Raw genomic sequence first — 72089 nt, 5'->3', positions numbered from 1 at the left:
ATGGTCTTGTAGATTTATTGTTGAAGAAATTCAACAAGAACATGGAAAGTATCAAGACTTCCAAGAACAAAACCTATAAATTTGGTTCACTATTGACCTATTTGTTCTTCTATGTTCAAAATTTCTTCCCCTCCAAAGGCACAGTAGTATGGAGAAAAGATGTGCCTATGTTGTATCAAATTAATGAATACATTTCTAAAATGGGTGAAAACTATGTAAGCATTATGAACAACTACTTTGATGTTTTCAAGGAGAAAATGAATAATAGGTTAAAAATACCTAAGAAGTTAGTTGAATATTAAAAAGATGATGTATGCTTCATGGTAGATAGTGATAGAGTCTACATTCAGGTAGCAAAACCCAGAGTTGTGTGGGTGAAACCTCTTACTTATGAGGTAAATATTGATGAAACAAAGGAAATTATTGAAGCCTTGGTCAATGAACCTATTGATCCAAAGATCTCTTACTTCAGAACCTATGATGAGGCTAATGCAAGGATAGAGCTAGAAATAAAGCTTCCTCAGGTAGTTAATAAAGGAAAGAGGAGGATAGCAAAACTGAAATCTAGCATACCTCTTATGTTAACTAAGGGCAAAGGTGAAGTTATAGAAGAAGTAGAGGATGAGAATGAGTCCAAAAAGGAAGAAGATCCTATGAAGAAGAAAGGCAAGGTAATCATCACCAAGACACCTAAGTGATCCACTGTATTTTTTACAAGGAGGAGAAGGAAGAAGGCAAACAAGGAAGGTGGTTATATTATATTTAGTTGACCTCCACCTATGTTCTAGGATAGACTCAAGGTATTGAGAGAAGGAGTTGGTGTAAAAAAATTCAAAGCTTTCAAATATGAGACTAGAATAGTGGCTAAGAAGAAATAGATTGAAGACCTAGTCATGGAAAAATGGGCCAATGGAAATACTCACCTAATCAACTGCATCACAGATTACCAATGTCTTATTAGATAAAATCAAGGTAAGATGGGACAATACCAAACAAACTGTCAAAGACATTTATGCATAAACCTTAAGACAATTCATACTAACCATGATAGATGCTGACGTGAATGAGTCATTGAAGGAAAATGAGAACAAGATGACACTAAAATTTAATACTTGTTCAGTTTTAATGAAGGACATTGAATATGTTGTGAAGAATGCCACAAATGCTTGGAGAAATGTCTATGATCTTCACAACCCAAGTGATAAACTAGTGGAAATAAAATATGATGATGATGACAATGAAAAGGATGAAAAAGATGATGAAGAATCAACTCAATTTGTCATAGTTGATTATCAAGAACTCATGAAGGAAGATGAAGAAGATAAAGAGGAAGAAGCTACCAAGGAAGCAAAGAATGATGATGAGGAGACTAACCCAATTAGGAGAAGAAGAAGGATTCAGTCTACATTGATAGATATTTAGAATATGATCCTTCCTATCATGGATACAATGCAGAAGCATATTGTTTACCCAAAAACATTGATCCACGACACCAACCTCTCTATTGTAGACCACATGATAGAAATCTCTATATAAGTGCAAATTTCTTTACATAAATGCAAGATTTTGCAAGAAAATTAGTATAGAAACTTTGCATTTCTTCTAAGGTACATCCTAATTTTATATCTCATTTTGGTGTCTCTATGTAGATAAAGTTCTGAATAAATCTTTTGGCATTATTGTCAAAAAGGGGTAGAGACAGTTAGTATGGTATATATAGACACTTAATATATTGTATGGGGAAGAATCATGCAAAGGAAGGGAATGTATATAGAAAAGGATAATTTTTAGATATGTTTAATAGTATACTATACATACTTACAAAGACAAATTTTGAAAAATGTCAAAAATAATATACCATATTGAGCTATTATCACATGGTGATGTATATAAGTTTTGGCTAATAATTATTTTTGTCACTAGTGCCAAAGTGGGAGATTGTTGACATATCATTCAAGTTTATTATTTGTGACACATACTTATTTAGATTTTGTATGGCTATTGAGCTCATTGAACACTCTATAGTGTTTTCCATGTAATTTAGTAGCCACCAATTACTACAATTGCTACTAAGTCTTCTAGAATAATTTCAGTGGTTACCAAGTGAATTCAGTTAGCATGAAGTCTAGCAGTTCAACCCAACCATTTTAGTCATTAATCAATCTAAATTATGATTAGTATTTACCAAGTATAGTCATGGTAAATAGGTAATCTAGTTTATGCTGACTTACATAGTATCTATCAAGTCACCAATGTAGATCGAATTGAAGACTAACTTGAGGTGATCAGTATGAACTGAGCTTCTACTTCTACCAAGTGCATGATGATGTTGAGTAATGATAGTGGGCATCAAGTATTAGAACTTCACCAAGTCAGTCTTTAGAACTTGAGTGTCCTCGTATAGGCCTACTTTGTAATATTGGTGTTAACTTGTATGATGGCTGACTTTTCAATTATGTAAATTGGATTGGTATATATGTAATGTATTGTATCATATCCAAGTGTGAGTTTATGAACATAAGTATGTAAGAATGTGAATGTGAACATGTAGTAGATAAAGAGTATATTGTAAAGGCAATATCAATATAAAGGAGCAACAGAGACATATCCATCACAAAAGGTGATCAGTACAGGGATCTATTGTTTCATCCTAATAGGTGAACTAGTCTAAATCCTTTAACAAGGTAGACTTGACAGTCTTTTCTTAAACCTCTTTACCGAGTGCATATTTCATTGTGTTTTTTTAATCCTCTAACAAGGTGGACCTAGCAGTCCTAATTGCTCCTAATAGGGTAGATCATTAGAAGTGATCAATGTAAGCCTGGCCAACTTTATGTTGTAGTAGTGAAGTTTTGTGGGTATCATCCCCAATAGAGTTTTAATTTCTATTTGGAAGGTTTTTGGGTCACCAAATCATTGTGTTCCAGTGTTCTGAATGTTTTATGTTTTCAGTTCGCCATGCATGCGATTAGATCAAATATGATGAACTAAATGATAATTGCTATATTTTTATTCAGTGCTGAAATTGATAAATTTTTTAGAGGTTACAAATTCACACTTCCCCTCTCAGTAACCTAGCATAGTCATGAATATTTCCAAAAATTGGTATTAGAGCTTTGTGATTCTCAGGAGAAAGTTTGACAGCTTGAGCCAAGAACAAGGATAATGGAGATATTTAGACTTGACAAAGCCATTGACAATGAAAAGATGGATCTAGAAATGGCCATTTCCCAACTCAAGAAAGGAAAGGAACATCTTTCCCAATCTCTAAAAAGAAGGAAGGAACTTGTAAATTAGATGAATGATCATCAGTACATTGAAGAAAGAATTGAAGACTTTTTCCCTTCAAGTAGCCTAGATGAAGCAAATGGTGCAATCAAAGAACTCCTAGAAAAGAATGGTTTCCTAAAAGAAGAAGTAAGGAAAGTGAAAAGAGAACAAGAAATTTAGTCAATATGATTATGTGAAATCTTGGAACAAAGAAACAAGATATAAGAAAAAATGGATGGAAGGAATAATGAAATTCAAAATCAATCCCTTTAACAAGAAGACCTATTCATCAACTCTCCAATGAAAATGAAGAAATCATGAGCTTAAGATCTAGAAATGAAAAGGTAAGGAATGATCTAAATTTTGAAAGACAAATAAATGAAAGATTAAGGAATGATCCACATTCTAAAAAGTAAGTCAATTGAATCAACTAAATGAGTAGAATCTCTATAGAAAAAAGGGTAAAGTAGGAAATGGATTAAAAAAAAAGGTGAATCCTCCAAACAATGTGCTCAAAATAATCAAAAACCTACTTGCAATGACTGTGGTAAGATAGGTCATACATCCAGCAAATGTTGGAGTAATATAGAATGTAGAACTAAGTCATTCAATCCAATAGAAAGAATTGTGAAAGCAATATTCGGTTGGGACTAAAAAACTTGGTGTAGATGTCATTAATATGTATAATTTGGACACATTGGCATGAATTGTGTTAAACATCACATGAGAAGAAAAGATACGATCATAAGATGTTTCACTTGTACGAAACTTGGTCATCTATCCAAGAATTTCATGAATATAGGTAGAATTGAAGATGAAAAGAAAGAAAAATATGACAACATCCAAAAGTAGATGATATAGAAATGGATTCAAAAATCTACCTTGGATGCTAGTCCAAGAAATGATGGTCATGTCACTCAAGAAGTAAGTGACTCCACCATTTCCAACTAAGTTTTCAAAGGAGAACTGGAACTGCATTATCAAGATCACATCCAAATAGTTCTAATTGAAGCATAGATCCAAATTAGTATTTAAGATACAAAGGGATCACTAAGGAAGATTTGTATTATTTATCACTAAATTATCTTCTCTACTGAGTAAGGTTGGGTCATGGACTCTACCAAGAAAATTCAGCAGTAACAAGGATACCTTTGGTTATTGAGTCACGAAGCCTTTATTGAGTAATCAAAATAGAATAGTGGATGAAAGACTATCAAGAACAATGTTAGCTACCTTTGTACCAAGCATTAATGGCAAATTTTTAACAAAAGGTAAGAAACTAGATTCATTTTTCACTGTGAAATCTAAGTGCTATTGTGAAGAAATGAATTACAATGCAATCAAGTGACCATAAGTGAATTTGCAGCAAAGTTTTCAAGTTTTTCATAGATTACTAAGTGAAATTGCATCAAGTAGCAATAGCAAAGCAAGAAAAAAATCTTAGATGTTGGTCTGAGGAGTCTAGTGGAAAGCACTAGACTTCAAACTTCTACCCGCTATTGCAAAAACCCTTGACCCAAGTGGAGCTCCATTGTAGATTCCTCCCAAGGTACTCCTTATTAATGATATTCAAACTCATTTCAAGTGTTCTATTCAAGAAATTGGTACCCTAGAAATCGCATCAAGTAGCAATAGCAAAGCAAGAAAAAAATCTTAGATGTTGGTCTGAGGAGTCTAGTGGAAAGCACTAGACTTCAAACTTCTACCCGCTATTGTAGAAACCCTTGACCCAAGTGGAGCTCCATTGTAGATTCCTCCCAAGGTACTCCTTATTAATGATATTCAAACTCATTTCAAGTGTTCTATTCAAGAAATTGGTACCCTAGAAATGGATAATTCACTAAGTGAATTTTGTGTTGATGGATTTCTCGAACCTAAGAACAAGCATTTGGAAGCAAAAGGTTTAACCCACATTCTCCACATGCCCCAAGGTTTTCAAATCAAATGGATTAGATACATTCTAAGTTGGGTGCATAATTTTCAGCTATGGCTTGAGCAACTAGTTGTGATCATAAAAAAAATGATTCATTGTATTATTGGCCTTCCCATGCTTGCCAAGGCTAAAAATACAAAAACCCAAGGTCCGGTGGAATTGGAAAAGAAAACCCTAGTTGAGTGGGATGGGAGAGGTATGAAAATTTGTAGTGTAATTGATGTAGAGTTAAAATTAAGGATTTATGTGATAGCACACAAAATATGTAGTTCAAGCTATCTCAAAAATGTGTCATGTGAAGCTATTGACGTGGCATACAAAGTTGTGAAGAATAATTTGTCATATGATCTTGTAGATTTGTTGTTGAAGAAATTCAACAAAAACATTGAAAGTATTAGGAATTTCAAGAATAAGCCCTATAAATTTGGCTCACTATTGACATATTTGTTCTTTTGTCTTTAGAAGTTCATCCTCTCCAAACTGATGGTAGTATTGAGAAAAGATGTGTGTTTACTATATCAAATTAATGAATACATTTCTGAAATGGGTGAGAAACATGTAAGCATTATGGACAACTACTTCAATGCTTTCAAGGAAAGAATGAAAAATAGGTTCATAATACCTAAGAAGCTAGTTGAAGATTACAAAGATGATGTATGCTTCATGGTAGATAGTGATAGAGTCTACATTTAGGCAATAAAACCCAAAGTTATGTTGGTAAAACCTCTTCCTTATGAGGTAAATATTGATGAAACAAAGGAAATTATTAAAGCCCTAGTCAATGATTGTATTGATCCAAAGGCCCCTTACTTTGGAACCTATGATGAGACTAAGGCAAGGATAGAGCTAGAAATAAAGCTTCCTTAGGAAGTTAACAAAGGAAAGAGGAGGATAGCCAAACTAAAATCTAGCGCACTTCTTATGTTAATCGAGGGAAAAGGTGAAGATATAGAAGAATCAAAGGATAAGGATGAGTCTAAAAAGGAAGAAGAGCCTATGAAGAAGAAAGGCAAGGTGATCATTACCAAGCCACCTAAGCCATCTATTATAGTTTTTACAGCAAGGGCAAGAAAGAAGATAGAGAAGGAAGGTGGTGATATTATATTTAGCCAACCTCCACCTACATTCTAGGATAGACTCAAGGTATTGAGAGAAGGAATTGGTGTAACCAACTTCAAAGCTCTCAAATATGAGACTAGAATAGAGGTTGAGTAGAAATAGATTGAAGACTTGGTCATGGAAAAATGGGCCAATGGAAATACTCACCTAATCAGCTGGCATCATAGATTCCTAGTGTCTTATTACAAAAAATCAAGGTAAGATGGGAAAATACCAAACAAACTATCAAAGATATTTATGCACAAACCTTAAGAAAATTGGTATTGACCATGATAGATGCTAAGGTGAACAAGTCATCTAAGGAAAATGAGAACAAGATGACAAAAACTCAATAATTGTTTCATTTTGATGAAAGAAATTGAATATGTTGTGAAGAATTCCACAAAAAATTGGAGAAATGTCTATCATCTTCACAAGCCAAGTGATCAAATAGTGGAAATAAAAGATGATGATGATGTCAGTGACAAGGATGAAGAAGATGATGAAGAATCAACTCAATTTTTCATAGTTGATTATAAAGAACTCATGAAGGAAGATGAAGAAGATAAAGAGGAAGAAGATACCAAGGAAGCAAAGGAAGATGACAAGGGGGCTGATCTAGTTAAGATAGCTATGACAATCATTGCCTCACTCACTCTCCAACCAAACTAGTAGCCACACTAAGCTTGAAGACAGCTTCAACAAGTTTGATTGTGACAACTACAAATACTTCAAATGTCAAATCACTCTTTGCGCCACACAACTTAGTACATCATTAATAGAAGTGACTACCACTTAATCTACTAAGATTTAACCTCCCTCTTCTTCAAATACCAAATTAATATCATTAGCAATGTATGCAATATCTTCTACAATTCTGTGTTCTTCAGCAATAAATACTTCAATTTTGGATTCTATAGTTTTCTCTACTTTAGTTATGGATACTTCAATTATGAATTCTTCAATTTTTGATTCAACAAGCATTCTTATTAGTATTCCATCAGTTATTACTATATCAATTTTCACTACAAGTCCTAGTATATCAACTATTGTTTCCATCCTAGATACAAAGATATTATGTACAAGGACAGTTGAATCTAAGGCTCAACGAAGTACCAAATTTTTGAGTAAAGGAAAAGAGATAGTGGATGATATAGACTTAGATGAGGGAATAGAAATTCCCAAATGGTATATTCATAATCTTTTAGCTGTCCAAATACACATGTTTGGTGAAATTCTTTAGAAAAAGGAAAAACAATAGAAATTGAGAGAAGAAAGAGATAGAGAGTATAAAATTATAGATGATGCCAAGAATATTTTGTTTGAGGCAATAGGTATTGGGGTTGATACTTCTCAACCTATTTTGTTTCAATTAGTAGAAGTAGTCCAAAATTTCAATGAGGACACTAGTGGATAGGATAAGTTAATTGAGGAAGCCGAAAAGAAGTTTAACAGTAAAGTTCTTGAGCACATTGCTAAGAAAATTGCTACCTATCAAGTTGAGATTTCATCAATTTTAACAAATCTTGAATCATCTTGCACCAATGTGACATCACTTTTTGGAAAGTGATGTGATGTTATTGAATTCGCAAAGGAGATAAAGAGAAAACTATCAAGAATTGATGAGGGTCTAAAAGCCAATGCATAGTAGTTACAACTTGAATCTAGTTCAACCTCTGCACATCACATGAAGATTATATTTTTGTCAAACATTTAGACGAAATTGTTAAGAGAAGAAGCAAGGATCTGGTCTACATTAAAGATATTTAGAATGTGATCCTTCCCATCATGGATACAATGCAAAAGCATATTGTTTACTCAAAAACATTGATCCATGACACCAACTTCTCTATTGCAGACCACATGATAGAAATCTTTGCAAAAGTGAAAATTTCTTTACATATGTACAAGATTTTGCAAGAAAAATGGGATAAAACCTTGACATTTTTTCTTAATGTACATTTTAATTTTCTATCTCATTTTGCTGTCTCTATGTAGATAAAGTTTTAGATAAATCTTTTGGCATTATAATCAAAAAGGGGGAGAGACACTTAGTATGCTATATATAGACACTTAGTATACTGTATGGAGGAGAATCATGCAAAGGGAGAGAATGTATATAGTAGAGGAGAATTTTCAGATATGTTGTATACTATATTGTATGTACTTACAAAGACAAATTTTGGAAAATCTCAAAAATAGTATACCCTACCAAGCTAGTATCACATGGTGATGTATATAAGTTTTGGCTTATAAGTGTTTTTGTCACTAATGCTAAAGGGGAAGATTGTTAACATATCGGTCAAGCTTGTTATTAGTGACACACATTTATTCATATTTTGTATGGCTACCGAGCTCATTGAATAGTCTATGCTATTTTCCATGTAATTCAATAAGCACCAAGTACTACAATTACTACCTAGTCTTCTAGACTAATTTTGGTGGTTACCAAGTGAATTTAGTTAACATAAAGTCTAGTAGTTCAACTCAAGCATTTCAATCATTAATGGGCATTGTAGTTTCTACTGAGCCAAGAGTTCATGTAAAGAAAAGCTAGTGTTAATAGAGTTGTATCATGATTAGTGTTTACCAAGTACACTCATGGTTAATAGGTAATCTAGTTTATGTTGAGTTACATAATATGTACAAAGTCACCAATGTAGACCTAGTTAAAGACTACCTTGAGGTGATTAGGAAGAACTGAGTTTCTACTTCTACCAAGTGCATAATGATGCCAAGTAATGATAGTGGGTACCAAGTATTAGAACTTCACCAAGTCAGCTTTAGAACCTGAGTGTCTTCATATGGGATGACTTTGTAATATTGATGTTAACTTGTATAATGGCCAACATTATAATTATGTAAATTGGATTGGTATATATGTTTCGTATTGTATCATATCCATGTGTGATTTTATGAACATAAGTGTGTAAGAATGTGAATGTGAACAAGTAGTAGATAAAGAGTATATTGTAAAGGTCATATCAGTATAAAGGAGCAGCAGAGACATATAGATCACAAAAGGTGATTAGTACATCAAGGAATCTCTATCAGCAATTTAGTTGTAATTTAGAGATCTACTATTTCATCCTAATGAGTGAACCAATCTAAATCCTTTAACAAGGTAGACTTGATAGTCTTTTCTTAAATCTCTTTACTGAGTGCATACTTCTCTGTGTGTTTGTAAATCCTCTAACAAGGCGGACCTAGCAGTCCTAATTACTCCTAAAAGGACACATCATTAGAAGTGATCAATGTAAGCCCTAATAGGCCAAATTTATGCTATAATATTGAAGTGTTTTGGGTATCATCCCCACCCTAGTTTTACTTTCTATTTGGAAGGTTTCTTGGTTACCAAATCATTGTGTTCATGTGTTATGAATGTTTTATGTTTTCAGTTTCTCATGCATGCAATTAGATCAAATATGATGAACTAAATGATAATTGGTACATTTTTATTAAGTGTTGAAATTGATAAAGTTTTTAGAGGTTACGAATTCACCCTCCTCGCTTAGTAACCTAGCATAGTCTTGAATATTTTCAATAGAAGTATCGAATATTAGTTCCACATGCTTTCTGACCACTTGACCTATTAGGTGAAGTGATCCCTCCATTGAATGTGCTACTTCCATCTCTTTTCTTCCATGTCTTATTCATCTCTCCTCTAATATTTTCAACATCAACTTTTCCTTTTCCTTTGTTGAACTCAGAGTTGGGTGCCTTTGACCTTATTGGGCAATACTTTCAGATATGACCTATCTTTAGGCAACTAAAACAAGTGGTTTGACTTAACCATCTATTATAGTTAACATTGAAGTGTGTACTTATGCAATTTTTAGGAATGTTACCATATTGTTGATAGTAGTGACAACTCTATCTAGTGTTGTAGTCCCAATTATAGTGATGTCCATGAATTTTTGTCTTTGCTGGTTTGTTTGGTGACCACGTGGGTTTGGATTTGCATTCAAAGGCTCTATGTCCATACCTCCGACAGTTGTAGTAGTGACCTTCAAATCTAGGCATCCTAATTGTTCTAGTTCTACATTTATGTGCCTGATGTCCTTTCTTATTACACTTATAATAGTGAACCATGTTTTTAGGCTTGTCATGCTGATTAGGATTCTTCCCCTACACACATTAGTAGTATGTCCTTTCTTACCACAAAAATGATAAGTGGGTTTTGATTCCTTACCTTTTTCACTTCTTTCTTCAACAATCTTGGATGATTCTCATTCTCTAGTGTTGGTATAGCCATGTCTTGATGTGTCATTGCTAGATCTTGAAGATTTCAATAGTTGCTCAAAGTACTTGATGGCTTCATTGGGCTTGTTGAAGCTCTCCACAATTTTCTTTCTCTCTCCTCAAATTATTTTACAATTGTTCATTCTATAGCCTTAGTTTGGTGATCTCAATGTCTTTGAAATTCAACTCATGATGGGAATTCATCATCTAACTTAGGGTATCCAATAACATGTTGGATGTTCTTGTAAGCTCAATTTACTTCTCTTCCAATATATTGGCTAGGTTCCTCTTTTCATCTTCCATCATGACCTTATCTTCAATGGCTCTCTTCTTCTAATTAGTCACTTCACATAGCATCATGGCTTGTGATTCTTGTTTAATCTTTAGAGTTCTAATCTCTTCTAGTTGAGCTCTATTCTTCTCCATTAGGTATGCAATTGCTACATCAAACTCCTTTGAGTCTCCATTTGCAAATACTTTTATGGTGTCAATTTCTTTGTATTGTGTATCATTCTCAGCTATGGTGATGTCTTTTCTTCTTAAGGATTTCCTCAATTCCTCTCTAGCTTCTTTCAAAAATGTAGAATGAGATATATTTTAATCTCTTGGTTCTCTCTAATCTTCCCAAGCTTGTAGACCTCCATCTCTAGATCTTTTCTCCAAGCTATAAAGCTTCTCCTTGTGAGAACTTTGTTGATACCAATTATTGGAATTTACAAGTGGGAAGTATACTTCTGGGGGGGGGGGGGGGGGGGTGGGTGTTGAATCAAAAGTATAAAGCTTGACCAATAAAACTTTTTAACTTAAACCAATGCATGCATAAAACATAGCTAAATAACATGAAAATAAAAGCATGCATGAAAATAGTTGACACAATATTTGATCACCCAAAAACCCTTCAAAATGAGAAGGTAAAGGCTGGGTGGGGATGATATTAGGTGGGGATGAAACCCACAACTTATGACTACAAAAATAGTATAACTTGTTAAGGTTATAATGTTTGACCATCAACAATGGTCTATCCTTGAAAGGCCTATCCTGTTAAAGGCTTTCACACCCTATTAAAGATGTACCTATCTAAAGGATTTAGAAAATATTCACTTGGAATGTCACTCTATTAAAGGATTTATACAATGGTTGTTAAACCAACCTAATTCTATAGGATTTCATTCTACTAATACAATTATTAGAGAGTATAGTAGAATGTGTTGAACTGATCACTTACAATCTTCAATTGTTGATTTTAGATTGCTAGTCAATTCAAATTGATCCTCTCTGATCTGATGTGATGCTATTTGAAGTATACTCCATTTTGCTAACTAATCTTGAAATTCCTCTATTTTTCTAAGTAACCATTTAATTTCCTCTTAATTCTTCACCCTCTTATCCTTCTATTCTTCACTCTCTTTCACTCTACTCTCCTCTCTCCTCCACTCTTGAATTATGGGGTTTCATCCTCCTTAAAAGGTTTTCATGACTTAGGGTTAGGTATGTATCTATGGCTAAGATTCATCCTTTTTTCCTCTTTAGCTTTCCATTTTTATGATTGGTTGCATGATGATTACATAGGAAGTAAAATAGATTTGATCTTATCTCTAAGCTTTGAGATCTATCCATTAGCTATCATGCAACATGATTTACATCTTAGTTTGTGAAGGCACAAACTCTTATGCCAATATTTGTTACTATGCACTTGCTAATTACTGATGATCGACACATACTAGAATTTTGTCTTTCTCAGTGCTTTTTATTTACTTAGCACATATAGTTTCTCAACACTATCTAATTTCTCAGCACCTAAATGACTCAACACTTACTTTTTGACTCAACACCTAACTCAACACTTGTATAATCAATTATACTTGACATATATTTCTAGCTCAGCATGAACTTAGAAAATAGCTTAAGTGTGTTGACACTCAATTGTAAAAACCATTCTGAGATCAACACTTTTGTTGTCTTTAGTTTCTTTTTGGCTGGTGAAGTCCTATTTTGACATATTTTCCTTCACTTTTCATAGGTTCTTAGTTTTTGTTTCTTGAAAGTGTCAATTATTTTATCTCTCGAGGGTTGTGTCTTCTTAGCTTCAACATCAATAGAAAAAATTTTAATCAATGTTTCATTAAATGTCTTCTCCTATTCAACTTGTACTTCACTTTCCTCAGTTTCTTGGATGATAGGTAATAAAGGTGTCTTTGGTTTCTTATCAGTCTTTATTTTCTTGATAGGGGAGATAAATAGTTCTAATGATTTACCTCTATACTATGATCTACTTCCCTCTTTACTTCCAAACTTTGATTCTAAATAAATTACCATCTTCCTTTTCTTTCTCTCTATATTGGGCTTCTTGATGTCTAAAGTAATTATTTCGTAAGTTTCCTCACAAGTATTGAATCTCTTAGCATATTTGTCTTTAAGTAAACTGCCATGCCCAAAATATCAAGGCAAAAAACACACAATTTTTAAAAAAAAATTATTTAGTTAATTAATCCACTATGATGATACATGTTTGACTAAGACACACAAGACACATTATGTTTTCTAAGGTTCCATATTTAATTTCATGTGTCGATTCAATCTCCTAGTTGAACCAAGTTCCATTATTTTAGAATGTTGATCTAATTGCCTTAATAATTTTTATCATTATTTAAATGAACTTTTAAACTAGTTAAAAAAATTAATTATTGACTATTAAATTATTCAAGGAATTCAACTCATAAGTTAATTCAACATTTATATCAATCTGACCCTTAACCCTAGTTATCTATCATAACTTTCTACTCGTAACCCTAATCCAACTTAGTCTTTACCAAATAGACTATTGTTCTTAGTTATATATTTAACTTCATCAAATCTATTAAATTATAGAAATTAAATTTCCATAGTCATTAAAATATTTAAATTCAAAAGCTACATCTCAATCATTGTAAAATATGTCCCTCATTATTTAAAACACGACACCTATAACTTACCTTTTTAAAGTCATGACATAATACCTTTTAACTAAATTAATTTAAACTTAAACAATAATAATTAACTCTACATGCTAATTAATATCCTAATTCTATCTATTCTAGTCTTACTTTTCAACACATCTAATCCTTATTACTAAACAACTAAACTTAATATAAGAACATTCTCACAATTACCTTTACAAAATTTTGAAACAACTATTAATTAAATCAACTAAACCAAAACTAATATTAAACATATTGAAATCATTTCCTAGATATTAAATACTAATTATTCCTAACCACTTCCACTAACACCTACTAACCAATGCTCTAACCAATTTAATTAATTTAACACTAACCACACATCCTAAACATTACTAACCATATCCTAACTTACTACTTAACCCTTACCTAACTTACTACTTAACCATTACTTAGCTAACCCAACCCCTTAACTAACCCCACTACTCCCTTTTTCACCACATCCCCTAGGCTCATGTGAGAACTCTCCAAAAGGGATTATGCTACCCAAGGAATACAGTTTGTTGTCCAATGGGAAGAGAAGGGTAAGTGCATGGAAGTTCCTTGCAATTAAATTTCAATTTATCTCCTTCCTTCCCTCCAACACCAACAATTGTCTTATGCAAGTGGTTGAAAAATACATGGAACATGGAAAGAAAAGATTTTGTGGTGAGATTAGGAAGGGACATGGTCTACCAAGCAATAAGTTTACCTAAATTTGGAGGCTTGGGGGTTTGTGGAACAGTTTGCATGATGAAAGATGCATTTAATATTTTTCCTTTACTTCCTTGACTTCACTTTTCTGCCCAAAGACTGCATCCAAACTCAAGTGGGGATGTTGGAATATAGTGGGGGGTGATGTCATAACCTTGGAACACATGTAAGGTTGAATTTGAATTTTTTCTTGATTGAGTTAAACAAAGAAGAGCTATGTTGTAAATTTTAGTAGGGGAGATGGGGATAATATAAGGATATGATAGATAAAATTTTATTTAGTTGATTTTAATTTCAAAATTTTAGATATTTAACATTGAAAATGGTGTAAAAAGATTCAAAAAAGGAATCTTTTAAGAATATTCCTTTTTACCAAAAGGGAATTAAAACTTTAGAATGAAAATTCTAAAGAGCATTTTTGCTCCAAAATAGATGGAATTTCTTAAGCTCTATTTTTCTCATAAGTGTTAATTTTTCTTATACAAATTTTAACATGACAAGATATACTAATGTTTTGTTCATTTTCTATGATGGATTATAGGAATAGATTTTGATGTTATATTTCACATTCAAATAGGAGTATTTTTAATAGTTGCTAACAATGAAATACAAAGTAACCTTCATTTGAATCAAATTTCCTCTAATGCATAATCATAATTAAATCAAACAACTTCATACAATATCATTATATATAATTAAAATTGATTTGTTACATATGAATTGAATTTTTAGGAGCACAAGGAATGTCAGAAGAAATGAATTAGTTTTTTTTATAAAGATAAGTGTTCTAGCCAATTCATATATATTTGATTAAAAGCTTGATTCAAAGACTCAATCAGTAAAGAATAAGGGAAGAAAACTTAGTATTATTGTTGTTACACATATAGAAATGAATTATACATCAAGATCATATTTCTCAAGGAGAGGTCACTATAATGATGGACTCAACAACACCAAAGACTCTGAATCTAGATTTGGTCCATATCAAGCTATCAACTAAGAAATCTTCAAATTTATATGATGATAACCATGGAGAACCAAAATGGACTAGGTGGTGATCAAACTCAATCACCTTGACACACTTAACAACTAATCTTATCCAAGGCTTGCAGAACAGGTTCCATATTGAACCAATACTAAGGAGAAGGTTGATTTTTCTAGAGTAGGGGATGTCAATCACAAACACCAAATGCATGCCTCCTCTAAGGCTAATAACCACAAAGAATTTTCGTTCTTTCTCTCTTTGTCTCCCCAAACAAAAGCTAGTTTTTGTTGACAAGTAAGGAACAATAACACCTTACTCTCTCCCTCTCCTCATCATGAGGAGAGACTACACTAACCTAGAGTCTGACTAAGGCCCTCCTCCTATACATGGCCACTTTTGCCCTATCTGAGGGTTAGTAATGCCAACACACCCTTGCCAACTTTCTGCACAAAAAATAAATAAATAAATAAAAGGAGAACAAATAGACAAACCATAATAATCCATCCTTCCAATATTTCATCACACACACAAAATACACACACATGCAATAGATTTACATAATAGAACAATAACAAAGCATGAAGAACAAGGCCATGAAGAATCCTACCTTCACAAAGGTTATGGAGATGGAGTTTTTGAGAAGAGCTAATCCTTCTTCCTCTTCAATTCCAAGGTTGACTCTCTCTAAATGTAGAGAATGGGTGAACATCCTTCAACCCTCACAATAGAAACTAAATAGGATTCTAAACTTAACCACCTAAAATGGCAATAACTCTAGACATGACTTAAGCCTTGTAGAGTCTTGCCACTTGATCCTACCATCAAGAAAACCTTTAGGACAAGTGTAAACTTTAAAAAACTCAAGGAGATGTTCAATTTTATCAGTAAAGGGAAAATGAGATATTAGGGGGTCATAAAAGTCAATAGAAGGATTTAGAAGGGTGAAAAATATCCCGAATCCATACACATACCTCCTAGGCACTTGGATTAAATTAATTTTGGCCTCTTGGATCATTTTAAGACCTATGTAATTGGCTTGAAATGTTTGAACTTTTTTAGAACCCTAGGAAATAAAAATTTGCACTAAACCCTAATTAGAGTAATTAATCTCAATTACCAACTAATTAGCCTTAGGTTGCTAACTTAATCAATCTTAGATCATTAGGTTACTTGGCTAACCCTAATTAACATGTTGATACACATATAAAAATTACAAGTCTCAAGTGACACCACAAGATTCACTGTTACATAACATTAAACACCTTACAATTGTAGAATGATATACACATTTAGATTATGAAACAAATAAAATATAAAAAAATGTGGTATGTGTCTCTTTCTTAGACTTAACTTTGGTTTCATGGATAGTACATATCATATTCATATATTTAGACCAAATTGAAAAATCACATTGATCAAAACATCAATCATTCATTTAAATAACCTTTTTCTCATTTATGCACACATATTTGATCATCACAAATTGCATATTTAAAGTGTTTAACATATATATAATTCTAAATCATTTACTATATTACACCATTATTATGCATGCTTGTAAAACATCAAATAACATGATTTAGCATTTCTAAAGTAAAGTATCACATGCCATAAAATAATATAATAATGTCCAGTCCATTAGATAATGTCTCAACATATTGAGTCATTATGTATCAAAATAAAAATGTATTAGATGTGCTATGATGGATCAGGTTAAAGCCTCACATAAAATTAGTATGTAGTCATAATTCATAATAATTATTTTTTACTAATTTCATAGCTCAGTGTTGGTACCCATGAGGTTCTTGATTTTGCTTCCTATATTCTACAAGTGTTTGTATCAACTAGAAATTATATCGTATCTTTGCATTTCTCTACCATGGATGGGGAATCCTATATCATTTATGAGTTCTAATATAAAACTCTTTGAAATAACCTCACATGATTGTTTTTAATTCTTCACTTGGTTTTTCAATGTAATATTTATCTAATACAATATGGGTCTACAAATATATGAAGACATTGGACAATTATTCAATATTTATTGAAAATAGAGTTTAGATAAAGTTTTTGGACAACAATTGCTGATATTTTGATTATATCTCCTAATAGAGATAGAATCTAGTTAAGAAAGGTTGTATAAAAGTTAAAGACATATTGAAGATGATGTAGTTAAGTGAGTAAGGTAATCTAGGTTACATGTGTGAAGAGTTATGATTATTTTGAACCAAAAATTGTGTGTAATTATGAAAAGATGTAATATTTAAATGTAACATGTAAAAGTAATATCTTAAGATGGTCCAATATTATTATTGTAAATTGAGAAAGCCCTAAGGATGACTCAATAAATTATTCTAGGACTTTGTATAAAGGAAAGATTATTTCCTTGGGGTGGAATTATGATTTAGTGATTATAATATGTAAAGCAAGTATGTGAACTTGTATGTGAGATCCAATAAACGTGACATTGAATATATTTTTATTAGAGAAGTCTTTAGTATATTTGAGACATGGAGAGAGAAAAAAGAGACTATATTTGGCAAAGAATTTCTTATGGATAGTTGTCTATCTCTATTATTTTGAGAAGTGGTGCAAAGAACCTAATCAAATAGGTTATTTTATGCAATGTAATAAGGCCTTAGGATTGATAAAAATCTTGTCAAGAGCATCCACCATTGTAATGGACACAAGACCCCAAGGTGACAATATGAACTTGGGCATCATTTGGTCCAAAGGTGGAATTTAATTTAGATTTTTTTTTTTAGGTTAGTTTAGTATTTCTGAGTCTTAGAATAATCACTTGGAATGATTAGAACTCATTTAGGTTAGAGGTTAGTTGAAATACAAAAAAGTACAAAAAATTGCAAAGTTGCATTGGCAACTTTTGCAACAATTTAGCAATTTTTAGCAAATAACTATAAAACTGAATTTGGTCAATTGAAGCTATTTGTAAATTCCTTTATAGGTCTTATGCACTCAAATGAGAGGCATAGAAGGAGTTTGATATGTTTTTTCTTCCAAGATCTAATAAAAAACACATTGTTCTAGCGTTCTATGACTAGTTTTGGATGTACAGTATGGATTTTTCAAATTGAAAGTGTTGGTGTTTGAAAATGTTACCTATTTCCAATTACCCTGATGAGAACAAGATGCATCTAGGGGCAGCTAACTCCCATTATCAACACATCCATTCAGACACCAGGCCAACTATAAGGCATGACCCTTCTTCTACTTTAGGCTCTGCAAAACCTAGGCGGGTAGACCTGTAGATTCTTTATATGGTACCAGTTGTCAAAGCATACACTGAATCTAATATGAAGCAGATAAAACCCTTATTTCTTCTATACTCAACCAGGAATCATAAGCATGAACTAGCTAAGAACATAACTCATGAAACTGGCAAGCTAAGTGTGGGTTAACATTGAGTAGCTTTCAACATAAAAGGGAAAATTGATTTAATATGTTGATATCAGCAAGACCCAAGTATGAGCAACAGAACTTAATGATCCTATCTCCGACCAGTGCCCTATCTATTGGGCAATTAAATGAATCATAACCATACATCTCCTGGAAACCTCAAACGTATCTCTACATTAAGATCCCTGATCTATCTTTCACCTTGTGAATAGACATCTGCTACAGAATGAATCTCATACTCAGAAAATCCTATCATGAAATCTGCAAACCCTGTGACAAATATCAAGCAATTACATGGTTCTTTGTTCCATAAGCAAGACATTTTAACCACATACATTTCAAAATGTAATGTAACCTAATTCATGCTCTTTGATCACAAATTAGAAGAAATAACAGAGCCAAAATTAGGAGACAAGATTCAAACTGAACTTCAAACTTTTGTTGCACTTTATTTGTTTTCCTTGAAATCAAATACATGAAATGTACAGAAATTAACTCATAGATCACCTAACAGAAAATAACTATCTGCATAAAACTTAAAATGCTGTTCAATACAAGAGAAAATGCTGAAGAATGGTTTCTCAGTGCAAAAACTAGAACCCTTTCAATGGAAGCAAGAAAGAAAGATATAGAAGAGAAAGAATTCCCGGATCTATTCTGAAGATGACAAGTGTCCACTTGAAATTCAATCCTCTGTAACTGAATAACTTCTTCCTTCCATCTCCCATTCTGATTTGATTTTGTTTCATCATTAATCTGTAACAAACTTTGCAAAATATCTATGCCTAATGATGAAAACCCTTTACTTGTCAAAAATCTGATTTCCCCATGAAAAAGCTAGTGAAAATGAGTTTTTACTGAGTAAATCAGGACAAATTCGACCCTAACTGCATTTCCATTGCCTTCTACTGATATCCAGGTCATTATCTTGACAAAAAACAAATCTGAACTTCTTGGTATGAATATGGTTGCACTTTAGATACCTGATAGAAAATCTCGTGTAGCTCAAACTGACTGATACCTGTGCAAAAACTGACTCCAAATTTGGAAAGTTCGTCTTCTCCCAATTTCGACGATATATAACACTTCATATTTTGGTTACCAGAAGCACCTGAAATTGCCATTTGAAAAATGTCCCTTCCGGCTATAAAAAGCTTAAGTCCACTAGAAAATAATTTAAAAATTATTTTTTAATTTCTTTGAAATTTTCCCTTATCCTCTGAATCCGGGGCCAAACTTCTGTTGACCAAGTGCCACGTGGCACACTCTGATTGGTTTGGGCCTGCACAATGGATGCCACATGTCGTTTTCTCGCTAACTCGCTATGCTAAATCTCACGCATCTTTTGCTTGGCGAGTTAGCGACGACCCTCCGATTTGGACACGTGTCGTCATCTCCTTGCATCCAAGTTTTGGGCGCCAACTCATCATTATTGCATGCTCGTTCAAAATATTTCCATTTGCGCACCAACTGGCAGTCCACGGCGGGCCCCTCCCCTCGAGCTCGTGCCTTCAAAAGGCTCCTGCCTCAATTCACATCTTATTAAGTGTGTTTGGGTATTTAAATACATAAAACATACCCACTTTTTATCAATGTGGGATAATTGTTTTTTATTGCTCATCGCCTTTTGTTTGACTGTGGTTGGAATCGGCTCCTTGTTCTTTTAAAATTTATTGGAACCTACAGCTCCTTTGTCAAGTTTTCCTCTGTATTGTATGTCATTAATAATAAGAGTGGGTAATATTGTGACATCACCACGAGATCCATGTCCAACCTGTTTATCTTGCTCAGCTTTCAAAATAGAGTTTTCAGTATCGGCAATGGGATCCCCCATGCACTTTTCTACCTTCTTCCTGTCCAGACCTAGAGATTTGATGACACTGTCTGCACATTCTTTGTTATATTTTTTGTCCTTCATTGGACACCTGATGCGGAAATCAGTAACGTAGTCCCACCAAACCCATGGTCTGCTATCCTCTTTAGCAACAGTAAAAACACACAGTTGTCTCAAATTTTCAGTCACCACATCTTTCTCATCATACCCCCGATTGAAGTCTTGTTCTGGATCAGGTGCACAGTATCTTCCGTTATTAATGCATTGAGCTTTGCATTGCTTGCTCACTACAAAGGCTTGAGGGCAGTACCAAGTGATATAGTGAGGAGTAAATTGTGTGTACCCATTTTTCTTAAGAATTTGAGCAGCTCCTTTGAAATTCTTTAAAAACTCCATCTGCATATCACACTTCAATCCACATTCATCATTGCTATTTGTCCACAACTCATACTCCACACGTTCATCTGTGTGTGGAACAGACTCTCTCCAGTCCAAATTAATATTGACCATATTCCTCTTACTAATAGCATCTTTCAGTTTGTCACCTAAATTCTTCTCAATGAGTGCAGAGGGAATAGTGATATTCTGTTCATAAGCTGAACCACCTTCACCAGGCAAATCCATAGTTATCAAAGATTCATCCTTGTCATCAGCCACAAGGACAGCCGCTGCCCCAGCATTCTGAGCATTGCAGACTTTCAAAGCAAAATAGCAATTTTACCATGCTGCAAATTTTTAGCCCATGACGAATCTCCAGTCAAAAGATTTTAATTGTCGAACATCCATACTTTAAGAATCCTACAAGCAAACAATGTTAAAAAACATAAACTGGGCTCGGGTTCGGAATTATAAACTGGGTTGTTGATCACTTGGGGTTTTGAAAACTAGGATATAAGTTCTTTGCCATGAAGAGAATATAATTCCATGTTTTGGGCTCATGAGGAATCACAGGGCACATTTGGCGAATTTCCAAAAACAGGCACTTGGAAATTTTGACTAAGAAATGTGTCAAAAAGTATTTTTTGGCAAATGTGCGGACATATGAAACTATGCAAATGGATTTGTCATGACTTGGGAACTGGCATACTTGAAGGATTTTTAGGAGACAACACAATGATATAATCCATTTAGGCTCACCAATCACGGGATGAGAGTTATAACGTGCCGAACAAGGATGTGAACCAATCTGGATGCCTTAGCCGTAACAAAACAATGCAAACTGGGTTTTTGATCATGTTAGCAAACTGATCAAATGGATTCGACATGATCTCAAAATTTGAACATATGAAATGTCTGACCCCTAGAACATAGTGCAAAAATAATTTCCTCATTTGGATCAACTGGGTCAAAGATATCATTGGTCGAACAGGGCTTCCCAGAACTGTGAACAACTACACAAATGTACAAAACAGTAACCGACCAACTTTGAGGGGTTCGAAACCTAGTCAAAAGAATTTGAAAAGACTTGAAAATTGAAACATAGGTTCTTTGTTATGGAAACTAAACACTCCCAAAGTGGCAGGTCATGACACATTCCTGGGTAAAAGATATTCAAATGCAAATTGGGCCTCTGGTCGCTATTTGACACTTTGGCAGAATTGCAAATTTTGACACTAGCTTAAAATGGCACTTCACAGAATGATTCGAGATGACAAAATAACATCGTGGAACACATGCATATGTCAAATGAAAGGTGTTAAGCCACTCAAACACCATCTAGGCCTCAAACCGACAACCAACTACATATGCATAATAGGCACTTTAGGGCATGATTTTTCAAAATTCACAATACATGACTCAAAATTTGACCATGCAAATTTTAGTCCCAACAGTTGCTCTGTCTTGGGATGTATGTCCCTTGCGGGCATGGCAAGATTTCAGATCTCTGGGAGAAGGAGACCACACATTTGAACAGCAAAACTTCTCTCGAACAGCTTATTGAAAGCAAGGAAACAACTACAACTACCAAGACTATGTACACACGATGGCGCCGGGCCACCGAACTTCAGCAGAATTATTTACCTCTGTCATAAACATGATTCTCATCTGAACTTTCATGAGGTAAATTGAATTTTCTACTCCTATCAGTCTCACCAATCAGATTATCATTCTGAATCAACTCATTTAGCAAAACTGAATCTAAACCTTGACTTTCACAATGCAAATAAAAACTATATTCATCTTCCACCGTTAGCTCATTATGAAAGTTCTGATCAGCATGCTCAAAAATATTAGACTAAAACTGAAAACCTTCTCTAACAAATGACTCGTGCATGCTATCATTTTTGAATATGAAGGCTTCATATTCAACTTGGGGAAAGGGATCACACATACCTTGAAAATATGTTTCCTTATGCATAACCGGATGATATTCAAATGAACATTCTGACTTGTACTCACATATATCATCAATGTCAGAATCTAAAGCTAATCCACAACCTTCAAATGGTTCTTCACAATCAGCGAATAGATTAGTCTTTACATCAGAGAGTTCATCATAAAAATCATAACAAGGTATAGGTAGATTTTCAATAATCGTCTCATCAAACACCTTGTCATTTACCTCCTCAGATGCAACATAATCATTAGTTTCACTATCAAACTCGAAAGAAGAACTTTCTAATCTCTCACAGCAGTAAGACAAAGTATCATCATTAAATTTATTCTCTGCTAAATTTGAAACTTCCATGTGTTCTTCAAAAAGAGGATTGATAACTCCATGCAAAGCGCCTTTGTAGACATTAGGACAAGTAATGTGCTGATCAACATCAAACTTCTCACCATATAACGGATTAGTGAAAACTTTAAAACCATTTCTAACATCACTGTCATGGACACTTTTAGCATATGAAGAAGAAAAATCAGAATCATATGAAGACTCAACATCCACTCCGTCAACAAAGCATGTAGAATACAAATCAAAGTTACTTTCCTTGTCTCCATATAGGTGATTACAATGTTTTGCAAGCAAATCATCATTTATCTTACCAATAGGTGTTGATGCATTAATCTTAGGATCAATCACGTACTGATCATCACAGCACTCATCCTCAAGACACTCTTCTACACAATTAGGTAATACGTCTTTATGGATAACCTCTTTGTCTTCATATTGTGTAGACACATTTTCTTCATAACTTTCAATCTCAAACTGGTTTACACAATTCTGAAATGGAAACTCAATTTCAGATTTAGAAATAGTACTCATACCTTTACTGACATACGAGCACTCACTTCCGTCATTGCTCTCTTCTTCCCAATCAGCATCTGATTCACATGAAGACGGATACACACTAGCACTATCCTCTTCTTGACTTGAGTAATAACTCTCATCATTAGCTTCATATGACACCTCTTGATAATATATTGGATCAGCAACATCATTATCACTTGGAAGACAACTCTCAGCTTTATCATACTCACATTGATATGATTGTCTTTCAACTTCAGATTTAATAACGTTCTCAACATGATACAATCTCTCAATGAGATAATTCATTTCTTGCCTATCCCGTTGGTGAAGAGAATGCATCTCTACTGCTAAAATATTATCGACATATGAGCTTAGTTCTTCTGACTGTGACTGAGATACATATGATTTACATTCTTTATATTGTGTCATCTTGCCATGACATGTTGGATCAGCAATTTTACCTTTATCTCTTGATAGATTACTTCTGGTTTCTTCCTCCTCATACTGAGATGAATACCTTTCCTCTTCCTGATTTATTATGTTTTCAACATAATGCAAATTATCAAAGGGAAAATGAATGGCCGGATTTATACCTTGCATGGATGACTCATCAAGTGAATCAAATCTATCAGTTGCTGTTGTAATACCATAAACATGTGCATTCACTTTAGCAATAGTGGAATCATTTCTTCTTTGCAACAGAGAGATTTCATGTTCACATGTTTTTATTTTTGAATCTTCAACAAAACTATTTATAACAGCAGGAGTGCTTATTTGCTGATATGAAATCGAACACTCCTTATGACATTGACTTGTGCTTTGCACCTCATATTTCCAGCCAATATTTCTAGAGAAGTGACTCCGGGTTAAGCCATATTTTATGTTATTCTCAATCTCTATAGCTGTCATGAATGCATGATGCAATGTTCTAGGTTCCTTATCTCTCAACAGATAGTTCATCTTCCTATCAAAAGCACCGAGATAAACCACTAAACACATTTGATCATCCGGTTTGTAACTTTCAGGAAATTCACTCAAAATCTTTGCAAATCTGATATTAAATTCAGGAACTAACTCACCATTCCTGATTTCAATTTTCAAAAACTTATCAAAATATTCAGAGATGCTTACTCTTTCCCCAAACTGCATCATGAAGGCTGATAGTAATTCATCCCAGGATGAAATTGAACATGCTGGTAAAAATGAAAACCAATCCCTAGCATCATCCTCTAAAGTCTGAACAAACAATTTCATCTGAATGTCTTCATGAGCAATTTCAAAATCACCAACCAAGTCACTAAATAGCTGAACATGATGACTGGCTGAATTTTCATGGTTTCCACCAAACTTAGGCAAATACTGTCTGAGGTTACAAGGCATAGTATTTGGGAAACCATGGATACCATTAAAATTCAATGGCATATACCTCCTGGTAGAGATGGATCTAGGAACTTCACTAACAGGCTGCATACTAGATGATATGAAACTTGATATTCTTCAACTCAAGACTCATTCACCATTAAATACTTTCAGAATTCATAACTTGTAGCAGATTTTTCACAACCCTCTACCAAATGAACGCTTCAAATACACTTCACAACTTCAAAACAACAATTGAAACTCGTTCTAATGAAGTGCATAAAACTTATCAAATCATTCTCCTCTTCTTAGTGCTAAAACTTCACTTGATTGGAGAACACATATGTGGAACTCACTTTCATTGAAAAGAAATCATATGAAAGCATAAAATAGCTCAAGTGTTGCTGCATGAAGCCACTGATCTGCTGATTGGCCTGGTACTAATCTGAATTCTTTACACCACTGATCAAACCTTACAGAGTCGCCATCTCCTTGAGGAGAATTAAATGACATCACTGCTGTGATTCATCTTTATCATTACAAATTCTTACGAAAACAAATCAAACAACACTTACTAGTCAGAAACTTATAATAGATCTCTCTTCTTGCTTGCAAATTCACCTAATTTTCAGATCTGCTTGATTCCACTGAAAACTCTTGAAAACAATTTATACATCACTGATCTACAATGATTTAGAGATCCTTTAAGTAGAGTCGCCACTCACTATTGTGAGAAAGATTTGAAACAATGATTTATAATATGGCAGATCTGAACTGACAATTCAACTTGAAAATTTTGAAAGTCACCAAACACCTTGAAGAGAGATACACTTTTGATCACAATTCTGACTCTGAAATTACAACAGCACTTTGAAAACAAGGTCCGGTTGAATTGATTGAAAATAAAACTTGAGGAGAGCACAATATGAACTCAACCAATAAGTCACTGTTGCAAGTGGATAAAACATACTGGGGTGCATGATTTGGAGTAAGAAAACTGGAAAGAACATCAAAGAACTTACTGCTAAAAATTTTTAATGCACTTCTCCTGCTGTATTGAATCTCGTCTTTTCAAATTCTCAAGGTTTGTCTTGAATCTGATCCAATACACTCCCCAGCAGAGTCGCCATTTTGTTGGTGTTTGAAAATGTTACCTATTTCCAATTACCCTGATGAGAACAAGATGCATCTAGGGGCAGCTAACTCCCATTATCAACACATCCATTCAGACACCAGGCCAACTATAAGGCATGACCCTTCTTCTACTTCAGGCTCTACAAAACCTAGGCGGGTAGACCTGTAGATTCTTTATATGGTACCAGTTGTCAAAGCATACACTGAATCTAATATGAAGCAGATAAAACCCTTATTTCTTCTATACTCAACCAGGAATCATAAGCATGAACTAGCTAAGAACATAACTCATGAAACTGGCAAGCTAAGTGTGGGTTAACATTGAGTAGCTTTCAACATAAAAGGGAAAATTGATTTAATATGTTGATATCAGCAAGACCCAAGTATGAGCAATAGAACTTAATGATCCTATCTCCGACCAGTGCCCTATCTATTGGGCAATTAAATGAATCATAACCATACATCTCCTGGAAACCTCAAACGTATCTCTACATTAAGATCCCTGATCTATCTTTCACCTTGTGAATAGACATCTGCTACAGAATGAATCTCATACTCAGAAAATCCTATCATGAAATCTGCAAACCCTGTGACAAATATCAAGCAATTACATGGTTCTTTGTTCCATAAGCAAGACATTTTAACCACATACATTTCAAAATGTAATGTAACCTAATTCATGCTCTTTGATCACAAATTAGAAGAAATAACAGAGCCAAAATCAGGAGACAAGATTCAAATTGAACTTCAAACTTTTGCTGCACTTTATTTGTTTTCCTTGAAATCAAATACATGAAATGTACAGAAATTAACTCATAGATCACCTAACAGAAAAGAACTATCTGCATAAAACTTAAAATGCTGTTCAATACAAGAAAAAATGCTGAAGAATGGTTTCTCAGTGCAAAAACTGGAACCCTTTCAATGGAAGCAAGAAAGAAAGATATAGAAGAGAAAGAATTCCCGGATCTATTCTGAAGATGACAAGTGTCCACTTGAAATTCAATCCTCTGTAACTGAATAACTTCTTCCTTCCATCTCCCATTCTGATTTGATTTTGTTTCATCATTAATCTGTAACAAACTTTGCAAAATATCTATGCCTAATGAAGAAAACCCTTTACTTGTCAAAAATCTGATTTCCCAATGAAAAAGCCAGTGAAAATGAGTTTTTACTGAGTAAATCAGGACAAATTCGACCCTAACTGCATTTCCATTGCCTTCTACTGATATCCAGGTCATTATCTTGACAAAAAACAAATCTGAACTTCTTGGTATGAATATGGTTGCACTTTAGATACCTGATAGAAAATATCGTGTAGCTCAAACTGACTAATACCTGTGCAAAAACTGACTCCAGATTTGGAAAGTTCATCTTCTCCCGATTCCGACGATATATAACACTTCATATTTTGGTTACCGAAAGTGCCTGAAATTGCCATTTGAAAAATGTCCCTTCCTGCTATAAAAAGCTTAAGTCCACTAGAAAATAATTTAAAAATTATTTTTTAATTTCTTTGAAATTTTCCCTTATCCTCTGAATCCGGGGTCAAACTTCTGTTGACCAAGTGCCACGTGGCACACTCTGATTAGTTTGGGCTTGCACAATGGATGCCACATGTCGTTTTCTCGCTAACTCGCTATGCTAAATCTCACGCATCTTTTGCTTGGCGAGTTAGTGACGAACCTCCGATTTGGACACGTGTTGTCATCTCCTTGCATCCAAGTTTTGGGCGCCAACTCATCATTATTGCATGCTCGTTATAAATATTTCCATTTGCACACCAACTGGCAGTCCACGGCGGGCCCCTCCCCTCGAGCTCGTGCCTTCAAAAGGCTCCTGCCTCAATTCACATCTTATTAAGTGTGTTTGGGTATTTAAATACATAAAACATACCCACTTTTTATCAATGTGGGATAATTGTTTTTTATTGCTCATCACCTTTTGTTTGACTGTGGTTGGAATCGGCTCCTTGTTCTTTTAAAATTTATTGGAACCTACAGCTCCTTTGTCAAGTTTTCCTCTGTATTGTATGTAATTAATAATAAGAGTGGGTAATATTGTGACATCACCACGAGATCCATGTCCAACCTGTTTATCTTGCTCAACTTTCAAAATAGAGTTTTTAGTATCGGCAATGGGATCCCCCATGCACTTTTCTACCTTCTTCCTGTCCAGACCTAGAGATTTGATGACACTGTCTGCACATTCTTTGTTATATTTTTTGTCCTTCATTGGACACCTGATGCGGAAATCAGTAACGTAGTCCCACCAAACCCATGGTCTGCTATCCTCTTTAGCAACAGTAAAACCACACAGTTGTCTCAAATTTTCAGTCACCACATCTTTCTCATCATACCCCCGATTGAAGTCTTGTTCTGGATCAGGTGCACAGTATCTTCCGTTATTAATGCATTGAGCTTTGCATTGCTTGCTCACTACAAAGGCTTGAGGGCAGTACCAAGTGATATAGTGAGGAGTAAATTGTGTGTACCCATTTTTCTTAAGAATTTGAGCAGCTCCTTTGAAATTCTTTAAAAACTCCATCTGCATATCACACTTCAATCCACATTCATCATTGCTATTTGTCCACAACTCATACTCCACACATTCATCTGTGTGTGGAACAGACTCTCTCCAGTCCAAATTAATATTGACCATATTCCTCTTACTAATAGCATCTTTCAGTTTGTCACCTAAATTCTTCTCAATGAGTGCAGAGGGAATAGTGATATTCTGTTCATAAGCTGAACCACCTTCACCAAGCAAATCCATAGTTATCAAAGATTCATCCTTGTCATCAGCCACAAGGACAGTCGCTGCCCCAGCATTCTGAGCATTGCAGACTTTCAAAGCAAAATAGCAATTTTACCATGCTGCAAATTTTTAGCCCATGACGAATCTCCAGTCAAAAGATTTTAATTGTCGAACATCCATACTTTAAGAATCCTACAAGCAAACAATGTTAAAAAACATAAACTGGGCTCGGGTTCGGAATTATAAACTGGGTTGTTGATCACTTGGGGTTTTGAAAACTAGGATATAAGTTCTTTGCCATGAAGAGAATATAATTCCATGTTTTGGGCTCATGAGGAATCACAGGGCACATTTGGCGAATTTCCAAAAACAGGCACTTGGAAATTTTGACTAAGAAATGTGTCAAAAAGTAATTTTTTGGCAAATGTGCGGACATATGAAACTATGCAAATGGATTTGTCATGACTTGGGAACTGGCATACTTGAAGGATTTTTAGGAGACAACACAATGATATAATCCATTTAGGCTCACCAATCACGGGATGAGAGTTATAACGTGCCGAACAAGGATGTGAACCAATCTGGATGCCTTAGCCGTAACAAAACAATGCAAACTGGGTTTTTGATCATGTTAGCAAACTGATCAAATGGATTCGACATGATCTCAAAATTTGAACATATGAAATGTCTGACCCCTAGAACATAGTGCAAAAATAATTTCCTCATTTGGATCAACTGGGTCAAAGATATTATTGGTCGAACAGGGCTTCCCAGAACTGTGAACAACTACACAAATGTACAAAACAGTAACCGACCAACTTTGAGGGGTTCGAAACCTAGTCAAAAGAATTTGAAAAGACTTGAAAATTGAAACATAGGTTCTTTGTTATGGAAACTAAACACTCCCAAAGTGGCGGGTCATGACACATTCCTGGGTAAAAGATATTCAAATGCAAATTGGGCCTCTGGTCGCTATTTGACACTTTGGCAGAATTGCAAATTTTGACACTAGCTTAAAATGGCACTTCACAGAATGATTCGAGATGACAAAATAACATCGTGGAACACATGCATATGTCAAATGAAAGGTGTTAAGCCACTCAAACACCATCTAGGCCTCAAACCGACAACCAACTACATATGCATAATAGGCACTTTAGGGCATGATTTTTCAAAATTCACAATACATGACTCAAAATTTGACCATGCAAATTTTAGTCCCAACAGAAAGGTTGTCGTTTTGCATTGGTTAGTTAGTGTATCCAATTTGAAGAATTTTGGAGGTGGTTTGAAGGAGAGATCAATTTCCATTTGCAAGTGATACATTTTTCTTCCTCACTACCTGTGAAACCCTTGAACCTAGGTTTGGCAAAAGAAATGGCCCTAGTTTGAGTTCCCAAGGTTGGAATTTATTCCAAGCTTGCATGGGGTAGGCTAGGGATATGAATTTTAATATTTTTAAGGTTTTGGAATAGGAGGTTGAAGTATGAATTAATGGGAGCAAGCCCTAGGTCTAATAAGACCCATGTATTAAACCTAGATTGAATGTTTTGGTTGAGAAATACAAAGAGTTGGAGTTGAGGACTTGAAAAACTAGGTAAAAACCCTCATATAACCTAGAAGAATGATTTGGAGTTGAAGAATGAAGTCCATGTACCCATTTCTTGGTCTTTTCTTTGAAAGCCATGCCTAAACTTACTAATAAGGCCTATGTGCAAGGTAGGGGTTAGGGTATGCTAGAGCAGAGTTGAGTTTTGAAACTTTGGAGTCTTATTGTACTTGGAAAAGGGTGTCTATAACTAGTCTTGGATTGTCAAGTCTTTTGTAACAATTCCAAGATATTGGTGAAAAATAGTGTTGGAAAACCTTACTGTATAATAGGTCCATGATATCAGTTTTCACTATATGTTGTATACAGTATTTCCAATCATTGATATATCTTGTTTTGATCATTTTAAGGTTTCCATAGACCTTATTTAGTGTTGGGGAATCTTGAAGTTTCAAAGTCTCATTCTTGTCAATTTGTGTGAGAACAAAGTCAATTTTTGCATTATTGGTCTGTGTTTAATAACAGTAAATCTGATCACTGTTTTGATATAGTTTGGATTGTGTTGGATGGTTCTAGGTCCCTATTGATGTATGGGAGGTTGAAGTTTTTGATGTCATGTTGTGTCAAGGTTAAGTAAATGAGATCTTGATTGGTACAAGGGAGAAGTAGTTGGTATTCAGTCTTGTATGAAGAGTTGGGTTTATGTAGCCAAAGGAACAATTGTAAATCTCAATGTAGTCCTTTGAAAGTGAGTCAAGCTTGGAGTGATCTTGTGGAGTATAGAGGATTTGAAAGGTAGTTTTATTTGGTTGGTGCCTCAAAGGTGCTTGAAGTAGTTTGGTGATTCCAAAGTGCTGACTCTACACCAAGAAGGATATAACTAAGACAAGTTAGATAGTGAGTTTGGTGGTCTTTCCCCTAAACCTATTTGGATAGTGGGTCCTTCTATCTTCCACAACATGAAACAAAGTTGGTACCACTCTTAAAAGGGATTCAAAGTCTCTTAATAAGGACTAATATCTATATATGTGTGTGTATACATATATGTATGTGTGTGTGTGTGTTTGTGTGTGTATTTTATTGATTCCTAACATGGTCCACCCTCTTACAAGGAACTTAAATATTAGTACATCATTTTGTGGGTACAATAGCCACTAAGGTTTTCCCTTTAATCTAGGGTTATCCAAGTTTAAAAAATTGGTGCTATTGTGGCTGGTAATGTTTCTATAGTTGTTCCATCTACTATTTACATGTTTTGGATTTAATAAGGATTTTGATAGATTTCTAATCTTATAACAGATTCACCTCCTCTCTTAGTTATCTTGGTGGACTTTAACTTCTAACAATTAGCATAAGAGCATTAGGTGCTTGAAGGAAAAGAATAATAACTTAAGGATATCTATAGTGAATCATTTCAGAAAAGGAAGTCCAAAGTTTGATTGATGGTTGGAAGTGTTTGAAATATAAGAGGAGTAACTGGTGGGGTGGGGGGGGGGTGTAGGGGGGTGAATTAGTTACCACTAAAATATTTCTCAGATCCCTAAGATGTCAACTATAAAATTTAGATTGATAAAATTGATTACTACCGATACTCAATAAGCATACAAAAATTGTTGTAACTTGGTAATTAATTATCTTTAGTATACTATTAGTAATTACTTAACCTTAATTTGCATGCATGAGAGAAAGAAATGAACACATAAGACACTAGAATTTAATGTGGAAACCCAATATGGGAAAAACCACCAATGTAACTAGCTACTTCTTTTCACTCTTCTAAAGTGAACCCTATTAGGAGCCAACCCTATTAATAGTTACAAAACACACTATTAAGTGTGACCTTGTTAAAGGATTTAATCACCCTATTAGGAGTGGCCTTGTCAAAGGTCTTGAAACAATTCAATGGAATTGCCACCTTGCTAGAGGATTTTACAAATGGCTGCTAAACCAACTCTATTAAGAGATTTTAGATCACTACTACAATGGTTAGGAAGTAACAATAAAATGACCTGATTGACATACAATTGAATTTCTGAATACAAATATCTATTCTAGCTTATACTTGATCCTTCTTAATCGAATGACACTTTTTTGCTGCACAAGGATACCTTCTTGTCCTTCATTTTCACTTGCTCCTTTCTTATCTCTCGCATTTCATTACACTTCCATACTATGAAATCACGACTTGACCTTTTACATATACCATTAAAATTGTCAAGTTGCCTCAACTAAAAAATAGAATTATCAATGTTCATTACCATAGTTGGCTAGAATCAATAGGCAAAACAATCAAGCTTCACATGCCAAAATAAGAAAATCCATCATTAGCTGACCCTACTTAGTAAAAACTAACTCTGAAGTGATTTCCTAGCTTAATTGACAATGGATTGGTTAACATTGTGAACTTGCAAAAATCCTTTGGTAACCAAGTGAACTCGATTAACACTAAATTTGTTCAACTTTCCTACATTAATTGAGTGAGGTCAGTTAACATTTTTTTCTGCATGAATTCCTTTGATGCTCAAATGAGTTTGGTAGACACTATTTTCATATAGAATAAACCTAGTAATGCTTGGTAGACAAGGAAAACTATCTTCATTGGCCAAGTGAACTCGGTAAGCACTGACAAACAACTAATATGAGATTTGTGTAACATCAAAGACAATACATAGTTAGTGAATTGTATCCAACAATCTCCCTCTTTGGCATTAATTGAAACACAACATGTCATAGCACAATGAAATTTTGAGAAAAACACTCCCTATATCATAAAGTTTCTCCCTCTTGATTTTACATTGAAAACTTTTTCCTTCAGTACAGTGTTCTCCCTCTATGAAGGAACTACTTAACTTCTCCCTTTTGATGAAAAAAATTCATAAAGATATGATATTGAATTTCTCCCTCTTTTACAACACATGCCAAAGACAACACATGCCAAATTAGTATCAATGTATCGTGAGTATTGGTTCATCTACAATATGCTCTTGACTATGATGCATCAACTAATTGATCTTCAACTTGGTTCTCATTGATGCATCACTAAACTTTATTTAGTGATTTTCAAATAGGGAAATGAGCCCTAGCTTACCTCTTAGATACAAAAATGCATCCTTAGGTAATGGCTTGGTGAATATATCTATAATTTGTTCTTTTGTATGCACATATTCCAATCTAATTTCTTTGTCATATACTAATTCTCTTACAAAGTGATATTTTATAGCAATGTGATATGTTGATTGCACTGGTGTTATTGCAATACATGACTACTAGCTCTTTGATTTCAAACTTCATTCCTTCCAATAATTATTTGAACCAAACAATGTTAGAGAAATTTACTATTTCTGCCATATATTATCCTTCTACTATGGATTGAGATGTACAATTTTTCTTTTTGCTTGTCGAAGATACCATCCTTTTACCAAGAAAGAAAGCTCCACTACTAATGTTTTTTCTATGATCAAGATTTCCTACCCAATCAACATCAGTAAACACTTTTAAGTAAAGATTTCCTCCAAGTTTGTACCATAAGCCATAGTCCTTAGTACCTTTCAGATATCTCAAGATTCTTTTGATTTCCATCATATGGTTTTCTTTAGGTTTGGCTGAGAATCTTGCCACTATCCCAACTACTAATGCAATATCAAGCCTTGTATGTACTACATACTACAACTTTCCAATCGTTGATCTGTATAAGGTCTAATCTATTTCTTTGGAGTCGTGATCTTTAGTAAGTTTAAGTCCAGTACACATAGGACTTCCAATTATTTTTGAATCTTCCATTCCAAACTTCTTGAGTATCTCTTTGATATGCTTTGATTGAGTGATATAAATAACATTTTGTTTTGTTGTATCTACAATCCAACAAATAATTTTATCTCACCAAACACGGAAATCTCAAACTCTTTATTCATTTATTCTAAAAATTCTTTGCATAAGTCATCATTTCCTATAAATAGAGTGTCATCAACAAATATTTTTGCCAACACAATCTTTTTATCTGGTTCTTCCTTGATATACATACTATTGTTATCATTTTTTCTTTGAAAACCAATCTATATCAAGTAGTTATGTAGTATCTCATACTAGGCTCTAGGAACTTGTTTGAGACCATATAGTGCTTTGTGTAATTTTTAAACCTTATCCATTTTGTCAGGATCAACAAAATCTTTTGGCTATTCAATGTAGACTTCTTCTTCAAGAATTTTATTGAAGAATGTAGATTTAACATCCATGTGATATACTTTGAATCCTCTCTAAGTTGTATATGAAAGTAGAGTCCCAACACCCTCTAATCTTGCAATAGGGGCAAAAGTTTCCCCATAATCAATATCTTCTTCTTGAGAATAGCCTTTACATACCAATCTTGTTTTATTTCTTGACACTTTTCCATCTTCGTTTAGTTTATTTCTAAATACCCATTTTGTACCAATCACATTTTTCTACTTTGGCCTAGGAAGAAGAGTCCAATTTTTATTCTTTTCTATCTATTCTATTTCTGCATTCATAGCCTCAATCCAACTTTTATTTTCCAATGCATCCTTAACAATTCTAGGTTCAAATTCAACAAGTAAACATGTACCTTTCAATTTGTTTCTTGTCATTGTTCTATTTGATTTATCTCCAATGATCTGATCAAGTGCCTAATGCCTTTTGACATATTTAGCCAATACAGGTTCTTTGTGTTAAGATTATACCACAAATAGAAATAACAATTACATGCAAATACAACCAATAATAGAAAATAATAGATCACATAGAAAAGAACAAAAGATGCCAAGATTTAACATGGTTCACCCAATCCCTAGGCTATGTCCACCAAACAGAAAGTCCGATATTATTATAATCTAGTGATCATAACCTAATTACAAATTGTAATCCCTTATAGCTCAATACCACTGCAAGAACCAATTTTTAATCACAACTATGAAAATAGTCCCTAACCCTAAGCTCTTTTATATCGGTATTTTTACCACTTTAGGGTTATAATTAATAATTACATGTCAGCCCAAAATCTTGATAGAATAGGGCCCAAAAAATAATTTATGAAGTATATACAGTACTTTCCTAATTAGTCACCACAATCTAACAATCTCACACTTTGCAACTGATCACGCTCCACACTAAACAAAAATCTCTCACTTGGACTCTAATTTATAGCTATGTCGCTACTCTATGAGGCTCCCACCAGATCAAACCACCCTAGACTCTACTATTCTTTTATTCATGTTCACTCTAAAAGACCAACTAGAGCTGAAGAGGAGTTTAGCTTCTCCCTTGTTACTACCTTCATTAACATATCTGCTGGATTGTCATGTGTATATATCTCCTCCAGCTTTAATTGTCCATCCTCCAAAACTAACCAAAGGAAATGGTACTACAACTGTATGTGTTTGGTCTTTGAATGTAGAGCTGAATTCTTTGCAAGATGAATGGCACTCTGACTATCTATGAATAAATAATTATCCTTCTGAGGATGTCCCAATTCTTCCAAGAAGAACTGAAGCCATATCATCTCTTTGGCTACCTCTGTAGTAGCTACATACTCTGCCTCTATAGTGGATAAAACATTATCCTTTTGTAATCTAGAAACCTAGTTTATAGCTATAAATACATAACCTATAGTACTACTCCTAGTATCAATATCCCCTACCAAATCTAAGTCAACATAGCCCTATAAATTAGAAGTAGAGCCCCTACAGTGTAAACACTTATTGGATGTTCCTCTCAAATATCTAAGAATCCATTTGACTACATTCCAATGCTCAATTTCAAGATGACTCATATACCTACTAATGACTCCCATTGCATGTGCAATATCTAGCCTAGTACATATGATTGCATACATCAAACTTCCTACAACTGAAGCATAGGGTACCTTGAACATCTTATGATTCTTTTCTTGTGTCTTAGGACACATCTCCTTGGTCAACTTCAAATGACTAGGTAAAGGTGTGCTGATAGCTTTAACATTCACCATAGAGAAACATTGCAACATTTTCTCAACATAATCAGGTTGAGATAGAGTCAATGTTCTATTCTTCCTATCTCTGCAAATCTTCATACAAAGGATTTGTTTTGCTACCCCAAAATCCTTCATAGCAAATGCATGTGCTAACTGGAATTTTAGCCCCTTAATATGATTCATGTTAGACCCAGCTACAAGAATATCATCAACATATAAACATAAAATAATGTAGCTATCATCATCCAACCTCTTAAAATAAACATAATGATCTGAATGACACCTTCTATAGCCATGCTCATGCATAAAATTGTCAAATTTTAGGTACCATTGTTGAGGTCCTTTCTTCAAGCCATATACACTTTCTTTCAATTTGCACACTAAGTTTTCTTTACCTTTGACCACAAATCCCTGTGGCTGTGGCATATATATCTCTTCATCCAAATCACCATGAAGGAAGGCTATTTTGACATCAAACTACTCTAAATGAAAATCTTCAGTAGCCACATGTCTTAAAACAATACATATAGAAGTCATTTTAACAATAGGAGAAAATATCTCATCAAAATCATTTCTTTTTTTCTGTGCAAATCCTTTCACAACTAACCTAGCTTTAAATCTTTTCTTACCTCCTTCCTCTTCTTTCAACTTGTAAACCCACTTATTCTATAAAGCCTTTTTACTTGTAGGCAATTTGTAGAGATCCCAAGTCTTATTTTTTAGCAAAGATCCCATTTCTTCTTTCATTGTAAACTCCCACTGAATCTTAGCATCCACCTACACAACATCATCATAACATGCAGGTTCACCAACATCAGTAAGTAAAATAGAATACAAAGAGGGAAAAAATCTTTATGGAGGTCTAATTTACCTAGTTGACTATCTAACATTCACTAGTGTGTGTAGTATTTGTTGTTGCGATTGTTGCACATCATGAGGAATGGCTGGTACATTAGCTTTTAGAGTATCATCCGACACTACATAATCATCTTCTTTCTTCTCATGTTGCTGTAATAGATCTTTGTACAATAGTTTCTCATTGAATATGACATCCCTGCATCTTACAATTTTTTTATTTTCAAAATCCGAGAGCCTATAACCAAATTTATTAATGCCATATCCAAAAAATACACATTTATTTGACTTACCTTCTAGCTTGGTTCTATTTTCAGAATCTATGTGAGAAAATGCTTCACAACTGAAGGTCTTGAGAAAAGAATAACTCACCTTCTTACTAGTTCATGCTTCCTCTAGAATACCACAACCAAAAGGAGTAGAGGGACCTCTATTAATCAAATAGACAATAGTATTGATAACCTCTTCTCACATGTGTAAGGGCGACCCAACATGCAACCTCATGCTCCTTACAAGCTCCATTATAGTCATGTTCATGCATTCAGCCACTCCATTTTCCTATGGAGTCCTTGAAATAGTTTTCTATCTATGAATACCATTAGTGGATCAATAATCTTCAAATTCATGACTACAATGCTCACCACCATTATCATATTTGAGACATTTTAATTTCTTACCAGTCTCATTTTCAACCAAGCATTTCCATTTCTTAAAATTTTGAAATACATCAAATTTTTGTCTAAGGAAATAAACCCATACCTTTTTTATTGCATCATCAATAAATGTAATATAATAATGAGAGCCTCCATGGGAAGATACCTAAGCTAGTCCCTATACATCGATATGTACAAGCTCTAATTTCTCCTTTTTGTTTTCCTTCCCAGTCTTCACAAAACTCATTCTCTTTTGTTTTCCATACATGCAACTTTCACAAAAATTCATATTAACACATTTTAGACCTGATAAAACTTTCTTTGAATAAAGTACTTTCATACCTTTCTCACTCATGTGCCCAAGTCTATTGTGCCATAATGTTGTATTAGAATCTACAATAGCTATTTGTTCTCCCTGCTCCACTACAAAAATTGTTCCTGAACATTTATTTTTCTATGAAACAATTAAAGTAGAAGGAACAATATGACCTGTACAAAGATATAAGGTGCCTACTTTCACACCTTTTGCTACTACAAAGGAAGCTTTTGAAACCTTCCAATTTTTATCATTAAAAGTAACTATACAACCCTCATCACCGAGTTTCCCTACTAAAATTAAATTCCTACTCAACCTTGGAACATGTCTTACCTCATATAGTAGCCAATGATTCCCATTCTACAACTTAATCTTAATTTTTCCCTTTCCAACAATCTAATAGGGTTCATTATCCCCCAAATAAAAAAGCCCAACATCCCCTTGGACATAGTCAATGAAATAACCACTATGAGGTGTAGCATGGAATGAAGCACCAGAATCTAAAACCCATGAATCATTAACACTTTCTAAAGATAAAAGCAAAGCATCCTCTTTGAAGTTTTTACTTACCACATTTTCTTCCTTGTCTCCATTTGATTTATCTCCATTTTTATTTAGATTCTAGCAATCCTTCTTTTTATGACCTAGTTTCCCATAATACCAGTAGTCATATGGTCCTCTCGATTGAGACCTCCTCCCCCTTGACTTTCCTCTTGATTTCTCACAATTTCCAAAATTATTTCCTCTCTCAATCGTGCTACCCCTGCTTTATGCATTCAAAGAACTTCCTGATGTAGATCCACCTAAGGATTTCCTACAAGTTTACTCACTCAAAATAATATTGATTACATCATCATACTTTAGGGTACTAGATCTAGGAATATAATTACTCATAGCTATTACCAAGCCATTCTAGCTTTTAGGCAAAGAACACAAAATCAAGAGAGCCCTAATTTCTTTTTGAAAATTGATACCCACAGAAGATAACTAACTAGTAACAATATTAAACTCATTTAAATGATCTACAACAGATCCACCTTCTACCATTTTTTATATTAAATAAATACTTCATGAGAAATACCTTGTTTGAAGCGGAGGGCTTTTCATACAGTGTCACTAGGGATTTCATCAATTCTTCTATTGTCTTTGCTTTTGTAATATTAAATACTAGCAATAGTGCCAAGCATAATCAAATGCTTCCAAGTGCCTTTTTGTCCAAAAGATCCTATTCATCATTTGACATAGATCCCTGATTCTTGGATTTTCCTTCCAATGGCTTCCATCAATCCTTCTGATAAAGATAGTCTTCCATTTGCATCTTCCATAACTGGAAGTTCTGGCCATTAAACCTATCAACCCTCAACTTACTCTCATCTATCATTGCTCCCACTCAATTGTGAGACTTTCCTGTAGAGGATAACTGAAAAAGAACCTCACTTTGATACCACTTGTTAGGATCAAACCATAGACAAAAATAATAATTATATGCAAATATAACCAATAATAGAAAATAATAGATCACATAGAAAAGAACATAGGACACCAAGATTTAACGTGGTTCACCCAATCTTTGGGCTATGTCCACCAAACAACAAGTCCAATATTATTATGATCTAGTGATTATAACCTAATTATAATTTGTAATCCTTTACAACTCAATACCACCACAAGAACCAATCTCACATCAAAACTATGAAAACAATTCCTAACCCTAAGATCTTTTATATAGGTATTTTTACCATTTTAGAGTTATAATTAATAATTACATGTCAGCCAAAAATCTTGATAAAATAGGGCTAGTATATACAGTACTTTCTTGATCAGTTACCACAATCTAACACTTTGACTCTTGAATGAACTATACTATCTTCATTTTGAATCTCAACTTTAGGCTTGAGTCCTTCTATCTATGGCTCACATCCTTCAAACTTGATATGCACTAACTTGGAAGCCTCTGAATGTGACTTGGCTCCCTGTGACTTGGTTTGCACATCTATAACTTGGTAACTGTTGGAGATTTGGAGAGCTCAAGAGATGAAGTCTCCTTTTTATCAAATATGTTTGGCAATGTATCAAGCTCATAGTAGAAAAATCTTCTATAATCTTATGGCTCCTTCTTTCTTTCCTCTTCAATCTTTTTTACAAAATCATTAGTTCTCACATGTGCACTTTCTATGATCTTGTGAGTAGACAAATTCAACCATTTATATGCTTTAGTTATGCAAAAATATCCTAGGAATATACCTTCATCACCTTTTACATCAAAATTTCCTTTTCTAAATTCTTTCAAGATATAAAATTTTCTACCAAATACTTTCACGTAACTTACATTGGATTTGTAGCCATACCATAGTTCATAGAGAGTTTTATATGAGTCCTTCTTCAACTAAATTCGGTTCAAAATATGAACTGCAGTGCTGATAGCTTCCTTCTAGTATTTGATAGCAACATTCTTTTCAATCATTAGTGTCCTTGTACAATCCACGATGGATCTATTTGTTCTTTCAGCTATTCTATTGTGCTTAGGAGTACCAAGGGCTAATACTTGTCTTTTGATTCTTCTTTCAATGCAAAAATTGTTGTATTCATTGAAGATGAATTTACCACCTCTATCTAATCTTAAGCATTTCAATAGTTTTCCAATTTCCTTTTCTACTCTTGCCAAATACCATTTGAATTTGTCAAATGCTTCTAATTTTTATTTTTAGATACATAAGAGTCATCATTCTAGAATAGTCATCAACAAAAATAATGAAGAATTTTTCTCCACTATAACTTTCTATTTCAATAGGTCCACATAAGTTAGTATGCACAATTTCCAAGACATTTCCTGACTGACATTTTTTGCTCTTAAAACTAGTCTTTCCCATTTTACCAATTTGGCAATTTTTTCACAATCCAACATCATGTTTCTTCAAACTAGGGATACCTCTTACTCTTCTAAGTTTTCTTATCTTGACCATGTTATCAAAGTTTACATGAAATAGTCTTCTGTACCATAACCAACTTTCTTCTACTTGAGCAATGAAACATGATCAATCACCAAGATCAAGATAAAATAAGTTACCTTTCATTTGCTTGCCTAATCCAATCATATTTCTATTGTCATCTAGCTATCTTGCCTTGCCATTCATGAACTCTACCTTGAATCTAATGTTGTTCAAATGTGCCACACTTAGTAAATTATGTTTTAGTCCTTCAACCCAATAGGCATTATCACATACAAGTTTATTGGTTAATGAGATACGACCTTTTCCTTTTATGCAATAAGGTTGATTATTTCCAAACCTTACACTACCTCCATCATAGTGTTCTAAATGTTCAAACTTTGTTTATTCTCTAGTCATATGTTGTGAACATCCATTATCTATGATCCATGTATCATTTTTACTAACATGAGAAGCAACTGCCATCTTATCTCCTTCATCATCAAATTCATCCTTTATAGCAATATACACTATTTCATCTTCATTGTTATCAGAATCTTTAGCCATAAAATAAGTTTTCTTACCTTTGTCTTTGTAGGATTTGTGACCTTTGAATTCCTTCTTGCCTTTATACTTGTGGCTTTTCTTCTTATCCTTGCTTTCTTTTTTTGGACACCTAGCAACAATATGACTAGTTTCTTTACAAGAAAAAAAATAGATTAAAGGAATTTTACCTTTGTATATTCCTCTGCTCCTAGAATATTTCTTTGCAAGTAACGCTTCAACAATTTCAAGATCACTGTCAGAACTTTCCTCAGTTTCTTCCTCACTTTCTAATTGATTGTCATTTATTGTCTTGCCCTTTTCTTTGAGTGAGATTTTAGCTTCAAATGTAGACTCAATATTCTTGGAAGGAGGAACATAGTTGTCAAAGTTGTCTAGTTCAAATAAATTTAACCTCCCTACTAGGGCATCCAAGCCTAACTTGTTATATGAATCATGTCTCTTTTCTTGAATAGCAAACAATCTGATTGCATAGATGCAAAGAAAAGTTCTAAATATTTTACTTACAATAGTTTCTTCTTTGATTTCTCCTCTAGATGCTCTAATTTCACTGACACTGGCCTTGATTCTTTCTACATATTTTGCAACATTTTCATCTTCTGTTATCCTTATTTGATCAAATTGTCCTCTAAGGCTTTCTACTTTGGCTCTTCTTACATTGTCATCTCCTCCATAGATTTCTTTCAATTTGTTCCACATATCAAAAGCAGTTGTATAGTCCTTGACCTCATCAAATTCAATATAACTGAGATTAGATGCAATATTAATCATCATGGTGTCATGGTTCTTTTTGTCAAAAATATCTTCAATTGATAATGTTTTAGTGGGAGTTTTTGTATTCTTCATCAAGATATTTACAACTTGAATCACTAATAGTAGCTAGACGAGGCCTCATAAGTCCTTGCCATGCTATAAAGTTGTCTCTTTTCAGCTTTGGAATCTCTCTTTTATAAGACATTATGATCTTTAGCTTAAGTCATTGAAATCTTCCCTACAAGCACTAGAAGCTCTGATACCAATTTTTGGAAATATAAAGGAGTAACTAAGGGAGGGGTTGAATTAGTTACCACTAAAATATTTCCCAAATTCCTTAGATGTCAACTACAAAATTCAGACTAATAAAACTGATTACTATTGATAAGCATACATAAATTGTTGTAACTCAATAATTAATTATCCTAAATATGTTATCAGTAATTACTTAACCTTAATTTGCATGCATGAGGGAAAGAAATGAACACATAAGACACTATGATTTAACATGGAAAACTAACATGGGAAAAATCACCAATGTAACTAGGTACTATTTTTCACTCTTCTAAAGTGATCCCTATTAGGAGCCAACCCTATTAAAGGTTACAAAATACACTATTAGGTGTGACCTTGTTAAAGGATTTAATCACCCTGTTAGGTGTGGCCTTGTTAGAGGTCTTGAAAAAATTCAATGAAGTTACCATCTTGCTAGAGGATTTTACAAATGGCTATTAAACCAACTTTGTTAAGAGATTTTAGATCACTACTACAATGGTTAGAGGGTAACAATGAAATGACCTAATTGAGATGAAACTAAATTGTTGAATATAGATCTTTTTTCTAGCTTATACTTGATCCTTCTTGATCGAATGTCACTTTTCTTCTCCACAAGGATACCTGCTTGTCTTTCAAGTTTTCTTGCTCCTTTCTTATCTTGTGCAATTCAATACACTTCTCTACTATTGTAGACACCTAAAAACCTTTAGAAAATAAAGTATTTTTATTTTCTGAAAAATTCCTGATGACATCATCATTTATTAATTAATTAATTATTTAATTAATTAATTTATTTTTATGCCATTAAATCCCTTTATCTTAATTAAAAATATTTAATTAAGGAATCCCTCCCAAAAATGTTTAAATCTTATTTAAACATTATTTCCTTCTTTATTAATTATTTAATTAATAAATTGACCAAAAAACCCAAAATAAATAAAAATTTTATTTTTTGCCCAAAACTTGGCCAATTTCCTTAAGACCACTAACCTCTTCCAAAATCTTCTAATCCTTCTTTAATTTTAATTAAAGGCTAATCCCATCATTTCCTACCCCTAATCCCAACTCAAAATATTTAATTAAGATTAAATATTAATCCTCATGTTTATTAAAAAAAGTTTTAATAAATATCTCCTCAACCCAAACCCTTGAAATAAATAAAACTTTATTTATTTCCTAAAAATCTAATTCATCCTCATCCTAAGAAGTTCTAGACTCTTCTAGAAAGTCTTCATCCTCATCCTAGGAAGTTCTAGACTATTCTAGAAAGTCTTTATCCTCATCCAAAGTCTAGAATCTTCTAGAAGATGTCTTTAAACTTAATCCTAATCCCCTCCTAACCTTGTCACATTCCCTAAACATGGGTTAAAACTTACTAACCCAAGCCAAAGTTAACAAATATATCCTCCTTCACCCACCCTCATTAATTGCAATCCACTTGCCATCCACTTGCCTAGTCCTAAGCCATCTCTAACCCTTCCTCTAATCATTTTTACAACCCTAAGCAAGCTTAAAACCCCCCTAAACCCTCAAATTCAAATTTCATGGTATCTCTCACAAATATCTTCAACCACAAAACTTTATAAAGCCCACAAAGTCATAAATGTTCTTACAAAGCACTTATGAAGGGTCTTTATGAAGATTTTATCTCTTGAGCCTCCTTTGTTGACTCATCCTTTCCCTTTTCTCCATCCTCTCACCCTGTGACATGTGTCACTCCCTGATTGGTTGTAAGGAAGCACAATCCATGTGCTCTCCTCTCATGCAATCTAAGCTCTCCATGAGTTTTTCCCCATTCTTGCATCTTAGCCCTTGATCCCTCAAGCCCTTTGCCTATTTAAGGAATCGTCTCCCAAGCCATTTTAACACAATCCATGAAGTAAAGTCATAATGGCATTTTGAGAAGCCATTTTACATCAAAACCATACACTCACACCCAAATTCCAACTCCATTTGAAGCCCTTTTTGAAGCATAAAGCTTGAGCATACATCCTATCTATTTAGACAAAGCTACTCAACAAGAGAGCTTCTCATTGAGAGAGCCCATTAATGGCTCATATTCTCAATTGAGAGCTCATCTTAGTCTATCTTGAATTTTATGAATTTTGTTTAGTTTGTAGAAGCTTTATTTAAATTTGATTTCTATTAGCATACTAACATTGGTCATATACAACTATGAAATCACAACTTGACCTTTTACTTATACCATTCAGATCATTAAGTCAACTCAAATACAAAATAGAATAATCAATATTCATTACCATGGTCATCTAGAATCAATAGGAAAAAAAAACAAGGTTCACATGCCAAAACAAGAAAATCCTTCATTAGCCAACCTTGCTCGGTAAAAACTAACTCTAAAGTGATTTCTTCTGTTAACCAAAAGAGGCTCGGTTAACACTGCAAACTTACAAAAATCCTTTGGTAACCAAGTGAACTTGTTGTAACACTAACTCTCTTCAACTTTCCTTTTTTAACCAAGTGAGCTCGGTTAACACTCTTTTCTTCATGAATTCCTTCAACACCCAAGTGAGCTTAGTAGATACTATCTTTGTACATAGTAAACTTAGGAATGCTTGATAGACAAGGAAAACTATCTTCACTAGCCAAGTGAACTCAGTATGCACTGACAGACATTTAATATGACATTTGTGTAACATCAAAGACAATAGATAATTAGCCAGTTGCATCCAATAGGAAGTAGAATATGAAGACACATTTTCTATGCATGGGTCCATGATACTAGTTGATCACTAAGAGAAATAAGTGAAGATAATCTTGAAGAATGTACTAAAGGTTTAAGAGAAATTTTTATGTGTAATTTTCTTTCTAGAGAAGAACTTTTGAATACTCTTCAATAAAATGAGTTTATTCTAGTAAAATCTTTATACCTAGCTCATGACATTTAGAAATCTTTGGAATCCATATTTGAAGGTGATACAAATTCCAAAAGGGTTATATTTTAGAATTGGATATGTTTATTTCAAGAAGCTCAAATGATGGAAGATGAATATGTAAGAAGTTACTTTGGTAGAATATCAAGGATTGTTGCAGGAATTAAGGATTATGATGGAAAGAAGGATGAAGATGAAATTATATGGACGATATTGAAAACTTTGTCAACTACATATAAGAAAATGAAATAGATGATTAAACAAGTTTATCCTACAAAAAAAAAATCACAAGAGAGACTCTTCTTGGGAGACCAAAATCAACTGAGATAAAAATGAGATAGAGTAGAGAAATGTTCAGATTTGAGATTGGTTTCAATGTACTAAATATTCTACCAATGTCGACAAGAAGTGATAGTACCAATGGATATTATGCTAGTAGTAGCTAAGGAGATTCATAAGAAGACAAGAATTTAAGGAAGGACTTGCCCTCCTTATCTAGAGAGAACCTAAAGTTATAAAAATGTTTAAATGTTGGACATGTAATATGTATGGTCATTATTCTTCTAAATGTACTAAAAGATGAATAAAGTGTAAGAATAAGTCTTATAAGCAAAGGAAGTGTTGTTTTGCTAATGACAAGGAGTTAGATACTCTTGTGGAAATATTTTTGAGTCAAAGTGATCAAATAGGATTTGTTTCTATTATGGAAGAAAGTCCTAAAACAAAGAAGTTAGAGAAGAAAGAACATTAGTATCACAAATTGAAAATAAGAAATATAATTGGATTATTGTTAGTGGTTTTTCTCATGATATGACTCAAGATATGAACATGTTCATTTATCCATGATGGTGGAATAATTAGAGTTGGACACAATGCAGCCTATCATATTAAGGGAAAATGATATATAATCTTAAAGGAAAAACTAATACTGATGATGTTTACTTTGTTGATGGGTTGAAACATAATATTTTTAGTGTTTAACATCTAGTAGAAAAGGGATATCAATTACAATTCACCAAGAAGACATGCATTATCAAAGATAAAGATGGTAAGCTAAGCGGTACTAGTAAAAGGAAAAGAGATAATATATTTCAATTGAATCCTACTAATATAACATAATTAGTTTCTAAGATGGATGATAGTTGGTTAGGTTCAAAAGGTTTTGTCATATAAAATTTCATAACATTGTGAAAGTAAGAACAACATTTGTTGATAGAGATCTTCATAAAATTATGAAGCATGCTAATATAGTATCCAAGGAATATGTTATGGAAAAGAAGAAGAAAAGTTCATTTCCAAGAAATAAGTTTGCTAAATATACAAAGGTAGAAATAGTACACACAAAATTAAGCAGTCCTACAAAGGAAAAAAAGTTTCTATGGTGAAAGGTATTTCATGATTCTTGTTGATTATTTCAGTAGAATGATGTGGGTAACATTTCTTAGAGAAAAATTTGAAGCATTTGAGAAGTTTACTATATTCAAAAAATAGAGTTGAAAATGAATATGGATGAAAGATTAAATTCTTTATATTTGGTATAGGAGGTGAGTTTACTTTGGACAAGATTAACAATTTTTGTGAAGTAATTGAAAATAAAAGATAGCTTCCAACCCCAAAGACACCTCAAGATAATGGTATAATAGAAAGAAGAAACATATCTATAACTAAAGTAGCAACAACTATTATTTTTGACAATAATGTGAAAAAATTATTCTAGAGAGAAGAAATAAATACAATAGTTGACACTATGAACAAAGTAAAAATTAGATAAGGCATTGGTAAGATAGCTTTTGAACCTTGATTTGGACATGCACTATTAGTTAAATATTTTAGAATCTTTTGAAGTAAGTGTTACAAAAAGAAGGATGATGATATTGATAATTTTGATTTAGGATGTGATAAAAGTATGCTTCTTGATTATTCATTGAAAATAAAATCTTACAAATGTTTTAATTAGAGAACTCAAACTATTTTTTAGGTCACAAATGTTAGAGTGGATGAGAAGCTTAAAATTGAGAAGAAAATGCTTGATTACAATTATGATGAAGATAATAACCCTCTTAAAAAGTAAAAGAATTTTTGTCAGAAATACAATGAGAAACTTCAACATCAAAATCATTCACCACGAATCCATCTCACAATCTATTCATATAAATTGAAATACCAAATTGAGTATATATATCTATAGTATGAAAGTAAACATTCAACACATGTATGACACAAAATATTTGGTTACCTAGAAAACCTCTAAGGAGAAGGTAAAACTAGGGTGGGGATGACAACCACAAATCTCTAGTACTATAGTAATAAAGTGTATCCAATGAAGGTTGAAATGTTTGAATGTGAAACATGATCTACCCTTTAAAAGGTCTACCTTATTAATGGCTTACAAGATTGTTAGATCTTACCCTATTAAAGAATTTCAAAACCCTATTACAAGTGTGCCTAGTAAAAGGACTTTAACTTACAATGAAGTAAGCACCCTATTAAAAGATTAACAACAACCTATTAAGACTATTTTGTTAAGAGATTCAATTGATTCACCTGTTATAATGTCTTAGTAATGATCCTATGGTTAGCATTCTACTGCTAGAAAATAGATTACCTCTTTCTTGATGTGTGCTTGATACTTATTGATCAGATGTATCTCTACTATCTTCTAATTCCCTTCCTCTATTATCTTCTAACTTTTTCTACAATGTATCTCAAATCATAACTCCTTAGTCACCATGAATACTCTATTTGTGCATGCAAACTTCTCTTTTTTTTCCTCACACATTCATAAAAAGTTTAGGATTCATCCTTCTTAAGAAGACTTAGGTGACTTAGGGTTAGGTATGAATCAATGATTGTGAATCACCTATATTTCCTCTTAATCATTCCCCTTTTCTGATTGGCTGCATGTAATGCATAGGGATTCATAATAAATACTCATCCTTGTCATCTAAGATTACAAAACAATCCTTAAGTCACCTCCAAAATGGTTTACATAGAAGTTTGTGCCATTACAAACAACTATGTCAAAACTCTATTACTTGATGCTTGAAGTCCTTGATGCTTAGCATTAGCTACAACTTCAATGTTGTAACTCATCCTCTAAATGACTCGACATCCATTGATTGTAGGGAATCTAAATAACATGGCACATACTATCTTCTCAACACTTGAGTGACTTAGCACTTACTAGTTACTCAACACTTATTGTATATCTCTTGCTCAACATATAATATTTGACAACTTATGCTTAGCATGAACTAACTAAATTAATTAAGTATATTGTCACTCATATGTCCAAACTAATTTGAGATTAACAATCTCCCCCTTTGAGATAAGTGGAAAAATACTTGGTTATGCATGAATAACCTTAGGCTTTCAAGTATAACTCAGATAATATCCATTTCTACAAAACTTCAATATTTTTCAAAACTTATGACTCAAGATTCATACCTCAAAATTTAATAACTCCTCTGAGTTGATTATTCCATTCTAAACTAAAAACTGTATAGTTCTTTTGAGCAGATTCTGTATATGTTAACTTGCTAACTCTATCTTTTTTTGATTTCAAAAATTATTTATTCTTTTCATGCATTCTCCCCCTTTCCTTGTTTTCCCCCAAAACTTATTTAGTTTCCCCCTTTTTCACACTTATGTTATGGGTTTTACATGAATAGTGTGTTTGTCCAAGAAATGTTTATGCACCTCAAGCATTATTTTTAGAGTTGCATCGTTGTTAGCACAAGCTACCTCCAATGATCTAATTTGGATGGCTAACTTGGTAGCAAGATGGACTAATCCTTAAAGGGTATATAGATGGGGATCTTTCTTCATTAAAGTCTCTACAAAGGCTAGCTCCTTGTGAAGTATTTCCATGCATTAGGTCAACATGGATTGGATGTTGATCAATGTAGATCAATTTTTTTCATCTTGAGCATGTAGTGTTGCCAACTAACCTTGGGAATTCATCAGATTCCTAAAGTGCTTCTGACTTTAAGCTAGAGAAAGAGATAGAGCTATACCCATTTTCTTCATAACTCCCTCCAAATTTTCAACATGTTGTTGCATTTCTTGTGTGAATAGAGTTTTATCACACAACTTGGAGTAAAGCGAGAAAATACTCTCTAAGACTTTCTTTACACTAATAATCTTGGTTGCTAATTCAACCTAACTAAGTGCAATAGAGCTTGATATATTTTGATTTACCTTTCCTTGAAATTTTCTCTTAGACCATTCAAGTAATTTTATATTTGAATCTAGGTTTGCATCATTGATGTGTTCTACAATATTTACCAACTACTCCATTATAGGCTTGTATTCTTTAGGTATTGGTAGGCTAAATACATCAAGAAAGATATCCTTGATTTTTTTGTAATGCTTGCTTTTTCCTAAGCTCCCTTTTGAGTAGTTCTTGATTTATTTTCTTTGCCATTGCATCTTTTTGTAAACCCATTTTTTCAATAGTGATTGTTGCAAGATCAAACTTTGGTAAAACACTCACTTGATGTAACCTCATCTACCTTAGATGTACTTGGACTATGCCATGATGATTGCAATGATATAGCTTCTACACTTGGCCTATGAAGTTCTTGACTTGGAGAAGGAGTAGTTCCTTGCAAAGTAACTTGTGTTTGTATTGCTAATTGTTCCTCAGGTTTTGTAGTCAAGTCTTACTCTTTATTCCTCTTCTCTTCTTTCCTTTCAACTTTGATTGCACCCTGAAATTGTGTTCAAACCTGTACAACTATAGAAAATTCTAGTATAGATACTATGTGCACCAATTTACTAATGTTTCTAATGGCTATCTCTTTTCTTTGATACACTACAAGGGGTAATATAGGTTGTATCATAGTAAATTGAGGGGTTTTTGATATGTCTTGTGTTTCCACCTTTGTAGATGGCTTCTCCACCTTCTTACGTTCATCTATACTCATGAATATAGGATGAATACATAGTTGCACCTTGGTAGTGGTGTCTAGCAATATTTTCTACATGTCCTCCTCTATTAGGGGGTTGATGTTCTAAGGCACATTATCAAGAACATCCTTGATATGTATAACTTCAATGTCTTCATGTTTTATATATTGTGGATCAACACTTAGCATCAGTATGTCTGGTATATTTTTTTGTATTTGTTTCTCATCTTCAGCTATTTCCTGTGTATCTACATTTTTCTTAGGGCTTTCTACTTGTGCAACTACCATAGTGTCAACAATAGTAACCTTAGTTACTTCTTGTTCATATTTTTTATCACCTACCTCAATAGGTGTGTGCTCAATTGCCTTGGGTGTTGTTAGCCCTTAAATTACCTTCCATAATTGGGTACTCTACTAAACAACATCTTCAATTTTATTTTGCAAAATATTGAAGGCTCAATACTTTGGATAAAATTTACCTATGCACTTCTTAATTGCCTTTGTCATCTCAGGTTTATTTAAATTTGGGATCACTCTTGCAAGTCTATCTTCTCTTATGTTTCTCTCTATTTTGAGACTATATTTCAATCTTTGCTCAACTCTATCATATAAGTTATTTTTGTAGAGATTTGGCAATCTCAATTGGAGTCATCTTAAATGTTGCCATCATGGCATACACTAACTCTTATACCTTATCTATATCTAAATTTCCAACCTTACCAAATTCAATATGTGAAAATTCACTCAAATCTACATTATTCTTTATATTTTCACATAGATTATCCAAATCAGAAGAAGGATTATGACTTACCATTTTGAATTGGCTATTATAATCAAATTTTTTCCTCTCCTCATCTCATTCAATTCGAGCAACATAATTTCTCCTTTGTCTCTTCATAGACTCATCAACTTGTATAGCTTTCCTGACTTTTTTTTCTTTTGGCTTTGCCACTTCTTGAGCTTTCTTAGCAGTAGCTATTGTGCTAGCTCTGGTAGCTGGAACTACAAGCTTAGGTTTTACAACCTTCTTTGATTTATTGACTACTAGAGCTTTAGCTTTTCTCTTCTTCTTCTCAATGGCTATAGGTTCTTCACTATCTTCTTCTCCCTTGTCACCTTCTTCAAGCTTGGCTTCCTCTTCAACTTGATCTTCCCGTTGACCTTGGGTTAGTACTAGTGGTTATTGAGCAGGAATATCTTCTTCTTTATTTTCTTCCTCTTCTTCATCTTCCTCTGCTCCTTCACCAATTTTTTCTTTAATCTTCTTGACCATTTTGTTCTTCTTTCTTTATATTATTGTCATTTTTGAGTCATTAGTTATCTTTGATTTTGTAACATCATAATTGCCAAAGGTAGTAGCCTTATTATCTAGTTCTTCTCCAAGAAAAGTTGTAATTGCTACAAATTCCTCATCCACATTGATCTCATATCCTAGAGATCTTAACCATCTTACCCTTGGAACTATAGCCTGTACAAATGTCAAATCAGTATCAACTAGAAAGAAAACATCTTTAAAATGTTTCTCAACTAGTGATCACTGGAATCTTATGTCTTTGTTTCATAGAGTTCTTAAAGTCCTCAAAGTAAAGAGTCATGACAAACTAAATATTCTCTCCCATTTTCTCAATTAATTCACCTACTTGCACTGCAATTTATCTATTTATCTTCCAAGCTACCTTTCCAAAGGAAGGAAATCTATTCTACACATACAAAAATATACATACAAGTATTGATTCAAACTTACATTGTGCACTCTTGTTTTTCCTTATCGCTTACAAATTTTCTAATAATTGTTACAAAAGTAGCTCAGCAAGGTCATAAGTATGATCCTTCTTTACTATCTTATATCCCATGTCAACAACAATACAATGAACACTATTCATCCTAATTGATTAAAATAATTTGTGTGAGATAATCCTTACTGCAAAAGCAATTATGGGATCATTGGTGGTGTCAATTTTCATTCCTCTCTTGTTCCACATGGCCCATGTGTTCTTCTCAAACACCTCTTTTTCTTCACTTCTCATGGTTTTTGGTCTATCTAGGGTTGGATACCCTGTTACCCTTTGCACAATCTTTTTAGTAATCTTGATCTTTCAATTTTCTAGCCACATAGAATTGTCATGAATTCTGCTCAAGACAATCTTTATCCACTCTGTCTTAAAGAAATTTGGAAAATCTAAGGCCAAAGTTAACCCTTTTCTTTCTAAAATTTTTATTCCTCCTTTAGTATTCCATTCTCATGCAGTTTTCCATATAGGTCTTTGATTTCCATGTCTCCTGTGCTACCCACCTTACATGTATAACAACATCTAACATCTTGAATCATTATGACTTGTGGTGGTATTATGGATAATGCACTAGACAAGTCTTGTTTATAAAAAATATCATGAATTTCCTTGAAAATTTATTGTAATCTCATCGCTAATCAATTGAACATTTAAAACTTCCTTTCCCTCTTTTACCTTAGTAGTAGAAGAACTAGACGACATATTTAATACCTAGGGTTTGCACAAATTCAAAACAATGTAGCTCATCACATGATGAATACCTTCTCAAGTATAATGAATGGTGTCAAATGATGTTTGAATTCACTCTACAAATGCTTAGAATGATCTCTTCAATTTTCCTTTAGTTCTTCATGCTCTCTCAAGTTTCAAATGATAACAAATGAGTCAAAATTGATCATATAGAGCTTAAAACTTCACATTTAATGTTCAGTGCTTACACAGTTGTAAGCTCAACTTGAATGGAAATTTGAGCTCACTTATCTTCCATGAAATCTCATTTACACTCAACAAACACTATGAGCTTGGTAAACACTATAGCTTAGCATTAACTATATTTCACTCAACAACCATAGTGAAACTTTTCATGCTTGATAGTAACATGAAAAATGACAAAAATTAAAGATTTCTTCCATATTCTAAACAAATATAATGTTTTCAAAACTAAATCCAACTGGAACTAATGTATAGTATATCTTTTAAGTATTAGTCCCATACATACCTTTTGATTGCTTGATTGGAGGTGGTGTGATCACCTAACCCATTGGGTGAAGTGATCTCATCTAAACTTGATGTGCTGCAATCTTCCTTTCTCTTCCATGTCTTGTTCATCTCATCTCTAACATTCTCAACATATTCATTTCCTTTTACTTTGTTGAATTCACTACTAGGTGCCTTTGACCTTGTTGGACAATTGTTGCTCATGTGACAAGTGTTGAAGAAGCTAAAACATGTAGTTTGACTCAACCATCTTTTGTAGTCACTTTTGAAATGTGTTCTAATGCAATTTTTGGAAACATGTCCATAATCTTGACAATAGTGGCAACTATACCTAGTATTTGAATCCCAAATATAATAGTTTCCATTGTGCTTTACCTTTTTCTACTTGTTTGATGACCATTTGGGCTTGGATCTACATTCATGTGATCTACATCTATACTTATGATAGTTATAGAAATAACCTTCAAATATTTGTGTTCTCATGGTCTTGATTTTGTAGTCATGTGCTTGATATCCTTGTTTGTTACATTTGTGTCAGTGACCCATGAATTTCTTCTTAGGATTTTGATTTGTAGTTTTTTTCCTTCAAACATTGGCAATATGACCTATATTACCATGATTATGACAAGTAGGTTTTGAGTTCTTGCCATTGGAATTCCTTTGTTCACCACTTTTAGATGATTCTCCTTCTTCAACACTAGTATAACTCAATCTAGAAGTATCACTATTGGTTCTATGAGATCTCATCAATTGCTCAAAATACTTGATGGCTTCACTAGGTTTGTTGAAACTTTCAGCAAATTTTTTTCCTCTTTCCAGAGCATTTCTTAGTTGTTCATTCTACAACTTTAGTGTTGTGATCTCAATATCTTTTCCATTCAATTCATGATTTGTAATCATCATTTTGATTTAATTTTTCCAATTGCATGTGAGCAATCCTATTCACCTCTAATGTTTTCTCTTCTAGTCTATTGGTTAGTATCCTTTTGTCATCTTCAATCATGACATTTTCCTCTTTAGCTTTCTTTTTCTGTCTGGTCACCTCACATAGAAATACTAATTGGACTTATTTTTCTATCTTGAGATTTTTGACCTCTTTAGTTATGTCTCCATTCTTTTCCATCAGATCTGGAACTATTGCATCAAATTCACTTGCATTTTCATTTGCAAATAATCTAGTAGTGTCAATATTTTGGTAATATGTGTCATTCTCTTCAATATCTATCTCTTTCCTTCTCTTTAGTAGTTGCTTTAACTCATCTCTTGCTTCACTCAACTGATGTAGGGCAAGCTATATTTCAATTGTTCAGTTCCCAATAGACTTCCATGTTCAAGATATTTCATCAAAGATGTAGAGCTTTCCTTTTCCAGAGAACAAGGCTCTGATACCAATTGTTGGAAATACAATGGGAAATATAAACTCTATGGGGCAAGGGCAGGGAGGCTGGGCTCAATCAACACTTAAAACTTTAACAACAAAATCATTCACCACACATCCATCTCACAATCTATGTGTATAAACTAAACTACCAAATTAAGCATATACATCCATAGTATGAAAGTAAATAAACATTCAACACATGTATGACACAAGATATTTGGTTACCTAGAAACCCTCCAGGAAGAAGATAGAACTCAAGTGTGCATGACACCCATAAATCTCCACTATTGTAGTAATAAAGTGTATCCAATGGAGGTTACAATGTTTGATCATGAAACATGATCTACCCTATAAAAAGGCATACCCTATTAAATGATTACAATATTGTTAGATCTTACCCCATTAAAAGATTTCAACACCATGTTAGAAGTATGCCTAGTAAAAGGACTTTAACTTGCAATAAAGAAAGAAACCTATTAAAGGATTTAGAACATCTTGTTAAGACTACTCTATTAAGAGATTTAACTAATTCATTGTTAGAATGTCTCAAAAATGATTGTGGAGTTAGCACTTTGCTGCTAGATAACATATCACCTCTTTCCCAATGTGTACTTGATTTTTACTGATTAGATGTATCTCTATTATCTTCTAATTCCCTTCCTCTATTCTTTTCTAATTGATTCTATAATTTATCTCAAATCACAGCTCCCTAGTCACCATGAATGCTCTATTTTCACATGCAAACTTCTCTTCTCTCCTTACACATTCATAAAAAGTTTAGGGTTTTCCCCCTTAAGAAGACCTAGGTGACTTAGGATTAGGTATGAATCAACAATTTTGATTCACCCATATTTCCACTTAATCCTACCCTTTTTCTAAATAGTTGCATGTAATTCTTAGGAATTCACAATAAAGATTCATCCTTATCATCCAAGATCATAAAAAAAATCCTTAAGCCATCTCCATAATGGTTTACATAGAAATTTGTGCTATTACAACTAACTATGTCAAAACTATATTACTCAACACTTGATGTCCCTGATGCTTGGCATCAACTAAAACTTCAATGTTTCAACTCAACCTCTAAATGACTTAAAATCCATTGATCACTTGAAATCTTAATAACTTGACACATATTATCTACTCCACACTTTAGTGACTCAATATTTACTAGTTACTCAAAACTTACTATATATCTCTTTTATGATATATACTATCTGACAACTTTTACTTGATATGTATTACTTGTTTCAATGAACCAAGTAAATGACTTAAGTATATTGTCACTCATATGTCAAAACCAATATGAGATTAACAATGTTGAGTTTCTTTATGAGACTAAATGTGATTTTTGGAATGAGATGCATGTTTTAGAATAGAGAGTAGAACTTGGGACTAAACCTAGAGCTGAGATTAGAGTTGACCCAATGACCCTAATAGAAATCTGATAAATAATCACCCTACTAATCAAATTATTGGAAGAAAATACAAGGGAGTTGTTAAAAATAATAAGGTACATGAAGAATTATCTTTGATTTCTCAAATTGAACCTCAAAGTGCAAATGAAGCTAGTAAATACAACATTTTGATTAAAGATATGAGAGAAGAACTAGATCATATTGAAAAGAATATCACATGGGAATTGGTTCCTAGACCAAAGGATAATAGTGTTATTGGAACTAAGTGGGTATTTAGAAATAAGATGAATGAACAAGATGAGGTTGTGAGAAACAAAGAAAGGCTGGTATGTAAAGTTAATTTGTAGAAAGAAAATATTATTTATGAGGAAACATTCATGCATGTTGCTAGAATAAAGGTAGTTAGAATATTTTTGGCATATGTAGCTAACAAGAAATTCAAAGTACATCAAATGGATATTAAATCAATTTTTTTTGAATGGAGAACTTGAAGAAGAAGTTTACTTTGAGAATCTTAAAGGTTGTCCTTTCATTGAGGATGGATATATGGTTTGTAAGTTGAAGAATACATTGTACAGATTGAAACAAGCACCTAGAGCATGGTATGCAAGATTGGATAATTTTGGAAAAAAATGGTATTTTCTAAAGGTATTAATAATTTAATTTGAATTTTTAGGAAATTGAAAGTGTTTACTAATTATTAAAGTTTTTTGTGGATAGTATAATCATTGGAGGTGATGATGAAGTAAGTGAAGCATTTGTAGAAAAGATGAAGAAAGAATTTGAGATGAGTATGATTGGTGAAATATAGTATTTCTTAGGATTATAGATTATTAAGGACAATAATGGTATTTTCATATCACAAAATAAGCATTTGATTTTTTTTTGAAAAGATTTGGTTTAGAAAGTTGCGAACTTGTTGGAGCACCTATGGTAACTTGTCATAAGTGGTCTAGCAAAGATGAAACCACTACAGTTGGATAGAAAAATTATAGACCTATAATTGGAGATTTGCAATACTTGAAACACACTAGACATGATATAGCTAATGCAATTAGTATTGTGGAAAAAATTCAAGCTAATCCTAGAAAATCTCATTGTGCTATAGAAAATACAATTTTAAGATATTTGAAGGGTACTCCCGATTTTGGTTTATGGTAGGACATATCATATGAATTTACCCTATGTACATACACTAATGTAGATTTGGTAGGGAGATTGGATGACAGAAAATGTACAAGTGGTAGAGCATTTTTTTTGGGAGGAATATGGGTTTGTTGGCTAAGAAAGAAACACAACTATATCTGACAAAGCATGATAGAATAAGAGTATAATGCAACAACAAATAATTATAATCAAATCTTTTGAATGAAATAAATGTTGAAGGATATTAGAATTATATTTAAAAATATTATTATCATACACTATGATTGAAAGAATTGATTAATATCAATTCTGCACAACCTAAGAAGAACCTGTTAGCTAATAACCTGCTACAATAGAAGGAAAATGGAGATAGATGAAAAGTTTCTCTCAAATATGGAAAATGCATAAATGATAATGAAAAAAGTACAAGGCTCAACCTTATATAGGTGAGATAGAAACCTTAAACAAAAAAGCTAGGTTGCACAATAATAATTAATAATTAATTAATAATACACCTAAATGAAGCTTAAGTAACTAGAGTAATAGAAACTTATATAATTAAATCAATATGATTTAATTAATAAGTATAAACGAAAAAATACTCTAATACCCCCCCTTAAGCTGAAAGTAAGGAGTAAGCTTACCTAGCAAAGAAAAGCTATGAAAGCAAAAACAAGTGGGTCCTGACAACAAGGCTTGATTAGGTACCCAGTACAATGAAATCTCTATAAACTGGAGCAAAAGGAGAAAACCTAGCAGGAAAAAACTCCTCTCCAAAAAGAGATGTAAAAGAAAGAAAAGATAAAAAATAAAGTCTTCAAGAGACTCTCTCAAAGTCATAAGTACAATGCATGCTACCAACCCCCCCTTGAGAGAGGGTCGAGGCTCCAAAGACCACCTAGAATGAAAGAACCCCTAGATCAATGAACAAACCACTATGACTACAATGCAGAGGAGTGAAAGGCAGTGGACACTATAGCGCGAACCTCAAAAGTTGAGGTGTCACTAGAAGGCTGAGCTAGTGCTCAAAGGAGTAGACATGAGGATCCTAAAATGGAATCCCTAATGTAAGTGGTATGATAGGTGTGTGAACATTGTCATCAAAGAGGAGATGAATGTCCTCTATAGAATCCTCAACAACTACACTTGGTGGCTCAATGCATGGAGCTAGAGGATCAGGCAATACTAAAGAAGAACTGTGTTGAATAGAAAAGAGCTCAAGAGTAGTTGGCAAGGCAATCACAATAGTAGTCTTAAGAACCACATAGAGGTTCAAGCAACCTAACTGTACCACATGATGCTCTGTTAAAGGAGGAGAGTCGTGCTCTATTAAAGGTGGACCAAAGTGTGAAAAGGAGTAGAGATGGGTAGAAAGATCAACTATCCTTATAGCAACAATACCTCTAGTCATACTATCCTGGATGAAAACTAAATTTGGAGTGAACTCAACTATCTTCCTAGACCCACTATCAAAAATCTAATAAACCAAGAGAAGGTTTGCAGGCAAAGACATGACATACAACACATAATTAAATGTTCCATCTTGAATGCATACAATGCCTTTCCCCCAAACTGTCAAAATAGTGTTATTCCTAATGATGATATGGGGAATAGGAGAAGCCTCAAAAGAAGAGAAGATCTCTCAAGAAGATGCCATCTGGTGAGAAGCACCTGAATCCAATATCCAAGGGACTTGTGAAGGAGATGTGAAAGAAGCCTATAATGCATGACCCTTTCCAAGATCCTATCCAGCTATAGGATTGATAGAAGAAGACTAATAAATAGACCCCTATGAGCTAGAAGAGGATGGAGAGGAAAGATTTCTCTTCTAAAGAATAGCTTGCAAATCTACTATGTACTTTGAATTTTCTCAACACCCAACACTGAAAATTAAAAATTGTTACCAACACTTTTATTAGGACAATTCCTAGTTTTGATGGTCAAACTCCCAAACAATACAAATAACCATCCAATATTTTCACATCACAAAACACCCTTCAACTACTCCTACAAGATTTCAAAAGATCAATTACCAACTCTACTCCAACATCAAGTTATACACGCATTGTGTCACAGTCCTAAATGGCCAGTTTAGGCTGGCTTACAAGGAAAGCATAAATAAATGGGTTGAAAGACTTGGTTCAAACCCTTGGATCTCTTTTATGCCTTTTATTTTTCCTTCTACACCCTTCACTTGGGTCAAATCAATCAACTTGGGAGCATGATCCTTCATTTTTCTTCAAAGCTAGACTAGACATAAGACTATGTTCAGCCTAGGGCTTGCTGGTAAAAATAGGTACCCAACTCCTACAGCCCTAAAACTCTTTCATCTTCAATTCACCTCTCCTAACTTGCATTCCACAAAGCAGCATTGAAATCCCACAGTGGATTTGCAAGTTAGGAGGCCATCTTGTTGAAACCCTCAATGTGCAGCAATTTCAAACCTACCTCTGCTAAAATAGGTATAACTTTTAACCTAGAATAGATAAAAACTTCAAACCAATTGCATTAGAATTTTGACTCAGTCCTCTTTCCAAAAATATAAGATTTTTACCACTAAAAGTCCGTACAGGCCGTATGAAATTGAAAAAATAGAGAAAATTACAGAATTTCTGAGTTTTATTCACTAAATGCTGTCCACCCATCCATACCATGGCCTTCCCCACATTTGGAGACCTTAAATAAGTGTCTTCCAATAGTTATAACTTCCATTTGGATGGTTGGAAGACCATACAACTTCTTTTTTTTAAGTTTGACAACAAATTTACAAAAATTGCTCTTTAGCAACTTTCTTGCACCTTTGCACTTTTTTTTACACACCTTCAATTCAAACGTGTCCTAATGAATCAAATCCACCTAAAAAATCCTAAAAATAGTAAAATACTCAAGAATGCATAAATAATGACTCCTTGGTTACAAATAATCACTTGGCTTATAATCACACCAATGTGCCATTGTACCTTACAATTGAGTCTTCATTACAAATAAGGACCAACTTCATTCCTAACAACTCTAACATTCTAAACACCTTGAATTCATGCCTAAGAGCCTTAGGTGCCCTGCACCATACTCCTCGGGCTGAAAAAACTCAAGTCTCTTGAGTTGGTAATGTGGAAACATTGTATCCCATCTTCTTTATAGCTGATTCAGGCAGCCAACTTGCATCTTCAACTGGTCTACCTATCTATTTGATGAGGTAGTCCATGTACACCTTCTTCCTAGTCCTTTTTCCTTCTCTTTTATCTAAAATACTTTCTATAGTGACTACCCCTACCTTAGGAAGAGATTCCATGATCTCTTTATCTACTATGGTTGATTCAATGCCACTGTTTTTAGTTTGAGAACCTCTGTAAGGATATAAATGAGAGACATTAAATGTATTGGAGAGCCCAATGTCTGGTGGCAACTCCACCTTATAGGCATTGTGTCCATATTTTTGCAAGATCCTAAAAGGACCTATTTTCCTTATCATCAACTTAGTAAACTTACCTTTAGGAAGCCTCTCCTTTTCAAGGTTCGCCATAACCAGATCTCCTATTTCAAATTGAAGATCTCTCCACTTAGTATCTACTGCTTCCTTATCCTTCATTGTCACTTTTCCTAGCCTATCTTTGACCTCTTGATGAATTTCCTTCATCAATTCAGCAAAATCACATGCTTGAGCACTGGTTCTTTCCATAGATTTGACATCTCTAACCTCCATTACTCCTCTAGGATGAGTGCCATAAACAATTTGAAATGGGCTCAATCTAGTTGTCCTATTCATTGAATCATTATAAGAGAACTCTTCTTGCCTTAGAATAAACCTAGTTTCTATTTGGAGGTTGGAAGCAAGTTAAAGTACTGACCCAATGGGCTTCTAACAAAGGTAAACTCTACCTCAAAGTGAATTCCACTTCACAAGCCCAACCCTCAAACCTAGGGTTCACAAACAACTTGGGACAATCACACCTATTAGAGACTCCCTAACACCAAATAGGCCTAAAATGGAAAATAATTCTTAAATTGGGTTAGAACTCCACACCCATGATAGAAATGGTTCTTACTGACTCAAAAAAATAAGAAAACCCCCACTTTGAAGTTTCTCAACACCCAACACTGAAAATTACAAATTATTACCAGCACTTTTATTAGGACAATTCCTAGTTTCAATGGTAAAACTCCCAAACAATAGAAAGAACCATCCAATATTTTCACATCACCAAACACCCTTCAACTACTCCTATGAGATTTCAAAAGATCAATTACCAACTCTACTCCAGCATCAAGTTATAACCTCATTGTGTCACAGTCCTAAATGGCCAGTTTAGGCTGGGTTACAAGGAAAGCATAAATAAATGGGTTCAGAGACTTGGTTCAACCCCTTGGATCTCTTCTAGACCTTTTATTTTTCCTTCTACACCATTTACTTGGGTCAAATCAATCAACTTGGGAGCATGATCCTTCATTTTTCTTCAAAGCTAGACTAGACATAAGACTATGTTCAGCATAGGGCTTTCTGGTAAAAATAGGTACCCAACTCCTACAGCCTTGAAACTCTTCCATCTTCAAGTAATCTCTCCTAAATTGCATTCCAAAAAACAGCATTGAAATCCCACGATGGATTTTCAAGTTAGGAGGCCATCTTGTTGAAACCCTCAATGTGCAGCAATTTCAGACCTACCTCTGCTAAAATAGGTATAACTTTTAACCCATAATAGATAAAAACCTCAAACCAATTGAATTAGAATTCTTACTTAGTCCTCTTCAAAAAATATAATATTTTTACCCCTAAAGGTCCGCACGGGCCGTACGAAATTGAAAAAATAGAGAAAATTACAGAATTTCTGAGTTTTATTCACTAAATGTTGTCCACCTGTCCGTACCATGGCCTTACCCACGTGTGGAGACCTTAAATAAGTGTCTTCCAACAGTTATAACTTCCATTTGGATGGTTGGAAGACCATACAACTTTGTTTTTTTAAGTTTGACAACAAATTTGCAAAAATTGCTCTTTAGCAAGTTTTTGCATTTTGCAACTTTCTTGCACCTTTGCACTTTTTTTTACACACCTTCAATTCAAACGTGTCCTAATGACTCAAATCCACCTAAAACATCCTAAAAATAGTAAAATACTCAAGAATGCATAAATAATGACTCCTTGGTTACAAATGGTCACTTGGCTTATAACCACACCAATGTGCCATTGTACCTTGCAATTGAGTCTTCATTACAAATAAGGACCAACTTCATTCCTAACAACTCTAACATGCTAAACACCTTGAATTCATTCCTAAGAGCCTTAGGTGCCTTGCACCACTTGGAAAGCAATCCCTGTGACTGTGAACCTATAAGAGAATCCATCTGAGGGAGCTTTGATTGCTCACGAGTCAACTGGTCACAAAAGGTCTTGAAAGAGGACATAACATGTCATGCACCTAGAGCATCCATAGTGGAGTGGAAGGTAGAAGTGAAAATCTGATAAGGTCCTCAAAGCTTGGATAGTATCAAGAAGATACACTCATCATCAAACTTTTTCTTTCTTGCAACCTATAACATAGATCAAAGAAACTTGAAGTTATCAAGAAATCCTCAATGTTGGTAAATGACTCAGGAATCAAGGAGGTAAATTATGCATCTATCTATGGAATTTTGAACTGATTCATTGTGCCAAATAAGGTTGAAAATGTCATGACCCCTCATAAAGAGAATCCTATAATTATTGGATAAAATATAATAATATTGATATACTATATGAATAAATATTAATTATTTATATTATTCATAATAATAATAAATATAAACACTATTAATAATATACATTAATGAATAAATGAATTATGTAATATATGTCTAGCCAATAGCATTTTTATTACATATATTTTAATAATAAATAAATATTATAATAATAAAAGATTATAATATATTTAATTTATGAATTGATTAATAAATTAATCGATATAATATTAAGGATACAATAATTAATATAAGTACAATATGATATTATATTTTTACTATGTTCTAATAACACATAATATTGTATAACATATTTAATACTTATGATAATATCTTATAGGCAATATATATCTTATATACGATTCTATTATTAACCAATGAATTTACATCCCTTTCCTATGATTGCCGATGGGATTGTATCAAACAACATGTCAATCAAAGGACATGACCAGTCAAGGATTTAGCACCACTAGTATTTGTAGGAGACCATTTTGAACATCAAAGATCATCACAACAGAAAGAGGAAAGAGAAATAAAAGGGAACTAGCCATAATATGGGAGAAAAAGGAGAAAATTATACACAGTAAGGTTATGAATGCTAATGTTCTAAAAATGGTTCATTACAAATGGTATCAGAGCTTTAAAGATCCAACCATCTTGTGGAGTTATAGTACAACACGAAATTACAAAATGTTTTTTATCAAGAAAGTTTTATCCCAATCAAATTACAAAAGGAAAGAAAAGAAAAACCCTAAATAGAGGATATTAATTTGAAACAATAAATCAATTGGATTTTCTCTGTAGTTTCAATAGGTATAAATCCAAATTATCGACATGGCATGCTTGCATAAGATATTGTCAGCTATTGTCAAAGTTTCCAATTTTGGCAAACTCATCTTCAAACACTATAGTGCTGGGAATAATAAAACTAATTTGAAGGTGATCACAGTTGGGAATATCTGTGTTGTGAGAGATCTTATTTTTGGGAAGCCTAAAAACATTTTGTGAGCCATTGGTGAATTCTTTTGGAAGCTTGAAGATTGTTTGAAAACCTAATAACCTTTGAAATTTATTTTCTTATTTATCGTAAAAGGTCTATTGGATGCTGCTTGGACAAAGTTATAAGGAAGTATTGATCAAAACAAATCAAGTAATCATAATACAACTAGTGATTAATATATAGATCTTATTGAAATAAAGAGAAATTAGAGGAGAAAAGAACATATATGATTCAGTTAAAAAAAACATGTTAAAAGAAATAATTTAAACAAATTATATGAGCCAATGTCTGATGGAAGACACATAGATTATGAATATGAATGAAGGTATCAACGTCATTATAAATGGATGGTGTATTGAAAGGAATCATATTTAGAGTTCCATGGTAATCACAAAATTAATTGAACTACCATAACATTGAAGAGCATAAAAGATAGTAAGAAAATAATAATTGAAATCGATGGAAGAAGTTCGAGCTTGGATGCAAACACATCAACTTTAAAGTGCCATCAAGTTTGAGTGATGACTTATGATGGAGATTGAATAATAAATATGCAGCATATGCACAATGTTAATGAGTGCATGGAATGCAATGTCCAAACTATCAAGTAGATGTATTTAAACAAAATATGTATTACAACACTCAATGTCCTCTAGGAAAAATCTTGGCTAGAGGAAACCATTGATAGGAAAAAGAGTAAAATGGTAGAAAGAGCCAAAAAAATTGAACTCAAATGAGTAATCACAATATATGATTCAATTTCCCTATAATTTTTACTAGTCCCAACTTGGCTAGGGTTGCTACTACAATTCATTGCATTAATAAGAACCAATGCAACTGTGCTCATTTTTGAAGCATTATCAAGGTTGAAGCACAACCTGTCCAAGCTGTAAGTACTCTTAGCATCAATAAGGAAAAATCAATTCCTATTTGCCATTTTCTATTCAAATAGATCTTAGTTCTTGATGTGGAAATCCTTTGTTCAAACATATAAACCTTTAAACATTTGTAAAACCAATAGCAAGATTTAACTGTACCTTGAGATGCAATGCAATGAGTGTGAATACAACTGCAAAAACCAATGTCATTGCCACCTTTGGTGAGGTAGTCTCACTCATTTTACAATGAAGGCCAGCTGTCTACAATCCAAGGTTTTACTTCAGCTAACCAATGCCAGCCACAAAAAATATATAGCCCATGAGCCAAGTCCGCGTATATCAGGGATACAGGTTTTGTTGGCTATGGTTAATTGACAATAAAAATTTAGTGTGACATGGGGAAGGAACATGGAAAAAGCTAATAAAAAGAGGTAGATTAATAAATGCCCAGAAATGGTCATTATGATATGGGAAAGGAATAAATATGAAGCCAAATAGAGCATAAAAATAGATCAAAAGACAAGGAGCACATGAAATCAGAAGGTAAATATGTGGAAGAGATTACTAAAGTAGGTGAGACAAATATTGAAGATCTTTTTTCACTATTGTCTTTAGAAGAAGATAAGATATGATCAAGGGAACATCATTAACATTCAGTCAATGAATAGAGAGGGAAGTCAATGGAGCTTCGAGGAAGTTCAACCATAGTAAAAAATTGAAATTGTAAGTTTTTTTAATTAATGTAATCATAAAGGTGTAGAATTGATTATTTGAGAAATGATTTAGGGATTTCAAGTAGCTTTCCTATGGAGTCTACAATCAAGGAATGTATATAAGACACCTTATTGTAGTACTAGTTAAGAAAAAGACTATATAGAAACCCTACCATATTTAACTTTCCTATAGAGTCTGCAATTAAGGGAGGTTTGTTAAGACACCTTATTGTAGTACTAGTTAAGGGAAAGACCATATTTAACTTTCCTATGGAGTCTGCAATTAAGGGAGGTCTGTTAAGACCCCTTATTGCAATACTAGTTAAGGGAAAGACCATATTTGACTTTCCTATGGAGTCTACAATTAAGAGAGGTCTATTAAGACACCTTATTGTAGTACTAGTTAAGGGAAAGGCCATATTTAACTTTCCTATGGAGTCTGCAATTAAGGGAGGTCTATTAAGACACCTTATTATAGTACTAGTTAAGGGAAAGGCCATATTTAACTTTCCTATGGAGTCTGCAATTAAGGGAGGTCTGTTAAGACACCTTATTGTAGTACTAGTTAAGGGAAAGGCCATATTTAACTTTCCTATGGAGTCTTCAATTAAGGGAGGTCTGTTAAGACACCTTATTGTAGCACTAATTAATGGAAAGGCCATATTTAACTTTCCTATGGAGTTTGCAATTAAGGGAGGTCTGTTAAGACACCTTATTATAGTACTAGTTAAGGGAAAGACTATAAGGGCATCTATCTTTCCTATGGAGTCTACAATTGAGAAAGACTTGCTATGATACCCTATTGCAGTACTAGTTAAGGGGAAGATAGTAAGGGAACCCTCCCACTTTCCTATGGAGTCTGTAATCAGGGGAGAACACCCTATTGTAGTACTAGTTAAGGGGAAGATAGTAAGGGTACCCTATCAACTTTCCTATGGAGTTTGCAATCAAGGGAGAGTGGTTAGGGCATCTTATTGTAGTACTGGTTAAGGGAAAGATAGTAATGGCTCCTTCTCACAAGAAACTTTCTAGCTAAACAAGCAATCCACTAAATAGACCACCTCATTTGGATGCCTAACACCTACCACCGAGGCCAAGGGGGCCAAAGTTCAGATCTTAGGCTTAGTATGGAACTGGCTTGGATTAACTTATTATCATTCAAATTTCTTTGAAGTTTACATATATTTACATGCATGTACTAATGCTTATTTTGTGGTTGCAAGGTTCATAAGCCTAATGATGAAGTATAGTCATTGTGCATTGTTAATTTTTGAATCTAATCAAGGCTATGTATGATGTGTCTACATTGTGTCTTCATGCATCAATGTATATGCTTCGTGTTTTCTTTGTGTCTTCATACATTCATATGTATACTTTGCATTCAAATGCATACTACATGTGTGGTTCTTTTATAGAATAAATGAATTAATATTACAAGTAAAAATTTGAATGGGATCTAATAGTCAATTTTGTTATATAAAGTGAAACAATTATGAAATGTTTATTGCTTGAGGACAAGCAAATTCGAGAGGGGTGGACTATCATGACCCCTCCTAAAGAGAATCCTATAATTATTGAATAAAATATATACTATATGAATATATATTAATTATTTATATTATTCATAATAATAATACATATAAACATTATTAATAATACACAGTAATGAATAAATGAATTATGCAATATATGCCTAGCTAATAGCATTTGTATTACATATATTTCAATAATAAAAGAGTATAATATATTTAATTTATGAATTGAATAATAAATTAATCGATATAATATTAAGGATACAATAATTAATATAAATGCAATATGATATTATATTTTTAATATGTTGTAATAACACATAATATTGTATAATATATTTAATACTTATGATAATATCTTATAGGCAATGTATATCTTATATATGATTCTATTATTAACCAACTAATTTACATCTCTTACCTATGATTGCCGATGGGATTGTATCAAACAACATGTCAATCAAAGGACATGACCGATCAAGGATCCAACGCCACTAGTATTTGTAGGAGACCATTTTGAACATCGAAGATCATCACAGTGGAAAGAGGAAATGGAAATAAAAGGGAACCAATTGTAATCTAGGAGAAAAAGGAGAAAATTATACATAATAAGGTTATGAATGCTAATGTTCTAAAAATGGTTCATTATAGAAAACTTGTCCCACATAGCCCTGGGTGTATTCAAACCATCTAGGTGAAACAATAACCCATCTGAAACATTCATTGTAATGAGGCCCATTGCCTCATCCATTTTATTGTGCTGCATAAGAAGCTCATAAGGCCTCTATAGAACTGGCTAAGCTACATCGAGACAAGACCATAATCCCTTTGGCATAAGAAATATGGTCATCTATCCTTTCCAAGTATGGTAGTTGTGTGGTGTAAGGCAGGTGACATAAGAGTCTTCCATTGAGAGAAGAAGATGGAAGTAAAATGGTCTTATTTTGAATTAAAGTACAAAAAATAAAATGCCCCCCCCCTCAACAAATAATGATATCCCTCACATACCAAAGAAAACAACTATAAGAAGCATAAAAATTGAGAAAATAGCCTAGATTTCAGATGCAAAGAAGAGGGAAATAGAAGTCTCTACTTCAATGCTAAAATTGGAAGCTCAAATGAACCTTAAATCAAACAAAACCAGCACCATTGTCTCCATCTTTGAACTAGCTTTCTGGTGCTTCTTTCAAATCCAAAAAAGACCTTTGTATGCCCAAGTGATGGCCAAAAAACTAACTACAGGTCAAAAAAAGTAGCGCACTAGAAAATTACAGACCTGAGAAAAAATATGATGGCCATATGGCCGTCATATGACATTTTGATGATGTCATTACTAATAGTGCATTGATGTGGTAGTTGACTGGGCATTGACATCACTGATGTGGCAGTTGACTGGGTGCTGATGTCACTACTAACTGTGTGTTGATGTGGTACCTTGAAATGCATGCCAAAAATTTTCTTAAAATTTTGCATGTGCAAAATGCCAAAAGTTTCACCAAATTTGGTTGATCTCCAAAAATGTTGCCAAAAATGGTGGATCTCACCAAAAATGGTGAAATATGGAAAAAGAATTTTTTTAATTAAAAAAATGCCAAAAAAGAAATTGTACCCTGCTAACATACCATGGAGGGGTACCACTCTGCACAGGCATACACTGGCACAAGCATACACTGATGCAAATGTACCTTACATAGGCCAAAGAGTCAAATCAACTTTCTCAAGTTGATTAAAAAGTTTTTTAAATGTATGCAAGTTGTAATAAAATTTGTATTTCAACTTTAGGTTGAAACTAATATATATATATATATATATATATATATATATATATATATATATATATATATATATATATATATATATATATATATATGCAAAAATTTTTTTAAAATAATAAAAAAAAATTCCACGTTTTTCTAAAACATTTACCTTAGAATGTTTGCCAAAGGTCAATTTTTTTTACAAATTGCTTTGGTAACCAAAATAGGTCAAATTTTATATCAAAATACTCTAGATCAATCCTCTAAATCCATTAGTGAGGTCTATTTTGGCTCAAGAGGCCTCCATCAAAAGTGTATCTCTAGATCCAACCAAAAGAACTTCTAAAAGATCAAACCCTTGAAGCTTTAGAAAATTCTTCAAATCAAGAACAAGCAGCCACAAATATGAGCTCTGATACCATGAAAGAATTGATTAATATCAATTTTGCATGACCTAAGAAGAACCTATTAGCTAATAACATGCTACAGGAGAAGACAAATGGAGATAAAAGAAAAGTTTCTCTCAAATATGAAAAATGCATAAAAGATAATGAAAAAGGTACAAGGCTCAACCTTATAAAGGTGAGAGAGAAACCCTAAACAAAAATGCTAGATTGCACATTATTAATTAATAATTAATTAATAATGCACCTAAATGAAGCTTAAGTAACTAGAGTAATAGAAACTTATATAATTAAATCAATATGATTTGATTAATAAATATAAATGAAAAAATACTCTAATAATGATAACACAAGTATGGTGAATATGTCAAAGAATCTTATTTTACATTCAAACATAAGGCATATATCTATTAAGTATCACTTTTTGAGAGAGATAGTTGGAGAGAAAGAGATCAAACTAAAGTATCTAAGTACAAATGAGTATATAGAAGAATATTTACAAAGCCTTTTCCAAAGGATACATTTGAGTACTTGAGAGCTATGCTTAGGGTTATTCCCCAACCTACTTTTGAGTAATTGATGCAAAGATTGCATCAGTCCACTGGTCATAGAGCAATATTATTTTCTTGATGAGATAATTGATGCTTCCTCTATGGGGGAGTATCTATATTTGAGCTGAGTCATGAAGGAATCTTGGTAACTAGTATTTAACAATGTCTTTGGACACTTGATACATTTAAGTACATTTGAGTACTTGAGAGCTATGCTTAGGGTTATTCCCCAACCTACTTTTGAGTAATTGATGCAAAGATTGCATCAGTCCATTGGTCATAGAGAAATATTATTTTCTTGATGAGATACTTGATGCTTCCTCTATGGGGGAGTATCTATATTTGAGTTGAGTCATGAAGGAATCTTGGTAACTAGTATTAAACAATGTCTTTGGACACTTGATCCTATAGCATATCTTATGCATTTGAATTGAAATAATTATGCTTTTGTCATTGATTTTGATGGGGAAGAGTAGCACATAAAAACCATTATTTGAATATGTATGTTTAGAGGAGAGTAATACATGAAATTCATTTGTGTATTGATTGATGTTAATGAGAGAGATTGGTGTTCCTATTAGAGAGATTTGATTGATAAAGAAAATTTGAAAAGGATTGATGAAGATGATTTGAAAATATGCTAATGTATGGGAGAGATTAACACCTTCCTTATGCATGGTGGTTATAGTATAGTGGAAATTCATCATTAACATCAATGAGGGAACATATCAAACAAAGAAATTTGGTATTTATAGAGCTCTTATGTTTTTCATCTATCTTGCCATCAATGCCAAATGGAGAAATTATTAGCATGAATACTGACGATATTCCTATAGGGGAGTATCTTAGAATTGTTGGAGACATGATTCAAAGGTTGTGTGTTACATTCATGACTATGTTTGTCATTAATGTCAACATACTGCTTATTCTATGAAGATTTATAGAGAAGTAGAAAAATATTGAGATTGCATAGTTCAAGGATTAAAGATGTGTGTATGCATAGTTGAGGACATGTTAATAGAGTGTCCTGATAATATGACTAAGTGTACATGCATAAATATGAAGGAAGTGGACAATTATTCAAGATTTATTGAAGAAAATATTTAGACAAAGATTCTAGATAGAAGTTTCTAATGTCACGATTATATCTCCTCAGAAAGATAGAATCTAGCTAAGTGAGGTTTCAAAAAGGTAGAAGATATGTTCAAGATGACATGGTTAATGAAAAAGGTCATAGGTTACACATGTGAAGAGTTATGATGATTTGAGAAAAAAAATGTGTGTAAATATGAAAAGATGTAATAGTAAGGTAACATGTAACTGTAATGATATGTTCAAGATGATGTGGTTAAGTGAAAAAGGTCATAGGTTACACATGTGAAGAATTATGATGATTGTGAGCAAATTTTTTTGTGTAAATATGAAAAGATGCAATAGTAATGTATTGTGTAAATGTAATATCTTAAGATGGTCCTATATTATTATTATCATAACTAGAGAAAGCCCCAAGGATGGCTCAAAAACTTATTCTAGGAGCTGGTATAAAGGAAAGATTACTTCCTTGTGGTGGAATTATAATTTAGTGATGATATTGTGTAATATGAGTATGCAAACTTGTATGGGAGATCCAATGAACCTAATATTGAATGTATTTTGATCAGAGAAGTGTTTGGGTCCATTAATGCATGGTAAGGGAATAGAGAAACTATTTTTGGAAAAATACTTTTTTGTGGATAGTTGTTTATCTATATTATTATGAGAAAGATAATAGTATGGCCAATTGAATAGTGAGTTCAATGGTCTTTCCCCTCGAGCTATTTGGATAGTGGGTCCTTCTATCTTCCACAACTTCTGATAAGGTTGGCACAACTCCTAATAGGGTTGGAATATCATAATAGGATTCAAAGTCTCCAAATAGCAAGTGATATGTATTGAATGTATTTCAATGACTCGTAATAGGTTCTGTCCTCTTACATGAAGCTTATATATATTAGTACATCATTTTATTGGTACCAT

At 33.3% G+C, this 72089-nt stretch overlaps 2 pseudogenes; both read right to left on the bottom strand.

The window, feature by feature from the left end:
* Nucleotides 1-19948: 19948 nt before the first annotated feature.
* LOC149561740 (vacuolar-sorting receptor 1 pseudogene) lies at nucleotides 19949-21179 on the bottom strand (annotated as a pseudogene).
* Nucleotides 21180-27900: 6721 nt separating this feature from the next.
* On the bottom strand, nucleotides 27901-61226 carry LOC149561739 (vacuolar-sorting receptor 1 pseudogene; annotated as a pseudogene).
* Between the last annotated feature and the right edge of the window lie 10863 nt (nucleotides 61227-72089).

The sequence above is a fragment of the Cupressus sempervirens genome, chromosome 4, assembly GCF_028749045.1.
Source record: "Cupressus sempervirens isolate cs-2001-9-10 chromosome 4, ASM2874904v1, whole genome shotgun sequence".
Taxonomy (NCBI): domain Eukaryota; kingdom Viridiplantae; phylum Streptophyta; class Pinopsida; order Cupressales; family Cupressaceae; genus Cupressus; species Cupressus sempervirens.
Note: the sequence above shows the minus strand (reverse complement) of the source record. Positions and strands in the feature narration are given on the sequence as shown.